At 40.0% G+C, this 72,089-nt stretch overlaps 1 protein-coding gene and 1 pseudogene across 2 annotated transcripts; both read left to right on the forward strand.

Annotated features, from left to right (window-relative positions):
* LOC100521703 lies at positions 3,892–7,717 on the forward strand (annotated as a pseudogene).
* On the forward strand, positions 25,679–56,810 carry SLC30A4 (solute carrier family 30 member 4). 2 transcript variants are annotated; one of them, XM_021089600.1, is made up of 8 exons: positions 25,679–25,888; positions 25,999–26,503; positions 33,622–33,768; positions 46,229–46,382; positions 48,123–48,324; positions 50,459–50,564; positions 51,334–51,468; positions 52,405–56,810. In XM_021089600.1, exons 2-8 carry the CDS (start codon positions 26,113–26,115, stop codon positions 52,557–52,559), a joined length of 1,290 nt encoding a protein of 429 aa, XP_020945259.1. In that variant the 5' UTR covers positions 25,679–25,888; positions 25,999–26,112; the 3' UTR covers positions 52,560–56,810. The 2 variants fall into 2 exon arrangements, with proteins under 2 accessions (XP_020945259.1, NP_001124444.1); NM_001130972.1 differs by lacking the exon at positions 25,679–25,888 and having other exon boundaries at positions 26,066–26,503; positions 52,405–52,678.

Raw genomic sequence — 72,089 nt, forward strand, 5'->3', positions numbered from 1 at the left:
AAGGAGTAGCCTAGTAAGAAAGAAAGCTTAACGCTGGCTCACGAGGCTTTAGGCCTGTCCCTGTGAAACCAGCATCATTTATATCCTCCCCTGATTTTTTTGGATGTGGTATTATCTGACCTCCTACCTTTACAACCACCTCTTCTAAGCCTTATTGTTATTTCCTGAATATCAATAAGCATCGACCCCATTTAAATGAAAGTAATAAATGTGATGATCCAACAATCTACATCTTACATCCAAACCCATAAGCAGACTCTGAATTATTCCTGCATCTTCAGGCCACCTTCTATTTGCTCATGTACTCACTCAACTTCAAATATACTTCCACATCCATCAAAATCCTTCTTAACCTTCAAGTTCTAGTTGAAGGGCTCTTTTAAGCTTTCCCAAATCTCCTAGAGTAACTGCTTCTTCCTCGGCTCTAGGCTTCTTAAATTCTGTCTCCTGCACTAGAAGCTAAGGCATTTTGGCATAGGAATTGAATCTGTTTATTTTATATATACTACCTGCTAACACCCTAGATAAACTTGATGGATGAATGAATGATTTGATCTTCAAATTATAGGAGGCTTCTATAATTTTATAAAGCTCCTATAGCCTTATAGGGAACAGATTAAATATGAAAGAAAAGTGTGGTTCATAAATGTGTGCACAAGACTGTAGGGGTGGGGGAAGCCAGATGTGGATATGGGAGGTAAAGATTCAAGGTATGTTCATGGTAGGAAACTGGGGGTGCTGGTGGGGAGCTATTGAGTAGATATGTTGATGGGGTGGTAGAGAAATATGTGAAGACAAAATAAAAGATTTGGAATGGCTGATAGGCCAGGAGATTGAGTGGGAGATGTGGGACAATGATAAGGTGTGACCATACCTGTGGGGAGTCCAGGCCTTTTGAATAGGCAGTTATTTTTATTCCCATACTCCAAGTCACATTTACCTTAGCTTTTTATTATTATTATTGTTTCATTACTTTGGTTCATAATGTTTTTAGGGTTTTTTTGTTGTTTGGTTTGGTTTTTTGGAGTTATTTTGTAGGCTGGTACATGGAAGTTTCTGGGCCAGGAACTGAATCTGAGCCACAGGTTCAATAACACCAGATCCTTTAACCCAGTGTGCCAGACAGGGAATTGAATCTGCACCTCTGCAGCAACCCAAGCTGCTGCAGTCAGATTCTTAAGCCACTTCACCACAGTGCAAATTCCAAGATTTCTTCATAAAATGAAAATATCCCTGAGAGGTATTCAGCTCCCATCAATTAACATTTTAAATTACCAAGAAAGCCAGTATGTAAAAGGCAAATCTTAAAGGAAATGGGGTGTGGTGACTAGTTCTATATGTCAACTTGGCTAGACACAGTCCCCAGCTATGTAATCAAGCACTAATTTACAGTAAAGTTACTTTATAGATGTGAATCAAATCCATCATCAGTTGACCTGGAGAAAGAGTCTTCTAGATAATCTGGCTTTAAGAGCAGAACTGAGGTTTCTCTGAATAAATTCCTCCGATGGCTAACAGCTTCAGCTGATGCCCAGACATCCTAGTCTGCCCTTCCTGAGGCCTTCCCTACCAGCGTGCCTTACCAGCCACCACAATCCTGTGAGCCAATTTTATACAATACACCTCTAACTATATCTCCTACTAGTTCTGTTTCTCTGGTTGAACCTTGACTGAAGACTGGGGGTAGGGAAGGAGAGGGGAGAGGCCAGCAAAGAAGAATAAGGGAAGAGGAGCAGGCAGCAAAGGGAAGGCTGACAGGGGAATTGATTTGACAGTTCTGCCCAAGGAAGGCTCTATTTGGGAAAATAAAGGTCAGAGAACCCTCCGAGGACACTGAGAATTCAGAGTAAAGAAGGCAGAAAAGGTGAAGGGACCATCCCACAAACTCACTATCCCCTGGCAGCTTTAGTTATTGGCAGCAGTGGTGCCAGAGAAGAAATATTGACTTTCTAATGGAACCCAGTACCTACAGATTGCATGAAAGCTCTTCCTCAGAATGGCACAAGCTCACTTTAGCTTCTTTGTTCATTTCTGTTCTTTTATGTAACCAGAGAGGCAAATGCTTACCTTTGAAACTAATTCTTCCAGACTCATCTTCAAAGTCAAATGGACCTGAAGAAAAAAAAAAGAAAGAAAGAAAAAAAGGAGCAGAGAGGGTACTGGGTTCCTTCTATATCTGGAGAGTTTCCCCAAATACCATGAATACTTCCACCAAATTTCCCAGAAATTAGTAGGTATTTTAAGTATGTATTTGAATAACTCAAGAGCAAGAATATAACCTAAGTTGAAAAAAATAAAATATTTGGATAAATATACACTTAAATAAGCAAGATAGTGAAAAGATGGCAATGTATATGAGTACTGAAGGAAAGAAAAAAGTGACCCTTGGACTCTAAGAAGGAAACTACATGGACATGACTTAAAAAACAAACAAACAAACAAAAAACAGGAAAAAGTGAAAAGTTAGAGATCAAAAACTAGACAGACCTAGGTATCAAAAACTGAAGGAATCAGCCACTGTATGTTAAAAAATAAGCTAGTAGACCAGAATTTTTCATGTACAAGTTATATGAAAAAGAAATATATCAAAATAAATTAGAAAATACTCATAATAAAAAATATGAATCACACAGCATGTATGTATTTAGTATAGGCTCCTTTCATTCAGCATAATTTTTTTAAGATTTAATCATTTTATTTTGTGTATCAGTAGTTTTTTCCTTTCAGAAGGAAGTGACTGAGTCACTTTGCTGTACAGCAGGAATTAGCACAATGGTGTTAATCAACTATGCTTTGATTTTTAAGAAATAAATAAAATTAATATACCTTAAAAAAAATAATACTAGTTAAGTAACACTAGCTCCTGTGAGAGATGCACCCTAAAATCTCTGTCTTAACCAAATAAAAGCTTATTTCTCTGTCACCATACAGCCTGTGGAGGTCATCAGGTTGTGGGGGCTGTGCTCCATGTGGTCAATCAGGGACCCAGGCTCCTTCCACTGTATGTCTGTGCCTTCCTCTAGATATTCAGTTCTCTCTACCTCACTGATAGACAAGGAACGAAAATGACAATTACTTATAGTTTTTATGGGACAGGACTGGAAGTAGAACATATTACTTTGTTTCCATTTTATTGGCCAGAACTCAGCCAGAAGGTGTCACGTAACTGCACACTACAAGCCCCAAGGAAGAAGAGGATGAGAATACTGGCATGCATGCTGACAAAAATGATAAGTCTATGTGGAAACACCCCAGACTAGGGGGGAAACCTCTCAAAACTCAACAAAAGAGGGATATTAAGCCCACTATGACATCTAGAAAATAACATAGCTGTTTAAAACAGACCATATAACTACTGTACAGTAAAAATATAAAATTATAAAGAAGAAGAAAATAGTAGGTATAAATGGATCACAACTAGATAAAACTAGATGATATTTACTGTTAATACTCAAAAGGATCAGAATTTTTTTAATATCTAAAGTTAAGTGCAAAGGGTAAAAAATGGAGTAAAAGATGAACTAAATCCATAATTGTACTTAATTTGCCCCAAAATTTGGCTAAAATGGGGATAAATGGTCCCTGTTCTGGTTATTGGTTGCTCTGTAACAAATTACCCCCAAACAATTTTATGAGTCATGAATTTGAGCAGGACTTACCTGGAGAAATATGTTCCAATAGGCAATAATGGTGGACACTTGTCATTCATCTGGCAGATGGAGTTGTCTGGAGGGTCCAAAATGGCTTCACACACATGTCTAATATCTTGGCCAAAAGACAAGTCTAAGTGGGGACTGTTGTATAGAGCATGTACACATGGCTTCTCTAGCACAGTGGCCTCACGGTAGTTGCACTTCTTATATAAAAGCAGGATTCCTGCATAATAGCATGATGTTGGGCATATACTTAGGTAAGTATATGTTGCACCCAACATCAAAGCACCTAAATATATCAAGAAAACTGATAAAACTCAAGGGAGAAATAGACAGCAATACAGTAGTATAGAAAATGTCAATATTCCACTTTCAATAATGGACAGAACATCCCAATAGAATATTAACAAGGAAACCAAGAATTTGAATAACACTATACATCAACTGGACCTAACAGAAACATGCAGAACATTCCACCCAGCAGCAGCAGAATACATATTCTTCTCAAAGGCATACAAATCTTTCTCCAAGATAGGCCACCTGTTAGGTCAGAAAACAAGTCTTAACAAATTTAAGAAGACTGAAATATACCAAGTATCTTTTCCAACCACAATGAAAGAAAACTAAAAAATCAATAGCAAGAGGAAAACTAGAAATTTCACAAATATTTGGAAATTAAATAACATATTCTTAAATAACAATTGGGTCAAAGAATAAATCAAAAAGGAAATTACAAAATACCTCAAGACATAGAAAAATAAAACAAAACATACTAAAACTTATGGGGTGAAGCAAAAGCAGTACTAAAAGAGAAGTTCATAGTGATAATCTACATTTAAAAAGAAGAAAATAAATGATCTAATTTTATAGGTCAAGGAGCTAGAAGAAGAACAAACTAAACCCAAAGTTAGTAAAAAGATGGAAGTGACAAAAATCATAGCAAAAATGAATGAAATAGAAAACAAAAAAGCAACAGAAGAAAATCAACAAAACTGAGTCGATTTTTTGAAAAGATAAAGTCAACAGACCCTTAGTTAGACTAAATAAGGTAAAAATATTTGAGTAAATAAAATCATAAATGGAAGAAGAGATATACAACTGATGCCATGGAAATAAAAAGGATCATAAGAGACTGCTAAGAACAATTATACACCAACAAACTGGATAAACTAGAAGAAATTAGAATTCTTGCACATTGTTGGTAAGAATGCAAAATGATACAACTGCTATGGAAAAACAGTAAGGATGTTACTCAAAAAATGAAAAATAGAACCACCATGTGATCCAGCAATCCCACTTCTGGGTATTTTTTTTTTTCTTTTGTCTTTTTGTTGTTGTTGTTGTTGCTATTTCTTGGGCCGCTCCCGTGGCATATGGAGATTCCCAGGCTAGGGGTTGAATCGGAGCTGTAGCCACCGGCCTACGCCAGAGCCACAGCAACGCGGGATCCGAGCCGCGTCTGCAACCTACACCACAGCTCACGGCAACGCCGGATCGTTAACCCACTGAGCAAGGGCAGGGACCGAACCCGCAACCTCCTGGTTCCTAGTCGGATTCGTTAACCACTGCGCCACGACGGGAACTCCCCACTTCTGGGTATTTATCTAAAAGAATTGAAATCAGGATCTCAAAAATATTAACACTTTTATGTTCATCACACCACTATTCACAACAGTAAAGACATGGAAACAAACATCAAATGACAAATTTTTAAAATGTGATATATACATATAATGGAATACTGTTCCATTTTTAAAAAGAAATTCTGCAATATGCCACATGAATTTTGAGGATACTATGCTAAGTGAAATAAGCTAGTCATAGAAAGACAAATACTGCATGATTCCACTTAGAACAGCTATCTAAGACAAATGAATTCATATAACCAAAGAGTGGAATGGTACTTGCCAGGGGTAGGAGCAGGGGGTTGAGGGGAATGAGGAATTACAGTTGAGCATAAAGTTTCAGTTAAGCAAGAGGAATAAATTTCTAATTGTCAGATTTTTGGATGAATGGCTCCCAGATATCTTACCCATGTCAGGGAAGCCCTGAAAAGAGAGTGATGGGGTGCCCAAAAGAGTCTCAAGAAGACCAGAAGACCCACCCCCCCAACAGCCACAGGATGTCTGTTTGGAGGCTGCTGGCACAGACTGGTACATGGGTACTGGACTTAGGACTTGGTGAATAGCGAACAATTGGCTTTTGGTCAGAGGTCTTCACATCAAGAGTGAGGGGCATCTTTGCAAAGAAAATGTCCCATCTGTTAAATAATTGATCTCTGATAAAAAATAAAGCCTACAATAGAGATTGACAGAATACTGTAAATCAACTATAATGGAAAAAATAAAAATCTTAAAAAAAATAAAATAAAATAAAGCCCAGTTATTAAGTAAACCATGTCCTCTGAAAAATGAACCATGGCCTATACATTCTTGGGAACCAGATCGCTCTAGAGCTGGCCTTATCACACTGAAGCTGGGCATGATGCCTTATGGACCAAGGATGGTCAAAAGTAATATCTCATTATTTAACATATAAGACTGTCACATCCTAAAATATACTCCAAAGGAAAACCATAATGGAAAATGGCAGCTCTAACTGTAGGAGGAAAAACCATATCACATTTCTGTAAATCTACATCTATATTGGAAATTTACTAAGAACTTGGATTGCTGCCAGTACCGAAAGTTAAAACCTTTCACGTAACAGACAACGCAGTCATTAAACCAGGCACTCTTTGCTAGGCTGCTCATTTTCTCCCAAGACAGTATGTGAATGTCACAACAAAAACTGTATTCATAAAGGTTTTCAAGACGTCATGAAAATATGGGATTTAAAGGCCAGCCTATTATACATGGTCAAACAAAGATCCACGGGAGAGCTAGAACAATTTCAATCAATGATGTTGTCAGAGTCTGGCCTGGAACTAAAATGCCTGGACAAATGGGAAGAACAGATAAGACAGCATATGGACGGAAAGTGTGGACACAAAGCAGTATTATAATCTACATAAAATGGCTCTGTAACTAGACATAAAAAATTGCTCAGAGATTCTAAACTGTCTGCATATCGGGATTTCTGTACAAATCTACCAACCCCTACATATTTTCCTAATGGAGATGAAGAACAACAACCAGAGGTTTATATGATAAAAACACGTGTCACCCCAGCACACCTTCCATCACATTTGCCTAACCTTACTGGACAGGGCAGACCCTCACATGCTCTTTGAGTTTTGATGAGCCAGAACAATAAGATAACCATGATTTATATTCTTTTCTCAATGACAGCAATACCACACTTGTTATCTTTGTCAAAGGCATAAATATATCACTCATCTGCCAACTGAAGTTTGTTGGAAAAATTACCACTTAAATCAGTTAAGTAGATTGGATATGCCAATTAGGTGGATTGGCGGTTTGCATATTAGCAAAGTCTTTGTAATTTGTAGGATTCATTCTGTTTTATTGCATATTTCCCAAGTTAACTTAAAGTGTTTATAAATTTAATTTCTTTTATTTTAAAGAAAAATGAGTGGGTATGGCCAAGATGGTAGAGTAGGAAAACCCTGAGCTCACCTCCTCACATGGGCACACTAAAATTACAACCACTTATGTAGGCACTATTGATGAGGAAGACCTGAAGACTGGCCGAAATGACCTTCTACAACTAAAGATATAAAGGAAGAACCACAGTGAAAGGGTAGGAAGAACAGAGATGTGGTCTAGTCAGGACTTATACCTCTGGGAGGACAGCTCACAAATGAGAGGATAATTACAATTACAGATGCTCTCCCCAAGAAACGAGGGGTCTGAGTCCTATATCAGGTTCTCCAGCCCAGGGGTTCTACACCAGGAAGATGAGCCACCAGAACTGTAGTCTTTGAAGGCCAGTGGGACTTACTTTGGGAGAGCCAGAGGGCTGTGGAAAATAGACTCCACTCTTTTTCATTTTTAGTTTAAGTATAGTTGATTTACAATGTTATGTCAATTTCTGCTGTGCAGCAAAGTGAATCAATCATACAAGTATATATATATATATATATTCTTATATATGTATGTGTGTGTATGTGTGTGTGTACATATATGTATGTATGTGTGTGTGCATATACACATTCTTTTTTAATATTATTTTCCATCACAGTGTATCCCCGGAGTAGAGACTCCACTCTTAAAGGGCACACACAAAAATCTCACACACACCAAGACTAAGTACACGAGCAGTAATTTAAAAGGAGCCTGGGTCAGACCAACCTGCTGATCTTGGAGAGCCTCCTGGAGAAGCAGGAGACAAATGGAGCTCACTCTGGGACTCATCTGCCATGAGGGCATTGGTGCTGGCAAGTGTCATTTTGGAATCCTCCTCCAGCTTATTATTAGCACCAGGACCCGGAACCACCCACCACCCTGTTGGCACCAGTACCAGGATGCCTCGGGCCAAACAGCTACTTAGGCAGGGAAACAGTACCATCAATACAGTGGAATACTACTCATCCATAAAAAAGAATGAAATCTGGCCATTTGCAACAATACAGATGGACCTGCAGGGTATTACGCTAAGTGAAATAACTCACACAAGAGAAAGACAAATACTGCATGCTTTCACTTATATGTGGAATCTACAAAACAAAACAAATGAATAAACACAACAAAACAGAAACAGAGTTATAGAGACAGAGAACAAAAGGATGGTTGCCAGAGGGGAGGGGAAAGGTGGAGGAAAGAAAAGGGTAATGGAGATTAAGCAGTACAGATTTCTGGAAGCAAAATAAATGAGTCACAGTACGAAATGCAGAATGTGGGGAACAAAGTCAATTATGTAAATCTTTGTATGGTGACAAATGGTAAGTAGACTTATGGTGATCATTTTGTTTGTTTTTTGTCTCTCTCTTTTTTTTTTGGTCTTTTCTAGGGCCTCAACCACGGCATATGGAGGTTCCCAGGCTAGGGGTCTAATTGGATCTGTAGCCACATCAATGCAGGATCCAAGCCACGTCTACGACCTACAGCACAGCTCACAGCAACACCAGATCCTTAACCCACTGAGCAAGGCCAGGGGTCAAACCTGCAACCTCATGGTTCCTAGTCAGATTCATTAACCACTGAGCCACGACGGAAACTCCTGGTGATTGTTTTGAAATGTATAGAAATATGGAATCACTATGTTGTGAAACAGTAACTAACATAGTCTTGTAGGTCAATTATACTTCAAAAACAAACATACAGAAACAGAGATCAGATTTGTGGTGACCAGAGGTGGGGGTGGGAGGAGGGGGAACCAGATGAAGGTGGTCAAAAGGTATAAACTTCCAGTTATGAGATAAATAAGCATGAGGGATATAATTTACAACATGATAAATAAAACTAACACTTATGAATGTTATATGAAAATGGTTAAGACAGTAAATCCTGAGTGTTCTCATGACAAGGACAAATTTTTTTCTATTTCTTTATAAACTATATGAGATGATATTCCCTGAACTTATTGTGATAATCATTTCATGATGTATGTGAGTCAAACCACTATGCTGTACACCTTGAATTTATACAGTGCTATATATTAGTTATACCTCAGTAACATTGGGAGAAAAAAATTAAATTAAACAGATAAGGTCTAGAGATCTGCTGTACAACATTGTACGTATAGTCAACAATAACATATTGAACACTTAAAAATTTGTTAAGAGGGCGAATCTCATGTTAAGCATTCCTTTCACAATAAAGGAAAAAAATAATTGAGTTGCCAAAAGAATTCTAAAAAGTATCAGAGTTAGTCAAGACCATAAGTCCAGGACTCCAAAGTATGAAACAGATGTCTTATAATCATCAGATACTGTCTTGGGGGTTTAAATCCCACATACTCCTGGTGACATTTGCTCAAAACCAAGCAGAGGAAGGAAATCTAACTATATAAAAAGAAACACAAATAAGACTATTGGTCAACTCTGTGGTGACAATAAGGCACAAGAGTGGAGCAATTCTATTCACAAACTTCCCTTTGGGAACAATACAAAGGAGCGGAGGACCAGTGAGTTTCCTCCTTCCAAGTCAGTGTAATATCCTGACTTTCATACCGAACACAGTCCAATCACACTTGACCCTTTCATGGCAAAAAAGAAAAGGGAAACACTCAGAATCACTTTAGCTTTGAACCTGCCACATCTGCAGCATATGGAAGTTCCCAGGCTGGGGGTTGAATCGGAGCTGTGGCTGCTGGCCTATAGCAGAGCCATAGCAAGGCGGGATCTATGTATGCTCCTTGAAAAAAATCAAACAATATATAAAAGCATAAATTTTTTTAAAGTTTTTCTTTCCTCCCCACTTTGACATATATTTCTATACTTTGCTCTCACCTTAATATGTACCCTCCCAAGTCTGTTGTACACGTACACTCACACACACGTACACACACACTCTATGAAGTAGTCTTATCCTAACCATATCATTCTGCAATTTGTTCTTCTTAAAATGTGTATAGTTGGATCTCAGTTTTTCTATTGGCTGCCTAGTATTATACATGACTAAGCAATCATTCATTGATGGGATGCCTTTTATTTCATTTCCTTTTCTGTTTTTAAACTCATTTATAGAAGTTATACTTGCACAGTTCTAAAAATTCAGACTGTGCAGAAGTATCTAAAATAAGAAACAGGAGTTCCTCAGCAGTAACGAACACGACTAGTATCCGTGAGAATGCAGGTTCAATCCCTGGCTTTGCTCAGAGCCCTGAGCTATGGTATAGGTTGCAGATGCAGCTCAGATCCTACCTTGCTATGGCTCTGCTGTAGGCCAGTAGCCACAGCTCTGATTCAACCCCCAGCCAGGGAACTTCCATATGCTGCAGATGTGGCCCTAAAAAGCAAAAAAATAGAAGTAAGAAAGAAAAATCTCCACCACCCATCCCCACCAACCCCACCACTCCCACACTCATTACTCAGAGGTCTTATTAACAGTTTCTAAATTCTACTGTTAATTACCATTGAAACTGTATGTAATATATTTATACCTCTTTTTCTTGATTTTTGAGCTATATACATTACCTATTGATTCCTCATGATAAAAAATTAGTACATTCAATATATGCATGAAAATGAAATATGGCATTTGATTACTGAACAATCTCAGCCTGCTGCTAATAATGAGTCATCTTCTGTGGTAATACAACTTGGTTACTACCAGTAATATTTCAATTATGGAAATATAGTGGTTTAGTAATAACTTGGATTTAGATACAGATAAACTCCCCCAGGAGATAGAATACCTCAGTTCATGTCTTATTCCTCCTGGCAATTAACTTAATTATAAACACATTAATTAACCTCATAGTGCCATAGTTTATCTTTTCAAATAGAAATAATAACTATCTCAACAGATCTGAAAGGGGATCAGGTTAAATCATGCCTTTCAAAATGCATTGTAAACCACGGCGGGGGGGCGGGGGTATCATTAGCCTTTCTCTTTAGCCATCTCTGTTATTCCTGGAGCTGGTGAAGGGCAAACAGGGCAAAGTCAAGCAGACAGGTCAGGCTGCAAAGTCAGGAATCCTCACTTTGCCCTTTGGCTTCTCAGGTTTCAGATGTTAAGACATCTGATGGAATATGGGTGTCAGCCAGAGCAGAAACTGAACCGGCAGTTAACAGGATCTGTCATGTATCCCAACAATAAGAGGTCTCAAAGCAAAACCAGATGCCAGAAGCAAGAGAAACAGATGCCTGCTGCTATTGGTGGTAGCAATAGAGGCACCCATCCCCTCAGCTGGAACAGGCTTTAAGTGTCTGACATGGGGTTGGGGAAGGGGATGGATATAGACATCAAATGTCTAAGTCTTTGAGACAGTCCCTGGACAGAAGAGCAGAAGGGGAGAGAGGAGCTCCTGGCTGCAAACGAGTATATGCCATTCCTCAGCGACCTCCACTGTCCCAGGGTACAGACATATGGGAGAGCTTAGACCCAGAAGCCACTGGAGCCCTCACTCTGTGCTCGAGGGCTAGCTTTCAATTCTGTAAAAGTGATCTTTCTGGGGCAAATTCACTTGTAGACACATGAGGAAAGTTCATTCTGTAATTAGTCTAAACATTCCATAAGAATACCACTGCTAACTCACAGATACAGAGAACAACTAGTGGTTACCAGTGGGGAGCAGGAAGACAGGAGGGGAAATAAAGGAGTTAGGGGGGAAGGGTTCTAATGTGACTATATGAAATCATCTGTGTGAAACCTTTGAAAATTGTAAAACACTGTAGAATTTGAAGAATCTTTCATTCAATAAAAATAAATAAAAATAACGCTACAGTGGGGGAAGAAAAAGAACACAGCTGCTGGAGGTCCTTTGGGGAGGGCAGCACTTCACAGCTCCATAGGGCGCCCCTTTGCTGTCAGGCTGATTTTGACAAACTAACACTTTTTCCTGGTGGTACTGGGCTGATCAGCCTTTAGCTGTGCTGTGTGCTGGACAGTGGACAGCTCAATCTAAGACATGGCTGGAATGGGAAAGAACAACTCTGAGGTGCCCCTCAAGACTTGAGATGAGAGACTAATCTGTCCTCTAAGAGTTTTTCTAGCAAAATAAACAAAAAGGAGAAGATCAGTTATCTGTTGGAATAAAGTAGGAAGCTATAAATGAGTAAACAAAGCACCTGGGGGCACTCAAAGATGCTCAGGGAGTATTCTTGGGAGTGGGACTATACTGGAGTTGTAATTTAGTAAGCAGAGAATGAATCAATTGTTTTTGGAGAAATATGTTGAAAACAGAAATGGACAGTTCAGTCATTTCGTATGGTTAACAGGGCGGTCATCTTTTGTGGCACACACTATCATGTAACAAGGACTGAGCCTCCTTTTTTTTTCTTTTTAGGGCCACATACACCTGCAGCATATGGAAGTTCCCAGGCTAGGGGTCAAATTGGAGCTGCAGCTGCCGGCCTACACCACAGCCACAACAATGCACAATCCAAGTCGCATCTGCAACCTACAACACAGCTCATGGCAATGCCAGATCCTTAACCCCTGAGCAAGGCCAAGAATCAAACCCACATCCTCTTGGATGCTAGTTGGGCTCTTACCCCACTGAGTCGAAGTGGGAATTCCCTGAAGACTGAGCTTCTATCCCGCCCAGGGCAGTTCAGGGAAAGTCAGTGTCTTTTCCAGCAAGTCTGAAGGATGGGGTTCCTGCCACGCCCCACAATGGTTGCATGTCCTTGGTGGAAAGGACCCCAGAGCATGGAGCCATTAGCTTGGATCCTACAGCTAATGCCCCTTGCTAGGATTCCAGGTGTATCCTGCAGTCTTAAATCAAATTAGCTTTCCATGTTGTCTTCCTAGTTAAAGTAACTTGAATATCCAGATAACCTATTTTATTTCTCTCTGTAAATTACTGTCATTTTCTTTATATTTTTACATTTTATATTATGAAAATTTCAAACACAAATTAGTAGAGAAAATAGGAGTTCCTGCTGTGATGCTGTGGGTTAAGCATCCAGCATTGTCTCTGCATTGGTACAGGTTCGATCCCCAGCCTGGCACAGTGGGTTAAGGATCCAGCATTGCCACAACTGTGACACAAGTCACAGAAGCAGCTCAGATTCAATCCCTGGCCTGGCAATTTCCACAGTGCTGAGGGTGCGGCCAATAAAAGAAAAAAAAGTAGAGAAAATAGTATAATGAATATATACAACATTAACATTATATAATGTATGATGAATAGTATAAAACACTCATTAATCAAGTTAAATCATTATCAAGATTTTCCCATACTTGCTTCACTTTCCTGCACTTTTAAAAACTAAAACGTTTTAAAGCAAATGTTAGACCCAAGTCATTTCATCCCCACTTACTTCAGTATGGATCTCTAACACATAGGTATACTTTCTTACATATCCACAAAATTCTGCTTTGTATTTGTTTCTGTGATCCAGGTTGATGAGAAATTAATGCATTCTTAGGATGCCAACAAAATCAAGTTTCTGACTCTAATGTACAGTGAACTCACCAAATAATGCTTTACCTAAATGATTCTTCTGGTCACCACGATCCCTCTGTCAGAACATGACTTTAATGAATGAACTACAACAATCCAGGTCCCTCACCTCTCCCATGCACAAGTCTATTCATACTTGTGTACCCATGTACACTTTGTGCACACACAAACACATACACACAACTCTAAGGGGGAAATGAAGTAAAACCCGTCTACACAATAAAACAGTCAGCCACTGTAGCAATTTTGGTGGCTAGCAAGGTAAGTAGGGATGCCTCCTACACAGACAACACAAGATGCAAAGGTAATATCTATGTGGCTTGGAAAAGAGTAAATGGGCACAGTAGGAAAGTACCAGCTTGTTAGGAAAAGAACTGAAAACCATAAGGCACCACCAGCAAAGACAGTATTTCATGGCAGGCAAAATTTTGCTGGTTCCTTCTATCTTGGTGTGTGAGACACTTATTAAAATTTCCCTGCCTTCCCCATCATACCCACTGGCCTCTTTCTGACCCATGGATTCCCAGGGCAGGTACTTCATATGATGTCCTTCTCACTCCCTTCCTTTCTTTCCATCTTCCCTACCTCCACACCTCCCTCACAAATGCCTCTTCCACTAACTCCCCAATGTTTTAATTTTAAAAACCAGGAACACATTTATTTGGCTAAAGCATGTTCAGCACATAGCGCAGTGTCTGGTTTACAACCTCTGCTATGGTCTGAAGGTTTGTGTTCCCCCCAAATTCATATGTGGGAATCCTAATGCCTGATGTGATGGTGCTAGAAGATGGGGCCTTTGCGCAGTGATTACGTCCTGAGAATGGATAAATGGGATGAGTGCCCTTACAAAGGAGAGCCAGCTGAGCCCACCTTGTGAGGACACGGTGAGAAACGGCGAAATGTGAACCAGGAAGACAGTCCTCATCAGAACACAACCATACTAGTGCCTTGATCTTGTAATCCTAAGCCTCCAGAATTATGAGAAATAAATTTCTGTTGTTTATATGCCACCTTGCCTGTGGTATTTTGTAATAGTAGCCCAAACAGACTAAGACAGCCTGTTAAATACTGGTTGGATAAATTGATCATGAATAGTTTGAATAAAATGATAATACTTCAAGACCTACATGAGTTTTTATTTCAGGTTTTCTCCCCACCCCCATTTTTGGTCACCCTATGACATATGGAAGTTCCCAGGCCAGGGATCAGATCCAAGCTGCAGTTGTGACCTACACCTGGATACAGTGGGGCAATGCTGGATGCTTTAATCCACTGTGCCAGACAGGGGACCAAACCTATGTCCTGGCGCTGCAGAGATGCCACCAATCCCACTGCACCATGCAGGAACTTCAGAGCTACGTGACTTTTTTCTTTTTCTTGTATGTATGTACGTATTTTTGCTTTTCAGGGCCATACCAACGGCATATGGAAGTTCCCAGGCTAAGGGTAGAATCGGAGCTGTAGCTACTGGCCTACACCACAGCCACAGCAAAGCCAGATCTGAGCCACATCTGCGACCTACATGCCACAGCTCACGGCAACACCAGATCCTTTAACCCACTGAGCAAGGCCAGGGATCGAACCTGCATCCTCATGGATCCTAGTCCGGTTCATTGCTGCTGAGCCACGAGGGGAACTCCCCTACATGAGTTTTGATGGAACTCTAACACAACATTGAAGGACCATTTGCCAAAATGGGTAAGCAGTCATAACAAGTGGCTTTTCACCCAGGAGATTAGAAAAGTGAGAATATTATACACACTTCTCCTTCCACCATCACCTACACCAAGCATAAGAGAGGAAAATGTCAGAGTGGAAAGATGATGGCCCTTGTCTGGGACAAATCTTGACTCTACCATTTTCTAGTTGTGAGGCTTTGAAAAAAATTACTTTTATTATGTTTTGTTTTTGGTTTTGTTTTTTTGATTTAGTTTGTTTGTTTGCCAAGTCCATGGCATGAGGAAGTTACTGGGCCAGGAACTGAACCCATGCCACATCAGTGACAATGCAGGATCCTTAACCTGCAGAGCCACCAGGGAAATCCAACAACAAAATTCATTTATCTTATGTAGAAAATGGGGATTATAATGTCTACTAGGCACAGCTGTTATTAGGATTAAATTAAACAATGTATGTAAGGCTCCTAGAACAGTGGTGGGCACATAACGGGCTCAAAATATTGCAATATTTATTACACAATAATATTCATTATCATTAAGAAATCTTGGAGTAAACCTGAGAAGTTATGGTTTACTTGTGAAATAGGCAGGCTAAACACTTAAAATTAACTTCAGAGAAGGATAGCAAGAGGGTATCTTTAAGGGAGTACCTGTCGTGGCTCAGCGGTTAATGAACCTGACTAATATCCATGAGGATGTGGGTTCGAGCCCTGGCCTCGCTCAGTGGGTTAGGGATCCAGCATTGCCGTGAGCTGTGGTATAGGTCACAATCCAACGCGGATCCCAAGTTGCTGTGGTTGTTGTGTAGGCCGGTGGCTGCAGCTCCTATTCAACACCTAGCCTGGTAACTTCCATATGCCACGGATGCAGCCCTAAAAACCAAAAGCAAAAAAAGAGAAGAAAAGAAAAGACCTTTGACAGGTCTCCAAAGGAGAGGCTGAAATAAATGCCATCACAAGAGACTGGAATGTTTTGTGAGGCAATAAGGAACTATCTCAGCAGCAAAAACAGTGGGTGGGGCCTGTTGATTCAGCCAGGGGAGGGAACTAGAGAGCCCAAGTGACAGCTCCTAGAAAGGCAGCAGATGTGTGGTGGGTGTGGTAGTCACATTTCTAATTCTGGATTTCTCTGAGAAAACAGTGCAGTTCCCTTCAGGAAGGGGGGCTCCTGTGAGCATGGGGAACCTGGGCAAGTGGCAGTTAGGTGTCAGTTGACATCCAGGAAAGGAAGGGGCAAAGGGGACTAGCATTAATCTTACCATGACTGGGACAAGCCACGTGCCAGGCACATTATCTCTTAAAGTCACCACAACACAATGATAATAGTCACTACTTCCATTTTATGGAGAAGGAAACTGAGGCTCAAAGAGATCTTGTAATTCATGCCAGCTCACTCAGCTAGGATAGGGGGCAGGAGGTTGTCATAGACAACAGCATCCCAGCCACAGGCTGAGGTCTACCATGGCTCTGGTTCCTCTGTTCAGGAAATACTTGCTAAATACCTACTATGTGCCAGGCACAGGGCCAAGTACAGGCAATACAGTGGTGAGCAAAGACAGACAGTCCCCCAATCTCTGCACCAGAATGTGTAATAAGGGAGTTAGAGGCAGCTGTTAGCAAGTAAAGCCACTAATGTGAATAAAATAACAAAGTGAGATGTTAGCTCATATAACAAATAGACTCATCCATACTTTGGATGCGATGGGTCCCATGGGGATGGTGGCTCTAGTGTTTACCTAGGATTCACTGGGTAAAGAAGTGGTGAAGAAAAGCACTCCAAATAAGGCATCTGTACTTACACAAGGGCTGTGGTCAAAGCCCCAAACAATGCAAGTTCAGTGAGGCTTTGGTTTGGAGTGACTGAGCTGAGGGTGTGGGAGAGTGGAGACAGCAGATTTCCATTCTGAAAAATCCAACACATTTTAACAGGTGCCACTGGGAGGCTTGGGCAGCCATGAGAAGAGCACTCTGGTGGGTTCTAGGACAGTTCAGCTGCCTCAGTGGTACGTTGGGAAGCGAGGATTGATAGACCCAAGTAAAGAGCCTGAATCCTCAAGCATCTGTGCTAGGAAGAGCTCCCTGACCAGGTGGAGAGAGTATGCAGCAAAATCTCTAACACATCTAACTAGTGATGGGACTAGATCAGGGTCAGCAAACTACAGCCCAAGAGCCAAATCCAGCCCACACCTATTTCTGTGCAGCCCACAAGCTGAGAATGCTTTTTACCTTTGTAAAAGGTTGAAAAAAAAAAGTCCAATATTTTATGACACATGAAAATTATATGAAATTCACATTTCAGTGTCCATAAATAAAGTTTTATGGGAACACAGCCATGCTCATCTGCTGACTCTCATCAATGGCTGCTTTTGCAGAGGAGATAACTGCCACCCACACTGGGGGATAGCAGCAAAGCTAAAATTATTTATTATCTGGCCCTTTATGGAACAAGTTTGCTGAACCTTGGGCTAGTCAGAAGAACCTATATATTTGAGCATGTGGTCAGACAACTGACAAATGAGCTTTAGTGGGAACAAGTATGAAGTAATATACTGGGATAAAAATATCCAGACTATTTATAAAATGAAGACAGAGCTCTGGGCTGGGAGGTCACAAGTCAGAATGAAGCACAATGGCAAGGACTAAAAGCAGCTTGAGTAATAGTGTGCGAATTTCCTGCCCCAGACTCTAAGAATCAGGACACAATGGATGGAGTTGATTATCAGACAGCTTCCCTGGATGGGGGACCGGGGAATGATTTCAAGAAGAGTAAACTAAAATCCAATTGAGAAGAAAGGCTACAGAATTTCGCACTTTCACTTGAGAGATATGCATATCAATAGTCTGTAGGTAATCTGGGGAAAAAAAATCAGTGATAAAGATTTAGAATGTGTGGTGTGTGCACAGGGCTATTGGGGGATGGGTTATCATCTAGACTTTGTCTTCTTCAACTTTATAGCTCCAGTGCCTTGTTTAATGACTGGTATATGCTAAGCATTCAAATAATATTTGAAGAAAAGGAAAAGAGGAAGAGAGGGAGGGAGAGTGGGAGAAGAGGAAAGAGAGAAGAGGGAGAGAGAGGAGGAAGAGGGAAAGATAGATGGAAATTGGGCAGCATCTACAGGGTTTGAAGGCTGAACAGGAGCTAGCCAGACATTGAGGATGAAGAAGAACACCCCAGCAGGGAAACAGGAGCACAAGGGGATGGCAGAGGCCATGAGACCTGGAAACAATGTCACGTGAAACTCCCTGTCACCTTTGCTCTCTCCAAGGTAAACTGGTTTCTCAGATCACTGGTCCTTGAAGGGGCACCCAGCCCTAACATGAGGGCCCTCCCTGGAGTGGCTGGCCTCCCTCTTAGACACCTCTGACCTCTTCCATTCCAGTGTAACAAGAGTCAAGACCAGAGCGTTCCCTGAGAACACCCAGCCCAGTGTGCTGTAGCCCCAAAAGGAACAAGATGTCTTTCTCAGGGAAGATACCTCCCCTGCCCGGCAAAACTCAACCAGGGCTCGGGAATCTAAATATTCAGAGTTCTGGAATCTATTCTCACTGCGAGGTAAACTCAGCCCAGTAAACCCAGTAAATGGAAAGTCCCATGCACTGGGAATCCCCTCTATCCCAAGCAAAGAAGGACAGCTGGTCACCTGCCAGACAGGTTCCTCATTTACAATGGGCCTGTTGCGGAGGGGAAACTTTCCTTTCTACCCCCTTGAGCTTTGTGTGGCTGGACTAATAATAAAATGAATATAAAACAGATTAACAGGAGAAAAAGAAACAAATGGAGGTCCCATAGAAATGGGACCTAGGAAGTAGCCAAGGCAGGCAGCTTTTATACTTTTTAGACAAAGAGAGGTCTGGGGAACAGGAGAATAAGAAGCCTGTTCTGATTTGTGAGGAACTGACAGGACAAAGCAACTTAGGTTCTGGGCACCCAGTTAGTAAAGAACCTGAACAGAGTTTGGGCTTGGGGCAATAAGTTAAAGGAGCAACATGGTTTGTTTACATAGGGTTCTCGGCCTGAATTCCCTACCTTTGCTGATAAGCGTGTCCTTCTATCTCCAGATGCAGAGACTGCACCTTACACAGAGATTTGTTTCCTGCTTTCAGGGAGACAGGAGATTCAAAGAGTCTCTTCTTCTATTGGCCATAACTTTAATTCATATTAAATAATAATATGCCATTGAGGCTTATTTTGAGGTAGACTACCTAACAGGCTTCTTATTCTCCTGATCCCAGCCCTCTTGCAGTCCTGCTCTAGAGTTTCTGCTGCCTCAAGCCCATCACCCAGAACGTGCAGAGTGGATCCTTCTAGGTCAGGGGAAGGGACATCATGGGTTAAGTGGGTCACTGAGGACAGAGGATACCAGAAGACTGAAGGGGAGGAGTCCCCAAGGAACCTCAACTGCTGGAGAAGCAGATCTAGGACTCTTGTCTTTTATTCTGTGTCTGTAAGTGTTTCTGTGTAAACAATGAGGATCAAACAGTGCCTGGTATCAGGGAAAACTTTCAACTTTTCCAATGCTTAGAGATAGGGAAAAACTACTAAAGGGAAGCCTGCCTTAAACTCTATCTGTAAGCAAGGAGAATGTGAGTAATTAAAACATACATAAAGAACAAACAGGAGAGTAAGACTTTGATGGTCAGTATAAAACAGCTGTAATAAGTACAGTAATTGATATCTAATGACCATGCAGTATAGTAATTACCAGGCATTACTCTATCATGTAAATCACACACCAAGATCTTTGTGATTAGGGTACTAAATTCTGCTCAGTCATGTGTGTGCTGGTAGTCAGCTTAAAACCATTAAATGTAATTTAGGTTGGCTTAGTCTTGGGTTTTTTGCTTCAGGGAATACAGAGAGTTAAAAAGCAGGTTAACTTGTTTCATTTGATTCTGGGAGGATCAATATAGATTTTTTTTAAATTAATGCCATCTTTATTTATAAAGGAATTCTGGGAAAAAGTCAAAGCACTTTGTAGATTCTAATCTAATTAATCCACACAATAACCCAGGGAGGGAGTTCTTACACAATGGCCTTCATTGTTTAAAGCCACCAGTTAGTTGTCAGAAGCCACAAGAGTCACTTTGTCTACAGTTGCTTCTCTGTCCCAGCTTAATTCATAATTGTTATAGTGTTCTTTGAAATAAGTCTAGTATACATACAAACTGCCTACTAGTGTATTAATAATCTCTAATCATTACAAGGCACATTGATCTCACCAATAAGAATTTTTTACAAATGACTTTACATACCAGCTTAAAAAAAAAAAAAAACAGAAATGTTAGCGGGGAATTTAAAGTCATGGATGAACTCTCTATAACCCAAATATTTTCATATGTTAATTCATGTGTATTTACAGGGTTCCTGCTCTGAGTACAATGTTAGGTACTATGGACACACAGCCTAGAATAGAAATAAAGTCACTGTAACGTTGAAATGTGTATGATGGTGATCTAGAGGTCAAAGTGAGTCAAAACACATTAATAAACCAAAGATGGAGTAGCAGTCCTAAGAAGGGACAGACACAAGTGGAGGATTCTAGCTGACCAGAATTTGCCTGTACCCTTGCTTTGCAATTTGGTTCAACTAACATGGTCTTTAATAGTTCTCATTAGTTAAGTAGGTAAGGGGATGCCTTCACATGCAAAATCTCATTGGATTCTTACAGTGTCCCTACAAAGAAGGTGGGACAAATATTCTTTTCCACTTTGTACAGACAAGAAAATGAGCTCGGCAATAGCACACTGCTAGAGATCATAATGAATGGATGGCAAAATGAGAGGCCCAATCAGGTGCTCCAAGTTCCACCCTCATCTTCAAGCTCCCCCAGCCCAGCTGCCACCTCCAGACTCCAGGATTACTGTGCTTAGTTCTAAAATCACCATCCCAGCTGGGACCTCCTAGTCCCTCTCATTTCAGCCGGATGTGAATAGAGAAATCCATAGGAGAGTTTAATTTAAAACTAAGGGAAGACAAAAGCAAAGCTATGAAAACAATGAACCTGCTTGAATGTAAGTTTTGACTCACGGGTTGGTGACAGGGTAGATGGTCTCCAGGGCCAGAGATCTTATCTTCTACCTGTCTGAGAAGAAAACTGCTTGTCATCAAGCGATTTTTTCTGGTCTTTTCTTCTCTGGAGGAGGGGTTAAACTGAATCTCCAGCCACTCTGTTACTAGAGGAATCCACAGAAAGAAGAAATTATTACATTCACCAGAGCTGTGTATTGCCATCACTAACCCTTATTCATACCTGTCCAACAGCTTGCACCCCCACATCCAATGGGAATAGCCACAACGTCCAATGGAGAAAGGAGTTCTCAGGATGGGGAATATGCAGCATTTGAACCTGTCAACTAAGTAGATGAAGCACCTTTTTCCACATTTCAATTAAAAAAAAATTTTTTTGGAGATCCCCATGCCACAGCAGATTAAGGATCCAGCATTGTCACTGCAGTGTCTCAGGTCACTGCTGTGGCAGAGGTATGATCCCCGCCCCAGGAACTGCCACGTGCCATGGGCACAGCCAAATAAATAAATAAATAAATAGTGAAAAAAATTTCAAACAGGGATCTCTCCTAACATACCCTAAAAAGTCTAGATACTTTTCTGTAAATAATGCCATTTGTGTACAGAAAGAAACTGACAGGGACAATGTAATGGTTAGAGCTTGAGCTCTGAAACCAAACTGATCTGGAATTGAGTTCCTGCTTTGTTTGCTAACTGCACAACTGTAGCCAAGTTACTTAACCTCTCTAAGATTCCACGTTTCCATTGATTTAAAAAATTGTAATAGTTGGCATTGATTGAGCACTTACTATGTGCTGGGAACTATGTATGCTACATGCTTTATGTGCATTAATCCTCCTCATGGCCCTGTGAATCAGGTATGAGTATCATTCCCATCTCATAGGTTAAAGAAATTAAAGTATGAAGAGGTTAAAAAGTTTGCCAGGGATTATAGGACTAAATGGTGAAACCAGGATTCTAATACAAGTAGTCTGACTCCAAGGCCTATGCTTTGAATCACCACTTTCTTCACTGTGGTGGTGTAAGGATTAAATGAGCTAAGGTAAGTCAGGTCCCCTGCAAAGTGCCAGGTCCCTTTCTGCAAAGTGCCTGGCTTGCAAACAAGCCTTAAGTAAATGTTAGCTGTAGTATTACTTTTAGCTCTTTTGTTCCAAGAGCTATCTGGCCAGAAAACAGGTTTTGACACAGAAAATTTTGCATCTATTCCAGTTAACTGCTCCAAGATATGTGTCCTGCAATTGAACTGACAGCCTCTTCTATTATCTAAACAAACTGTATATCATGGGTTACCTGGTTAAGAGATAGGCTAAATGCTTGGCAACTTTTTCCATTAGCTCATGCAAAAAAGCTCTTCATACTAGAAAGAAGTATGAAGTCTCTTATAAAAGAATGGCATGTTGACCAAGAGCTAGCAGAATTGCAGGCAGTACTCATATTAAAAATGGGTTCTGTTTCAAAAATTGGTTTGCTTATTGTTACAAACTCTGAATACACAGCCATAAGGTTGAAAATGTTGGTTACATTCCAAGACTATTCACAGAAGTCTATTTATTTAGTCCATTTTAAAGTTCAATGATTGGAGTTCCCATCATCGCTCAGCAGAAACAAATCCAACTAGGAATCATGAGGTTGCCAGTTCGATCCCTGGCCTTGCTCAGTGGATTAAGGATCCAGCGTTGTCTGAGCTGTGGTGTAGATCACAGCCATGCTCAGATCCCACGTGGCTGTGGCTGTAGCTGGCACCTGTAGTTCCAATTCGACCCCTAGCGGGAGAACCTCCATATGCCACAGATGCAGCCCTAAAAATAAAAATAAAAATTCAATGATAGAAATCATGCCACTAGCCCAAGACAGGCCCAGGAACAAGAGCTCATGTGATAAGAGAATAAGAAAATTGTCTTTCTCGGTATAGAGGAAAGTTGATGTAGAGTATATATCAGTCTTCTATTGCTATGTAACAAATTACCCCAAAACTTGCCATATTTAAACAATAAACATTTAGCATCTTACAGTCTCTGTGGGTCATCTGAGAGTGGCTTACCCAGGTGGGTCTGCTCAGGATCTCTGATGAGGTTTTAGTTAGCATTACTCAGGGGATAGTCACCTGAAAGCTTTACTGGGGCTGCAGGAGCCACTCCCTCATATGGCTGTGGACAGAAGCCCTCAGTTCCTCATCACATGGGCCTTAAGGCTGCTTGAATGTCTCAGGACATGGTAACTCTAGCTTCCCCCAGTAAAAGTGATCCAAGAATGAGAACAAGAAGGCAGCTGCAATGCCTTTAATAACCTAGTCTTATAAGTCAAACACTGTCACTTTGCCCATATTCTGTTCATTATGGGCCACAAGCTATTCATTAAGGGCACATTCAGTGGGAGGGGGAATAAAGCTCTACCTACTGATGGGAAGCATATCCCAGAATTCGTGGACATGTCTTAAAATCACCCTATAGTTTTTGTTGTCCTCCCATTACTCTATGTACTCAGTATACAAAATAGGAAAAATAAACTGGGGTGCAGAGCTGCAGCCTTTCCCAACAAAGTTTACTATAAATGCCTCCCCCAAATACATGCTTTTGCCTTATCTTGTTTTGAAAACATCTACTCCCTTGCCTTAAATGGAATCTCCTTGGCAAAATTTACACTGAAAAGTGATCATTTTCCTGAAACATTTCTTTTATTCATTTGTATCTCTCATTAGTAGAATTTCAGGCTATATAACAAACTAAAAGTAAAAGCAACAAATAACCTTTCCCAGTCTGGGTGGATTAAGCATTTGGGATTCAGAAAGCACCTGTGGAGTTCCTGTTGTGGCTCAGCGGATTAAGAACCCAACTAGTATCCATGAGGATGTGGGTTCAATCCTGGGCCTCACTCAGTGGGTTAAGTCTCCAGTGTTACTGCAGGCTGTGGTGTAACTCACAGATGCAGCCCAGCATTGCCAGGGCTGTGGCATATCCCATCAGCTACATCTTTGATTTGACCCCTAGCCTAGGAACTTCCATATGCCCTAAGTGTAGCCCTAAAAAGACAAAAATAAATAAATAAATAAATAGAAGGCAATCTTCAAGAAATTTTCTCCCTTCTGTTGACAATGACCTGATTCCTAATCTGACTCCCATGGCTGCATTCTCCGAAGGAATATTATAGACATTCAAAATGGAAGGACTCCCCTGGATTCCAAAAGCAGTCGGTGCTCTTGCACTAGAGGCATGCAAGATTTTAAAGTGTTATCTGGATCTTCAGGGGACAATGGTGTGTCATATGACCTTTGACTGTATTTTTTGTAACTTGAAATTTGGTGATCCATGTATACTGTTGTTAAAAATACATTTATAAACACCAGATAAATGTGTTTGCATTACAATTCAACTCCAACCTAGGGGGCTTGCTCTGAGTTCTCCTGGCAGTGTTGTTTTAAATCTTATTTGAGTCTGAATTCCATTTGACAATATGGATGAAGGCTAAAAGAAAATAGTCAGGAAAATACTTATACCCACCAAAATATATACATACGTTTAATGCCTCTGAATCCCGTAAAACCCATTCAGAGAATCACAGGAGAAGGGGGAAGCCATTTCATTTTCCCACTAAAATTTACATCTAAATTAAAAGCTACTACTGAAAACGTAATTCTTTTAAATTCTTTTTAAACAGAACCAAACGACCAGAACAGAAACCTCTACTAGATCTTCTGTGCTTGGGTTTAGCACTGAAATACCTTGGAGGCAAAAGGACCAGTGGCAATTAGAGCAGAGAGAACACATATTTGCTGAAAAGCAACAGTAAATACGAAGCAGGATATAGAACTGATGACGACCACAAGTCTTGCCCTCTCCAAGTTGCCCTGACTGTGCAGCAAATTCTGTCAGCTAGCCAGAGAAGCAGCAATTCGAGGAGAGAAAAGGTGCTCAGCTTCCCACTTAGCAAGAAGACGCTTATATTCGTTTTCTGCTGAGCATCCGCACGCAACCCAGATCTTAACCCAGGATTCCCTAGGGCCTCCTTCAGTGGGGTGAACTCCGGGCAGCAACGCCCAGCCCTGGATGGGTGGGACCGTTCGAATCGACCCACTTAGCCCGCGGACCCCAGCTCAGTCCGCTCACGCCTTCCAGCCTCGGGAAGAGAAACGGCCGCGCGCAGCCCGGCAGCTTCACTTGTGAATGTCCCCGGGCCGAGGCGAGCCTGTGGGCGCCGAGACCTGGAGCCGGGTAGGCGGCGGGGGAGCGCGGCGAGCGCCCCTGCTCCGCCCCTCGCGGGCGCCCGGGCCCGCGCGCCCCGCCTGCGTGTCCCCGTGCCGACCCCTCCCTCGCGCGCCTCGCCGGCGGCCGCTCCGGCGCACGCGCGCGGTCTAGCGCAGGGCGGGGAGAGGCGGCGGCCGCGGGCGTCCAGCCCCGAACCTGTCAGACGCGGGGAGCCGGCCTGGAGCTGCTGGCGCCTCAGGCACGAGGACGGCCCCGGTCCCCCGCTGCCCGGGGCTGAGCTGTGCGAGCCGGCCCCGCCGAGCCGGCCCGGGGTGGGGAGATGAGCGGCGGCCCGGCGGCTGCGCCCCAGGTAGAGCGCTGCCCCCTTTCGGAGCCCCGGAGCCCTCGCCGTCCGGAGCTTCGGAACTTGTGGGCTCTGTTGGGGCGCCTTTAATTTATAACGTGTTTCGTTTCCCTCAGGATGGGGAGGGACGTATGGCAGTGCCTTCGGGAACTAGCGCTCGGGTGAAGTAGGAGCCGCCGGCCGTCAGCCTGCACCGAGCCGTTTGGCGCCGCAGCTGCTCAGCCTTTGCCATGGCCGGATCCAGCGCGTGGAAGCGCCTCAAATCTCTGCTGAGGAAGGATGATGCGCCGTTGTTTTTAAATGACACCAGCGCCTTCGACTTCTCGGAGGAGGCGGGGGACGAGGGGCTTTCTCGGTTTAACAAACTTCGAGTTGTGGTGGCCGACGATGGTTCTGAAACCCAGGAAAGGCCTGTTAACGGGGCGCACCCGGCCCTTCAGGCCGACGATGATTCCTTGCTGGACCAGGACTTACCTTTGACCAACAGTCAGCTGAGTTTGAAGGTGGACCCCTGTGACAACTGCAGCAAACGGAGAGAGTTGCTGAAGCAGAGAAAGGTGAAAACCAGACTGACCATTGCTGCCGTTCTTTACTTGCTTTTCATGATTGGAGAACTTGTAGGTGAGTTGTGTTGCCAACTCACTTTCCATTTATCTTGGTTGAAGAGTCTTTGTCAAGTGGTATAGTTACACCTGATTTGAGGTTTAAACTTTCTTTTCAGGAAGCTTATTATTTATCAGGATACTGATCTGGTGATGTGAAAAGGCCACACGGTTCCAAAGTACAGATCTACCTAGGTACAACATAAACTTCCAGAGATAACTTTGACTTTTTCTTTTAGTTCTCCCAACACTGTATTATCTATTGTAAGGTTAAGGACATTATCTTCATTATAATCATGTAACTTCCTCTTTAAAAAAAAAATTCTGATAAAACACCAGGTTAATTGTGCAACATTTAAAATAGTAAATGATTCTAAAATTATTTAGAATCATAAACTTCTACAGTATCAAGGGACTTTACCGAACACCTGCTTCACCTTTTTTAAGGGGTCTGAAGTGGGTAATTGAAGAACTACAGCTACAGTTCCATTGTTCAGATTTTTTTCCTCTGTATTTGAATTGTGTTCTCTTACTATTTCCTTTTGTATTTATATCCAAGAAATTTGCAAAACCAAACACTACTGACTAAGCTCAAAGTTTTTCATTGTAAAGAGGATCTGAAGGCCAGAATGGCCCCCCAGGTTTTAGGAACTTGGTTTTATTTTTCATTTTTTCATTATTCAAGTAATATATTCTTACTAGAAAATACATTCTCAGAGATTAATTGCACAGTCACATTAGTGTGAGCACTAACTTCTCTTAGTGACAATTTATAAAGTGACGCTGCAGCAGAATAAGTGATTATTCTCCTGTGTTCTCTTTTTTTTCTTTTTTCTTTTTAGGGCCACACTTGCAACATATGGAAGTTCCCAGGCTAGGGATCGAATTGGAGCTGTAGCCACTGGCCTTCGCCACAGCAACGCTGGATTCGAGCCGCATCTTCAACCTATACCACACAGCAATGCCAGACTTTTAACCCACTAAGCAAGGCAAGGGATGGAACCTGGGTCTTCATGGATACTAGTCAGATTGGTTTCCGCTGAGCCACGACAGGGACTCCTATTCTCCTGTGTTCTCTTAATGATGAACCATGACAAGAACAGAGGTGTCAGTCCAGATTTAAGATGCTGGCTGGTTGGAGGTTATGTCAGGAAAATTATATGCATTTCCTATGTCATTTCCTACCACTGCTCCCCAGTGCTCACTTCAGCTATGCTGACCTTTCTCTCTATGACTCACAAAGCTCTTTTAATGCCCCTAAGGCCTTCAAACTGCTTGGTCCCTCTACCTCAGTGACTTTCAAACTTTCTTGACCTCACTATAGTAAGAAAGACACTTAACATTGTGACCCGTGTAGACATGCAGCATGCATACATATGTATGCATGTACATACACATATGTGTAAATATACAACCAAAAGTTTGTTTCATGCGGTGTGTTCTACTATATTTTCGATTATGATCCTAGCCCACTTAATTGATTTCATCGTCCACAAATGGGTCAGCACCTACAGTTTGTAACACTTCTTTACATGGACTTGACTTTTCCCAGATCTTCCCTTGGCTGGCTTTTTGTCATTCATGTCTCATCTTAAAAGATACCTCCTAGAGACCTTCCCCTCTGCCTAAAGTAAACCTCTCTTGTTCCCTGTTGCTTCCCCAACTTCAAAAGTTCTCAACACCTGAGATCATCTTGTTTATAAATTCACTTGTTCTATTGAAATATAAGCTGAATTACTAGGACCTAGCAATATATTTTTGTTTAGTTAATTAATGATTATTGTTGTAGAATTATAAATGCTTTAGCTGTAAAGACATTAAAGACAGGAGTAAAGCTGAGGCCAGATAAGGCATGGTCTCAACAGATTAAGTTCAACGACTTGCTCAAATTCACAGTTTGAATATTGAGTCATCCAGACTTAGTGATTCTTGAAGTTAATATTTAATATTTGAAGTTTAAATCACATTAATCACAAGTTCCTCCTTTAAATTAATTTAGAGTTTAAACCTATAGAAATTACTAAGATATAGTTGTCCTGGCTTACCATTTTTAAATCTCTTAATGGTGAGATTATGTTTTGTGAAAGCTACACTAAGAATTTCTTTTCAAATACTAACTTTATTTTCAAATATGAAAATCATTTGTTAAAAATATAAAGATGCTAGTACTTAAGATAGGCATTACGGAGTTCTGGTCATGGCTCAGTGGTTAACGAATCCGTCTAGGAACCATGAGGTTAAGGGTTTGTTCCCTGGCCTTGCTTAGTGGGTTAACAATCCGGCGTTGTCGTGAGCTGTGGTGTAGGTTGCAGACGCGGCTCGGATCCCGCGTTGCTGTGGCTCTGGCGTAGGCCAGTGGCTACAGCTCCGATTAGACCTCTAGCCTGGGAACCTCCATATGCCGCGGGAGTGGCCCTCAAAAGGCAAAAAGACCAAAAAAAAAAAAGCATTAAATATATTATTCAGAATGTTACATAGATTTAAATTGAAAAACAACAGAATTGTGTCAAAGAACTTAGAAATAAAGCATCTTATGGATGGAAGTATGGAGTAATTTTTTAAAAGGAAGAAATTTAAAGATCTCAAAGAGGAGACTTGATTTGGAATCTTGGGTTTCTTCTGAGACATTAGGCAAAGTCTATTCTTTTCTTTTTTCCATTCAGCAAGTATTTTTTTTTGAGTACTTACTATATGCCAAGCACTATGCTATGGTGTTCAGGATATACAGTGGAGAACAAAACTATTATGATCCCTACTATCTAAAACATTTAATCTGTGTAATGGAGGACACAGATGTTAAACAAACACATAAGTAAATTTAAAATTCAAATGGTCTTAAGTGCTATGAAGAAAATAACAAGGTACTGTGGAACATAATAACCAGTAGGACATGGTTTATGAAGAAGCAGGTACAGTAAACCATAAAAAAGAATACTAGGAGTTATTCAAGCAAAGGGAATGGAGGAGGATTTTTCCAAGCAAAGAGAACAGCAAGTTCAAAAGTCCTAAAATATTCAATTCGTTAAAAGGACTTAACAAGAAGGCCAGTTTGGGCCAAATATAATAAGAACAAAAGAAGCAAGGAGACCAGATTAGGGTAGATAGACCATATTAAATGAGTTTAGTCTTTAAGTACAAAGGGGAGCCAGTGAAGGCTTTTGAGTAGAGATTGACATGATGGAATTTATCCTTTTAAAAGATTACTCTGATTCTTATAATATGGAGAATGGATCGGAGGATATAAGAATGGAAGTAAGTATACTTTTGCAGAGGTCCAGACAAGAAATGACTGTGGCTTGAACTAGAGTAGGTGGAGAAAAATGTGCTAATTGAGAAACATTCTAGAAGTAACAATGACAAAATTGGCTAATGGTTTGAATCGAGTTGTTGAGAGGGTGGTATCAAGAATGATTCTGAAATTTATCATCTAAGCTGAGTATATGGAAATGTATGTCATTTATGAAGCAGGGAGAAAATACAGAACAGGATTTAAGCGTAGTTTCAAAGGTTGTTTTAGACATGTTAAGTATCATACATTTTTGAAATAGCCAAATAAAGATATCTAGTGAGCTGTTAAATATAAGTCTGTAGCTTAAAAGAGAGGTCAAGATGGAGATACAGTATGTAATGCCATAGGAATGGAAAAAATTATCTAGAGAGCCCAAGTCTTGAGGAACTACAATTTAAGAAGTCAGTCAGAAGGCAAATAGGTATCCCAGAACTGAAGAAAGAGTATTTCAAAGTGGAATTAAATAAGCTGAAGCTGCTGAGAGGACTAATAAGATGAGAACTAAAATATCCTTTGAATTTAGTAAGTTATTGATTGCTTTAATAAACTACATTTTATTGGGAATGAAAAAGCTTAAAGAGGAATGTAAACAGACTTCCAGGTAAAGATGGCACATGAACTCATGCATCTAGCTGTACTCTCTTAAACTACATTAAAGGGTATTTTAAATATATATGTACATATATATACACACAACATACACACATATTCATATCCATATATGGAATATGTGTGTGTGTGTGTATCACCACACAGATGGGGAAAACTGGAGAGGAGACAATAGCAACAAGCTAGAAAGGAATCAAGTAAAAGAGGTAACTGACTTGAGACCCGAGAAAACCAACTCCTAAGCAATTAGTGGAAAGCCAAGAACCAATCCAGTTTATACGAATGCATCTGAAACACCTGGATAACTTATTAAAATACAAATTGCCGGACCAGAGTTTCTAATTAGGTAGGTCTGGGGTAGGGTAGGGCATGAGAATTTTCTAACAAGTTTCCAGGAGATGCTGATACTGCTGATCCTAAGGAATACAATTGAGAAGTGCACTAGAGAATCCTAAGCAGGCCCAGAATTGTTTGTACCAGGTATCCCTATAAGTGTAGGTAAAGAAGAAGGATAAAACAAGGAAAGCTAATTAAAACCTGTTTAGGAGCCAGTCACATATAATAGTATAGTTATAAAAGAAGTATCCACAGAGATAAAATAAGATCATGAAACAAGAATAGGCTACTTTTAGGGGTTTTTTTTGTTGGGGTTGTTTTTGTTTTTTTCCTTTTTTTTTTTTTAGGGCCGCACCTGTGGCATGTGGAAATTCTCAGTGTAGGGGTCGGATCAGAGCTACAGCTACCAGCCTACACCACAGCCACAGCCACATGGGATGCAAGCTGCATCTGCAACCTACACCACAGTTCACAGCAATGCCAGATCCCCAACCCAGTGAGCAAGGCCAGGGCTCAAACCTGCATTCTCATGGATACTAGTTGGACTCATTTCTACTGCACCACAACAGGAACTCCTAAGAACAGGCTACTTGTAAAAAGAAATTCAGAGTAAAGAGTTTTTGAACAATAAAAATATTTTTTAAAAGTTCAACTCCTAACAAATTAGAAGATGAATTAAGGTAATATCTCACAGAATTGAGCAAAAAGATAAAAGATAATGGGGGAAGGCAAGGAAATTATATTGTATGTTAGCTAAAATTCCAAATTAGAAGATGAATTAAGGTAATATCTCACAGAATTGAGCAAAAAGATAAAAGATAATGGGGGAAGGCAAGGAAATTATATTGTATGTTAGCTAAAATTCCAAATAATAGGAATACAGAGAGCAGAGGAAAGAAATTATCAACAACACAATTTAAGAATTTTTCCCAGAACCAAAGGGTATATAGTTCCAGACAGAAAGAGTCAAGAAAAGCCCAAACTGGATGAAAATAAAGCCACACCAAGTGCATCATTGTACAATTTCAGAGCACAGGAAACATGCTTATTGCCTCAGGCAGCTGCAGTGTTAAACAACTGCCTCTGATTGTTTTTGACAAACAAATATTGCAGTTTGCACCAGGGCCAAGTTCCAAGTCAACTCAAATAAAAAGAGCCTTGCAAGTATAGTCTCCCAGGGAACCACCAGATAGGTCAAATACTGACAGTTCCCTGGCAGTGGGGCTTTTAAGGACCTCCAACCCCAACCTATTTTTTTCAGTGGCTGCCAAGTTGAGGTTTTCACTGTGGTTGCTGCTTATTAGTTTTTAAGGCTACCATAGAACTGAAGAAGGGGCAGTTGGTTATAATGCAAGTTAAAACATCACAGAATTAGTGAGCTTCTTAGCAAGGCTCAGCCTTTTTCTGTGAATAAATGCTATCCGTATCAGCCTTTGGTTAATTTCCAGAGTTTTGAAAAAAACTGATTTGGACAATTTCTGCCCATGTTCATGTGGCTTTTATGGAGGAGATGATTTTCAGAAGTCCTTACTCTGCTGTTTTTGCTGGTGACAACTAACACATGGCTATTTAGATTTAGATTAACTAAAATTAAATAAATTCAATCCCTTAGTTGCACTATCCATATTTCAAATTTATCAAAAGCCACATGTAACTAATGGCTACTCCACTGAACAGTGCAGATAGAACATTTCCATCATCTCAGTTTTACTGGACAGGGTGGCTTTGAGGTATTATCTTCATTTTATGGATGAGTAAAATGAAGCTCAAAAATGGTAAGTAACTTGCTTAGAGTCTCTGAGATTTCAAAGAATCATGTTATTAACCACCAAGCTGTATTTTCTCTCAGGGATTTCCAGCTTTTTCATGTCAGGGAAGTATAAAAAAAGCTATTTGTATGTAGCACACTGGAGTAAATGGATATGACTACAAGATCACTAGCTCAAGTTCTCCTGCTGCTCTTGGCTCTGCACACCCATCCCAGGAATAGGGGATTCAACAACTCAGCCTATTTAGGTGTCACAACATCCTGATCATGAAGTTCTGCTATATGTTATAACAGTAATTCTCACAGTATGGTTCTAAGACCAGATGCATCAACATCACTTGGAACCATGTTAGAAATGTAAATTCTCAGGCTGCATCCAAACCTACTGAATTAGAAATTCTGAGAATTGGGTCAAGAAATCTGTAGTTTAACAAAACTTCTGGGTAATTCAGATACACACTAAAGTTTGAATACTCTGTATTATATTATAAAAGCTCATTCAGTGAATGCTAGGAAAATTGATCATAATGGATATAAATATACATACATACACCTCCAAGTATATTAAATACATTATATATATTATTATCAATATACAGGAAAATGAATATAAAAAATTGTTTATTCCTTTATTAGGAGACATTGCTATTTATTCCTAAGAGAGTCAGTTAATTTTTATCTTTTGTTTTGAACTAATGAAAATTTATGAATTTCTTCAGTTTAATTTTACTTTCAAACCCTCCCAAACAAGTGAATACCTACCTTTTATTCAGTTTTATTATAATATTTAGATATGGTGGTTTTTAATTTTGTCTAATAGGAGAATTAGGTTGAATAAAAGCTGCAGTGCTAAAATGCAAAGCTTCTCTTTGTGTTAGCTCCCATTTGGTGACTCTTAACTTTTCTAAGGTCATTGACTGCTCAGAGAATGTTCCTAGAAATGGAAATTCTCACCAGAAAAAAATATATGCATATTTAATGTTTTCATAAAATTTCAGGATAACTTGATTTAATTGCAATAGTATAGTTATTTAGTTAGAAGTTCATGTGTTGTAGAATGTTGCTTATTTTGGGTTGACTTGCTTATGTTTATTATATTAACTTATTCCTTCTTTCCTGTCACCCTTACTCTAAGGTGGCTACATTGCAAATAGCCTAGCAATCATGACAGATGCACTTCATATGTTAACTGACCTAAGTGCCATCATACTGACCCTGCTTGCTTTGTGGCTGTCTTCAAAATCACCAACCAAAAGATTCACCTTTGGATTTCATCGCTTAGGTAGGTAATTGGGTGTTTCTTTGGTTTATAAAATTCTGTAGTAAAACCACAATGAACTACAACCTTTGATTAACCAAAATCCTTCTGGTGATAGCCTGTTAAAACAAAGCCAATGAAAATAGACAGTATTTATTCAGATTCATATCTTCCAGGATACATTCAGTTCAGTCAGCTAAATGGTTTACGCATATAAAACTGTATGGTAATCATTAATTTCCAGATGTTGTCCCCTGTGCCCTGAAGATGTTATCAGAAAAAAGTTTACCTTCAGTTTATTGAACCAAGCAAAACCACATGGGTTTAATTCATCAATGAGCATTAGCTTCTTTCTTTTACTTCAGGTAATCCAACCAAAACTACTGTGGCCCACATTTTAGGCACTACTACAATATGTATAACATACTGTATGGCTAACCTTCTTTGTGGCATTAACTAAATGCTAACCAAGATTCTTTGCTTGACTGAACATTTGTCATCTCCTGAGCCTTCTCCTTAGCTCATCTGTGCAGTTCCTTATAAAATCTAGCTTTAGCAAGAACCTCGCCAGGCCAATTTAACAGAACCCCCAGTCTCAGTATTTGGTGGGTTATCCTTAGGTGATGTCTCATCACTCTGGCCTGTCTTCAGGAATACTTTCCTATACCAATCTCAATCCTCACCTTTAATAAAGTCTTCTTTACCATGTTTTGACAAGTGTCATTGAATATTTTTTCTTTAACAATGCACACATATTTTTCTACTTCCCTATTTTGAGCAAATATTAATATTTAATTGAGAGGTTAAAATCATATATTGTTATCCATACAACTCTTCTTGCCATGTTACTGTGGGGTTTTTTAATTTTACTTATTTTTAAAATACATATAAAACAGATATCTGAATTAGTATATGAAGTGCCATATGACCAGATGTCATTTGCTTAGAATCCAAAAATTGACATTTAGGTAGCTTCAGCAAAACCTGTCTTAAAGAACCAGAATTATCATCTTGTAATTTTCTTCTGTAGAGACACTGATACTCAGCTAATATATCAATCAGTTCCTCCCCTTCTTTGTTACTTTTTAGCCTAATCTTAACTCAACATCTAAGTCTTATAAAATTGAGTAGCTTGTTCTCCTAGGGTAAAACTTGACATTGTACCCAAATGGCTGTATTCTAAGTAGTTATCCACGTTGTCAGTTTGGGAAGTTATCTGGTGTCCCCACTTTTTAGCACTCTTAGCTGCTGTACAAGAAAGGTAAAGCCCTGAATGAGGTCTTTCTATTATTTGTTAAACCACTGCATAAAACATAATGCATTTGGATGTGCTGGCTGACACATCATACATCCATATGTTTACTGATTGCCCTGAGGTTTTTAAAAGAACTTCAAAATTATTCTCAAACTTTAATTTATTTGTAAACACCTGAAATTTAAGATTAAAACTCAAATATAGCATCACAAATGGGGATTTTTTTTACCTTCAAACACTATTTGAGAGTGCATTCATTTCGTGCTATGGTTCTTAACCTCTTTTAGGTTATCATGGACCCCTTGGAATTCTAATGAAAACAGTAGAATTCTCCCCCAGAAACATGCAGTAATAGAACATAGAAAGTTCTATATATGTAAGGTGGAAATTCTATTACATATTAAAGAATTACTTAGTGTTTATCTAGATAATCATAGATAATAATCACTCTGAAAAGATGAGAGAAAAGAGAACTGACTGGTCCAGTTGTATTTCTGTAAGTTTCTATGCAGAGTCAAATTTTTCCCTTTTCCTTAAAAGAACTAGTTCAAGATGGTGGACTAGAGATCAGCATTTGACTCCTATCTCTCCCAGGAGTCCATTGAAATTAAAAAAAATACCAAAACAATAAAGAGAAGCAAATGGTTAGGTCACCAATAAATAAGAAATTTCCAGAAATTTGTCCAAGTTGTAAAGTAGGTGGGTGTGGGCTGAAGAAAGCAAAGGCCAAGAAACCTAGAGTACACCAGGGTAGGAACTAGAAAGGCCAACAGATCTCCAAAGAAGACTCAGGGAAAAGGATGAGCAGAAGTGGAACTGGGGCTGAAACAAGATTAACTGGATGACTACAAATGGGAAACTGTTCCCATAGTCCACTATGTCCCTACCTTACTTCCCACCCCATCTCCACTCCAGCAGCCTGCACTTTGCCCATGTAAAATATCAGATAGTTCTTCCAAAAAGAAATTAAACAAAATGTTCACATGAAGCTGAGGCTTTTCGTGTGAATGTTGATGTTCCAAAATAAATCTTTTTCATACTAGAATTTGGGGTTCTGCAGCCTTATAGTTTGGTTCCCCACATACTCACACTAAAATAACATACTGGTCTTAGTCTGCCTGCCCTACACCTCTTATTACTAACAACTCCTTTTTTTATGGCCAAATCCATGGTATGGAAGTTCCCAGGCCAGGGGTGGAATCGAAGCCACAGCTGCATCCTACACCACATCTGCAGCAATGCTGGATCCTTAACCTACTGTGTCAGGCCAGGGATTGAACCCATGGCTCTGCAGTGACCCGAGCCACTGCCGTCGGATTCTTAACCCACTCTACCACAGGAGAAACTCCTCAGTAACCACTTTAAATAGCTATGGCCTATCCTTCCAGTATTTCCTTTTCGCAAAGGACAGTTTCCCTATCTTTTTACCCTAAATGTGAATGGACACCCAGTCTTTCTGGATATGAGAAAAATCAGCAATGTAAAAGTAAAACAAAAAAAGCTAACAAAAATTTTTCTACAGAAGAGAGACTTAAGAAACAGAAGAAATGTTTTAAGTTATCTTATTCATATACTCAAGTAAAAACAGTAAAATAGTTTTTAAAAAGAAACATACAGAAAAAGCTTTTTTAAATTGAAATATTATGACTAAAATCTAAATTTTAAAACTTCAAATAGGAACAAAATTTCAAGTAGGGCTAGAAAACATAATCAAGAAAGTCTCCCAGAATATAAAACAAAAATATAAAAACTAGAAGAAAAAGTTTAGAACTGTAAAAGAACTATCTGGGAGTTCCAGTAATAGCTCAGCAGTAATAAACCTGACCAGTATTCACGACAATGCAGGTGCAATCCCTGGCCTTACTCAGTGGGTTAAGGATCCAGCATTGCCGAGAGCTGTGGTGTAGGTTGCAGACACAGCTCAGATCCCACGTTGCTATGGCTGTGGTGTAGGCCAGCAGCTACGGCTCTGATTCAACCCCTAGGTTGAGAACTTCCATATGCCATGAGTGTGGCCCTAAAAAGCAAAAAAAAAAAAAAAAAAAAAAAAAAAATTAAAAATTAAAAATAAAAGGAAGAGAATTATTAAGATATAAACGAGTATTTTCCAGAGCCAAGGAGGGAATCACACCCTCAGACTAGAAGGGCCTTTCTGGATCTTCTTTTTCTTCTTTGTATTCCAAAATCTTATGAGGATATATCTAGATAAAAACTTATTTCATTTATTCTGCCCTTTGAAGCAATGGAAGAAAAACTTTTGATGGTTTGGGGAGGATCAAAAAGATATTTAGAACTGAATAAAGCCATAAACCGAAGCAGTGGCTATACTTGTGTTCTACAAAATTCCACTGCTCCGTGAATAATCTAAGTTCTGTACAGAAAGGCATGTTTACATGGGACACATTTAGATAGTGTGCTTCATATGACCTCTACTACCAAGGCTAGGGGTTTCAGGTCCTAAAGAACATTGCAAGAGGAATCCTCCCAAAAAACTTATGGTTTGTTCTCATATTGTTGAATTTTGTTTTGTTTTGATGGCAAGGGTGTTAGGACAGGAGTTAGTTTTTTCTGTGTTGATTTATTTTTTAAATATGTAAAACATGTCACAAAAGTAAACAACTTTTTTTTTTAAAGAAAAGATTTACTCAGAGAAGTCTTGCTTTTGTTCTATCCCCTCCAATGCATTCTCCCACTCCACCCCTTATTAGCAACCATTTTAATTAGTTTCTGGCCTGTCCTTCTGGCATTTCCTTTTGAAAGTATGAGCAAATACATGTAGATGTTCATATCCCACTCCTTGCCACCCTATCTTATGCAGAGGCAGCATCCTGGAGGTGTGTGCCTATGATGAGTGTCAAAAGGCAGTAGTACCATGCCCTACAGTTATTTTCTTTTTGTTTCCTCATAGCAAGCACTTTCATACATGCCTAGTAGCATTTATCATATTTTTAGATATTTTATGAAACAATGTCTCCTTCCAGACCATGAATTAAGTAGGAACAGAAGCAGGAAATACTAAACTCTATGGGTCTGGCACTAAGAAGTGCCATATAAGATAGTATTAATCAAATTGTTGCAGTATTCAGGCTGAGTAAATAAGGATATGGAAACTGAAACAGTTAATCTAGTATAGCTCATGGTTCTCAAATTACTTGTGTTTGGAGGAAATTAAACCAATTTCGAAACTGAGAGGAGTATTTTTGAAATTTGGGGATAAAAATATTGGGGACTTCAAAACACTTATCTGTAATTCTAAATCTGATCAGGTCCTGTTCACAAACTATAAAACTGTATTTTGATCTATAACATAGCTGGGTGGTATCGCCTGGCTTATAGGTCCTTTTGACTAATTAGGAAACAAGTCAGAAGGGAATTTCTTCCTTATCTTAGTCAGGGGCTGGTCCTTTTTGTTTTGGTACTTAACCATGTTTAGAATTTTTTGGTTAAATTGTCTTTGGTTCTCATTTGAGTCAGCAGTTTAACTAGTCATTTTACCTTTGAGAGAATGATTTAATCTATGTATAGGTTTCTACTGTAAAATAAGGATGATGATACTTATATTGCAGAATTGTAAAAAAGATGTAAGTTAAGATAGTAAGGTATAAGTATCTAACACGGTGCTTGGCACAGAGTAAATTCTCAGCAAAAGTTATTTTCAGTCTTTTCTTTCCTTCTTCTACCTAGCAGTATATCGTCTTAGATTTTTCATCTCTCTCAAAATGCTCCCTGCTCTAAAACTGCCTGCCTTCTCCTCTCCCCTAACTGGAGTTCTTACTCTCAGGAAGATGATTGACTCTGGTGATTAAATAACGTTTTTTTTTAATGGCCACACTTGCAGCATATGGACATTCCCAGGCCAGGTATCAAATCCGCACCACAGTTGCAACCTGTGCCACAGCTGCAGCAACACCAAATCCTTAACCTGCTGTGCCACAGGGGAACTTCCAAGATGTGCTTTTTAACTCAGGTCTTTGGTTATATCTGGGGCAATATAACAAAAATTGTTTTAGAAAAAAATCATTCAGTCAGGATGAGAGAAAGGTTGTTTTAGATTTTAGGGGTAAGCCCAACTGGCTGTCCTCAGAGTAAATTCCATTCTGTTGCTACTTTCATTCATGTGAATTCACAGATTATGTAAGATCATGCAGGTTTTTCTTTTTCTTTTCTTTTTTTCTTTCTTTATTACATTACAGTGAGCCACAATAGCAGCTCTTTAAATGCCTGGATTTATTTGACCGTGGCTATATCATATTATTCTGTAAGTTAATAAAACTTAGAACTTAATGAAACCACACTGTAGAAGAAACCTCACAAATCCTTAGGAGAATAGCAGTATATCTCAGACAAAGGGGACATGCTATTCTAAAAAGAACACAGCCAAATCCCTAGCTTGCTTTCTCTGTGGATTATAAGTGTAATTGACTTTATTTATATGGCTTTTCTTCCAGTTCTTGGGCCGAAGAGTCTACATGGATTACATAAAGATAGTGATCGTATGAAAGGCCTTTAGTAAGCAGAGTTGTCTGTATTTGAAATAAAAGGCAAGGTTTACTTTGATAATGCAGATCCTCAGCCTAGGTTAATGGCAAAGTGACAGTGTAGGAATCTTTTGTGGTGGGGTGTCATTCTGCTAAGCAAAGACCTTGGCAGATCTGGCTAGATGATGGTTGTCCTGTGGTAGGTATATGGTTATAATGCTAATTTTACATTATTGTTATTTTTCCTCTGATACTTACTAAAGCAGCAGAAGTATTCGGCTAAAAAAATCTCTTCCCCCATACATGCAGCAAAAAAATCCCAAAAAACAACTCCCTAGTGATTCATTTTAACAACTTCCTCCCACCCCTGACAAGAGTTATGCCTATTAGTTATATTCACATCTCAGAATTAATTCATTTCACATGAACATCTAAAGGAAAAGAATAGGTATATGCTAGAAATGGGAGTTCTTACAAGGAAGGAGCAAGACATGCATGATGTGGTCAGCAGTGGATAACCAGAAGTCAGCTTTGAGACCACTGGAAACCATGGGTGTGGGGTACAGGGAGTGGTACAAAATAGGCAGGAAATAGGAGGTGATTTTATGTAGGGGACAAAAGGATCCAAAGACAGACTTTGCAGCTTTTCTCAGCATTCTGGTGGCAATAGTGGCATTCTGGTAGTAACTGAAATCCTATATGATGTCTTTATCCTGAGTGCAGTAGGGTTGTCTATGGATGAGATGAAATACAAATACTAGTTTGAAAGTCCTAGGCAGGGAGTTCCTATTGTGGTTCAGCAGGTTAAGAACCTCATGTAGTCTCCATGAGGATGTGGGTTCAATCCCTGGCCTCCCTCACTCAGTGGGTTAAGGATCCAGCATTGCCTCAAGCTGTGGCACAGGCCACATAGGCGGCTCAGATTTGGCATTGCTGTGGCTGTGGCATAGGCCAGCATCTGCAGCTCTGATTAGACCGCTAGCCTGGAAACTTCCATATGCCTCAGGTGCAGCTGTTAAAAAAAACAAACAAACAAACAAAAAAAAACCCACTGATTTTCCACTTTTCCTTTTTTTTCCTTCCTCTGCTATTAGAAGAATGTAGAAAGGAAAAGTAGCATACAAGGAAATGGAAGAGAGAATATATTTCCCCCTCTCCTTCCCTGTTCATTTTTACAGACCTCTGAAACCTGAACTTCAGATATTTGTTCTGTAAGTTCTGAAAGACAAGTGTTAGATAATTTAAGGGAAATATACATTATCAATATCACTATAAAGGCAAGTGTTATATAATTTAAGGGAAATATACATTATGACATCACAGCATTAGGAAAGATAACAATTATGACAGGCCATACATCTAGGCAGCACTCATAAAAAAGCACATATGCTTGAGTTGAGTGTGGTTTACATTGTTGAAGCAGATTGTTACTCTTTCACTGAAGAGGTGTTCAATAGTTACCTGTTGAAAGAATGAGTAATAATATAGGGCAGAGAGACAGGCAGTAAAAATGTGCACAAGTGTACATATGATGTAACACAATCATAAATTTATTAAATGCTATGAAGACAAAGAATAAGGCAGCTGTGATGGAGAATAAAAGGGTGTCAGAGAAGGACTCAATATTTTTCACATGCACCTTGAAAACCTCTAGTTTTGGCAGTTTATAGATATGTTAAAATGTGCAATAAATATTTTCATATTTTAGAGTGCTGTCAAAACTTGACAATCATCTGTGTTTTCTCCAATTTAATTTTTGCTCTAAGTGTTTATTAGCCATTCAAATAAAAACTATTCTCCAAATTCAAAACTCAGGGTATATGTTGGTCTTTATTGGCTCATTGACCATAAACATTTGTTTATATTTCAGCTGAATGAAAAGACTCAAGTAATGTTAAAACAAAAAATACATATTCATTCATCTTACTCTATCCTCCAATGCTACTGTTCAGCCAGGTGGAGAGATAGAGTTATTTATGTGTAGAATAAAGTAGCAAAATATGTTAGACTATAATAATAGGTTTTTTCGAATTTTCATGGAGTTCCCATCATGGCTCAGTGGTTAACAAATCTGACTAGGAACGATGAGGTTGCGGGTTCGATCCCTGGCCTTGCCCATTGGGCTAAGGATCCAGCGTTGCTGTGAGCTGTGGTGTAGGTTGCAAAAGCAGCTCGGATCTGGAGTGGCTGTGGCTGTGGCTGTGGCTGTGGCATAGGCTGGCAGCTACAGCTCCAATTCAGCCCCTAGCCTGGGAACCTCCATATGCTACGGGAGCAGCCCTAGAAAAGGAAAAAAAAACCAAAAAAAAAAAAAAAAAGAATTTTCATAAAAATCTCTCTCAAGAGTTTTTCATTTATGCTAAATTTCCATTTAGTCAAAAGTTTATCTAAAGTGAATAGGATAGCAACTTGCACAGAAGTCTAGTGTTCCCATTGTGAAAGCTGCTTGGTCTCCTTTAGAAAATGAAAAATCCACATGTTGTGCACTCCTTTTGCCCTGAAAAACTTTATTGTATATTATGTGACCAGATACCAACACAGGGTAGCAGGGCAAGAATGAGATGATTGGAGCAAGTTATAATTTAGTTGCTGATTGAAAGTTTCCTTCTCTCTTAAATGGGGAAAAAATCTTGGGTATATTTATCTACATTCCATCATATTTAAAATACTGTGAAAAAAATTTAAACACTGATTAGTCCTATTCATGATATTTCATCAAAGTTTTATTTATTCACAATGAAAGAGCTTTTTGTTCATTTTATTAGAATGATCGTAGGACTACTATAAGGATTTTTAGCTATATGGTAATACTGTGCCTTATACTTCTCAATTATAAATCTCAGCCCTAAAAATCTACTTAAGTTTTGGGGTTTTTTTTTTTTCTTTTGCAATTATAAGCATTATATTTAGAAGACATTTTGACAGGTGATTAGAATTAAAAAAAATAAGAGATGAATGTCTTTGCTTTCACCAAGGAAAGTAGAAATGAGGCATATTCCTTTTAATTGCTGAATAAGGTATATCTTTGATAGTATCCTAATATGTCATTTTGAGAATGTCTTGGATTTCATTACTGTTTACTATGGTCAGGCACTAGGATTCTTTGTGCTACTAACGTGGGTAGAAACTGTGTCACGGAAAACTTTTCAGCAGCAGAATCCTCGGACCTTCTCGGGGTAAAAATCCTCCTTTTCAAGAATTTTGTTTATGCTTTAGTTTGACTTTCATTTTACTTTATTTTGAATGTGGTTCTGCCTTATTTGAGACCTTATTGGAGAGTTCACAGAAAGGTAATTTTCAGTATCAAGGAAAATTATGACTGGGAGGTGGGCATTGCCAAATTTAGCTCGCTCTCGCTTTCTCATACAGGATGACAATATGTGTAAAATATTGCATGGTCATACTTATACTGAGAAATTATTTGTTGTTTATCTGAAATGCAAATTTAACTGGGCATCCAGTATTTTATCTGGCAGACCTACCAGGATAACAATATAACTTATCATCCAAACCAGGACACTTTTGAGAACAAAATGAGACATAAATTGAGACTATCTGGGAAAACTAGAAAGTACAGTCAACCTAATTACAGGGAATTTTGAAAGAATTTTTTAATTATTGGTTTTAGATTTTCATAAGCAATGACATCTCAATGTCATTAAGTTGCATAGCTGTTACTCTTTATAAAGTGTATTGCTTTATAATTTCATATTTAAAATTTGATTAAGGCATCTTTAAAACTATTGCTAGCTAGCTTCAGCCTTGACGATTAAGCCTTGATGATTAAAATTTTTTTTTAGGAGTTCCCTTCGTGGCGCAGCGGAAACAAATCCGACTAGGAACCATGAGGTTGAGGGTTCAATCCCTGGCCTCGCTCAGTGGGTTAAGGATCCGGCATTGCCGTGAGCTGTGGTGTAGGTCATAGACATGGCTCAGATCTGGCGTTGCTGTGCTGTGGCTGTGGTGTAGGCCAGCAGCTGTAGCTCCGATTAGACCCCTAGCCCGGGAACCTCCGTATGCCGCGGGTGTGGCCCTACAAAGACAAAAAAAAAAAATTATTTTTTAACAGTTTGAGAAGGATTGATATTTTTTAAACATCAATATTAAAGAGAATTAAATTTATCTTTCTTCATGAGTAAAATGAAGAGTCTATCATTAGTATATGAGATTTTCCAGTTCAAAAATTTTTAATTTATGTATTTATTTATATGTGTGTATTTTGCCATCAGTGGTTATAACTTAAGACAAAACCATGTGTTTTTGGTTTATATTTGGCTTAATTCTTCTCTTTTAACCTCTTCCTATTTTGGGGGATTTGGTTAATAATCTATTGTTCACATTTAGCTTAACTTTCTTTAATTATATATATAGCCATTTATCTTCCCTTGCTCAGCCTAACTTCATTCTACAGATTCATCCATAGCTATGTGAGTATATGCAACATGTCAGTCTTTCTGGTGAGTGCTACAGTAAACATGGTGTAGAATCTAATGTGGTCATACTCTCAAGGGGCTTAAGAGTCTGGACTTTGTGTATTTCAGTTTTTTTTTTCTGTTTTCTTCAGTCCTATGTCTCCTTCAAAGTATGATAATTAGTATGTCAGGAATAGATGAATCATGGTTTTGAATAGTAGTTGTGTTTTTTGGTCTTATTCTAACATTTATTTTGTTGATGTTCAGAATTTTATTAGAGTTTTGGCTACATTAACATCTTCAGGAAACAGCTTATTTCTGCTAGATGATTTTTCTGTTATAATTTATGAGCTGGAATAAAAATGTATCAAAGTCCAATATACTTGAATTGCCCCAACCTTTGAGCAATAAGTTGACCCAGATAACAATTTCCCGGACTGTTTTAACTTTTAACACTTAAAGCTTTAATATCTAGTTTCTTTAAAGAAAAAAAATTATCTATTTTCTTGCTGTTATTGTTTTGTCAATACTAGTTTTATATAATAATGTTAATTATTTTAAAATATACTTTACATTGCCCTATTTCTGTTATTTTGAAAAGATATAAAATTATTCTACTTTATACTTGCAAAGTAGAAAATTCACATGATGTAAAAGAATATATAGTGCAAAGTCATTCCTGTGTCCTAGCCACCCATTCTCCTAATAATCAGTTTTTATCAGTATTTTGTATATTCTTCCAGAGTTTGCATGTATAGACCATTATATATTCTCTTACTTCTTTTCTCATAAATGCTAATATACCATGTATATTGTTGTGTGCTTTTCTTTTTTCACATAACACTGTATTTTGGAGATTATTCCATATCATTAACATAAAGAGCCTAATTTTTTATAGCTGCATGGTATTCCATGTTACAAGGCCCCTACTAATCACTTCAGTTGTTTTCAGTTGTTTGCTGTATATACAATGCTTGAGGAATAGCTTCAGAACATACCGCATTTTGTAAATATGCAACTTAATTGGCATGAGTGTGTATATCATTCCTGGAAGAAAAATTTCTGAGTCGAAGTGCATTCATGAATACTTACATGCCTTAAAAAGAATGTGTTTTTCTTTATTCTAAAGGTAAATGAGTTTATAATAAAAACTTAAAACTTTTCAAATATTACCAGAAAGAATAAAGTGAAAAATAAATTTCCTAAACTCTTAGTCTCACTTCCCAGGTATGACACTTTCTTATCTGTCTTTCTTGTGATTAGATTATCAATATGCCTGATTGTTTTTCCTCTTTTAAAAAAATATAAATGACTATATGATATCTCATTATAAGCGCATACCATAATTTAGCCATTAAGTTCCTCATTGGTAGACATTTAGGATGTCTCCAGATCTTTTTTTTTTTCTTTGCTTTTCAGGGCCACACCCACAGCACATGGAATTTCCCAGGCTAGGGGTCGAATTCGAATTATAGCTGCCAACCATAGCCACAGCCATGCCAGATCCAAGCCACATCTGTGACCTACACCACAGCTCATGGCAGTGCCAGATCCTTAACCCACTGAGCAAGGCCAGGGATTGAACCTGCATCCTCATGGATCCTAGTCAGGTTCGTTACCACTGAGCCAGGATGGGCACTCCTCCAGATCTTTTTGGATACCTATAGACAGAGCTACAATGAAAAACCTTATAGATGGCTTTGCATTCATATGGATGTGTTTCTATTGGATTGATTCCTAGAGTTAAGGAATATATGCATTTTAAATTTTTATTAATTTTACAAACTGCTCTCCAAAAATATAGCCTATTTGATACTTCCACCAGTATATCCTTGCTAACTCTGGCTGTTATCAAACTTTTTAATCTTTGCCAATTTAGTAAGGGGCAAGAGAATTCTTATTTGAATTTCTTGTATTATGGTTGATTTCCATAAATTGGTCCTTTCTGCATATTTTCTTTGTATTAGTATTTGTGTCCTCTACCCATTGTTCACTTTTTTATTGGTTTTACACTTACAAATTAGTCTGTGGTCATTCAGGTATGCTACAAATTTTTTTCCTTAGTTTTTCAGGTTTGTTTTTTTTTTTAACCAAGTGTATGGTCTGGAAATATATATAATTTGACCCTAAAGACATAAGGAGAAGGTAGGCAGTGGTGGGGTGAAAGATCCAAATCAAACTACTGAACACTTTTCAAATAAGAAAAATAACATGACAAAAATAACATAGCACTTTTATCTCCTTAGAGGAAAGAAGATATAAATAAGAAATTGTACAGTATTTAGTATGTATGAAATAACCATGCTACAAATATTTTTTTTTTATATTTTTCCCTCCAGAGGTCTTGTCAGCTATGATTAGTGTGCTATTGGTGTATATACTTATGGGATTCCTCCTATATGAAGCTGTCCAAAGAACTATCCATATGAAATATGAAATAAATGGAGATATAATGCTCATTACCGCAGCTGTTGGAGTTGCAGTTAATGTGATGTAAGCTCTATTTTGTTTAAAAAAAATGTTTTTAATGGGCTTTGTAATTTTAACAGGAGATTTAGGTTCATAGCTAAGCTAAGCAGAAGATATAGAGATTTCCTGTACATACCCTACCCCCACACATGCATAGCCTTTCCATTGTCAACATCCCTCACCAGAGTGGCACAGTTATTACAGATGATGGGCCTACACTGACACAAATTACTGCAGAGTCCATAGTTCACATTAGGGTTCACTCATGGTGTTAAACTCATTCTATGAGTTTGGACAAATTTATAATGGCATGTATCTACCACTATAGTTATTATACGTTCTACATTTTTTTCACATTAATATTTTCAAGTACTGTGACCTTAGAGACTATTATATATGTACTCAGTAGTGTGCAATGATATTTTAATATATTTTAAAGTTATCAATATATTAATTTTTCTTCTAAATGCTATTAAAACACTATTGGAATTATGGATTTCTCTTGAGTTTACTCAGGTAGATTAAAGTTTGGCTAACAGTCAGGAATTTAAGTGGACAAAGTTTTTTTAAAACTTTTATAATATTTTTGTTTTAATAAGTTTTTTTTGTTTATTTTTTTCTTTTTAGGGCCATAATCACAGCATATGGAAGTTCCCAGGCAAGGGGTTGAATCAGAGCTACATTTGCAAGCCTATGCCACAGCCACAGCAATGCCAGATCTGAGCCGCATCTGCAACCTACGCTGCAGCTTGCAGCAACGCCAGATCCCAACCCACTGAGCGAGGCCAGGGATCAAACCTACATCCTCATGGATACTAGCTGGGTTCGTTACCAATGAGGCACACTGGAAACTCCCAAAAAGATTTTTTTTTAACTATCAACTTTTTTCCTAAAAATTACAAAATCTTTAACTTACATACTTAATCATTTGGACCAGGTGTCAGTAAACTTCTGTAAAGACCCAGAAAGTAAATCTTTCAGGCTTTGAGAGCCGTACAGTCTGTTTTGGAACTATTCAACTCTGCTGTTACAGAACAAAAGCACCCATATTCACTAAGTAAACAAATGGGCATCACTGTGTTCTAGTAAAACTATTTACCAAAAAAACCCTACCTTTATACATAAAAACAGGCAGTGAGCCAGATGTGGTCTACAGACCATGGTTTGCCAACTCCTTTGCAGGTGGCTTCTGTTGATACTTAGAATAAAATCAGAAGTTCTTACTGGAGCCTTCTTGTTATGATCCTGTGTACCTTCCTCCCCATCTCCTACCACTCTTGCTCACCTTAGCCACCTGGGTCTTGCCTTTTTCAGCACATAAAACACAATGTCATTTTAGGGCCTTTGCCCTGATATTCCTTCTTCCTAGAACACTCTTCCACCAGCACTTGTTGCCTCACTTCATTCAAGTCTCTACTCCGGTGGAATCTTAGGCCATTTCTGATCACTCGCCATCACCCTCCATCCCCTTGCAATGCTTTGCTTTTCTTCAAAGCACCTGAATAGCCTGCCAGTACATTATGTATTTATTTGTTAATTCTCTGCCCTCTCTACTAGAACATTAAGTTCCACAGGGATAGGGATATGTCTATCTTGGCCACTGTTTTGACCCCAGTACCTAGAACAATACCTGATACATAATAGCCACTCAAATATTTATTAAATGAATGAGTTCCACATTGCCTCATTAGTGTCTGATTGGTTACAAATATTTTTATCAATAATACTAGGAAAAATAATCATCTTTTCTTTTATTTTTAACAGAATGGGGTTTCTGTTGAACCAGTCTGGGCATCATCACGCCCATTCCCACTCCCTGCCTTCAAATTCTCCCACCACAGGTTCTAGATGTGGACACAGCCATGGGCAGGATAGCCTGGCAGTGAGAGCTGCATTTGTACATGCCTTGGGGGATTTGGTACAGAGTGTTGGTGTGCTGATAGCTGCATACATCATACGATTCAAGGTAATATGCTTGCTAATTTTTCTATTTTAAAATATATATTTAGGGGTTCCTGTTGTGGCGCAGCAGAAACGAATCTGCTAGGAACCATGAGGATGGGGATGGATCCCTGGCGTCACTCAGTGGGTTAAGGATCCGGTATTGCCCTGAGCTGTAGTGTAGGTTGCAGACATGCCTCGGATCTGGCCTGTGGCTTAGGCCAGCAGCTGTAGCTCAGATTGGACCCCTAGCCTGGAAACCTCCATATGCCGCACGGGTGCGGCCCTAAAAAGACAAAATACGTGTGTGTATAACTTAAACATTAAAACTAAAGGTTTTATCAGTATACTAGACACCAATCCCAGTCCTGTTCATTTTGCATCACAAGCATACTTGAACTATCAGTGTAGTTCTTTTATCAGTACCAAACACGATAATCACCTCATGAGGTAACATATCTGTTGGCTTTGGCGGTGCCTTCACTGAAGAACTCAGTTTTAAACCTTGTCACGCGGAGCAAAATCTCTAAAGTGGTGCACCAAAGAGGGCAGAGGGACTGCCCGCTGCTCTGAGCACCTCATCTTTCGCGTGGAGGACGTGATGTCGGGGCTCTTCCCCCAGCTGCTTTGGGCCGCAGGTTGCCTGGCCAAGCTCAGCGTGCTGACGGAGGAGGCAGCGAACATCACCGTCCTTACTCAGAACACGACTACACCCTCGCCTTTCCCGCCCACCACCCAGACAACCTCGGTGCCATCGCGGACGCTCACCACTCCAGCACCAGAAATCTGTGAAAACTGCCAACAGCTGCATTTCCTGTGTTGATGCTAATAATACCTGCTTTGGGATAGAATGTAAAGGTAAAAGCTACTGTTCAGACAATTCAACAGTTAGTGATTGCCAGGTGGTGAACGGCAGACTTCTGTTCTGGGCCCACTGCCACACAGTTGCCAACCAGTTATACAGCTAAACCCACAACTCTGCCTTCCTCTTTTTCGGCCTCCACCACAGCTACTACATCAGGTACAACTAATACCACCTTAACTCCGACTACTCAACCTATCCGGAAGTCTACCTTTGACGCACCCAGTTTCGTTGGAGGAATTGTCCTTGTCTTGGGTGTGCAGGCTGTAATTTTCTTCCTCTATAAATTCTGCAAAGCTAAAGAACAAAACTACCACACTCTGTAAACAGACCTGCTAAATTAACAAGGACTGGCGTGTAACTCACTGAAACCAAAATATCTTTCAAGATGTCCCACATGGAAGACGCTATTCTAGGATCTTTAAATTTTCAAAGGATGCATATACGAGCATCACCCTTGAAGAAAAATCAGTTAAATCATTTTGCTCAATGGGAATATTTAAAATACTCTGCATGAATCCTTGTGGTTTGTCTTCTTTTACTTTAAATGGCTGCTGCTGTGGGATTTTGTTCTCTCTTCTTGACATGCCAAATGAAACTCTGTAAGCAATGGAAAACATTGTCCTGTGCAGACAACCTCATGACTCTTGGGCAGTTTAAATGTAGTCATTTTGAAGCCTGAGTGCTGCATTATTTTCAATCTAACTCAGGATGTAGTTTAGTGACCAGAATTTTGAGAAGAATGTGCCAAATGAGCATCAATCAGGTGGATTTTTGGCTATTATTTCAAAAGTGGAATAAATTTATAAGTTTAGTATCCTTAGAGAAAAAAAGCCTTGTCACACAACTGCTAGGTTCTGGAATGTGCACTGGAGTGGAAATTCAGAGGTGTGAGTTCTAGTCTTGTCTCTGCTTTAATACTTTGACCTTGAGCAAGTTCCTCAACTCTAAACTTGAGTTTCCTCCTCTTTACCTTGAGGGGCTTAGACCAGATAGATGGCTACTAAAGCTCCTTCCAGCTCCGATAGTTTATGGTTCTGGGTGGAAGATTGAGAGAAGGCACAGAGGTAAACAGTGAAACAAATGACTAAACTTCTGGAAATAGGTTTCATGAAGAAAGGTATATAAATAATCTAGGAAAGAGTGAAGACATTTCTACAATTGGCAGTATCCAAGTTTTAAAGATACCCTCCAGGCCTGCTAAAGAACAGGGAACAGAGTATTCCTTGCTTTGCTCTATAGACTGTTTTATGTCTTTCTGTATTTAGTCACATAATTTTGATCTGTCACCTTTCAGCCAGAATACAAGATTGCTGATCCCATCTGTACATATGTGTTTTCATTACTTGTGGCTTTTACAACATTTCGAATCATATGGGACACAGTGGTTATAATACTAGAAGGTAAGAGCTCACTAATATCCCCATCATGGGTTTATTATTTCCCTAAATCAGATTGGGGTTGGAGGGTGTGGTCCAGGATAGGAGCCATGCATTTCCTTTCTTTTTACTGATACTTATTGGTCTATAATAACACCATCTTAATGTATAGAACATATGAGTGGATGCACTCTCCCAGCTCGTACACATTTGATCCTTATAATAGCCAAGAAAAGTAGGCAAGGCAGATATTAATATCCCCACTTACCAACAAGAAAATTGAGGTTTAGCTGGGTAACATAATGTCAGGTCATGCTGCTAGTAAACTGTGGACCTAGGACAAGAATTGGAGTCTTTTAATTCTTAATGCGGTTAATCTTTAGTAATTTATTTGTCTGTAATTCCCCTGTAACTTGATCTTCTATTTTCAACTTCCCTGCTTACTGATATGAAGTATAAGAATATAAGCTCTCAACAGTAGGTTTATCATCATTCGATGATCCTTTTTCTTTGTCTATCCTAGCTTTTATTTTTTAGATGAAATATTCTGTTTTGATTGACTTTCCTTTTTATTGAGAATGAACATTTTTAAATATTTATTAACCTCTTAGCAGGTGCATATATCCTTCTATTTGCAAGCATAGTTTATCCTAAAAGTTTTAATATATTTTAAAGTGTACATTTAAACTGAATTTGGTAAAGCCATTTGGTTTCTTTTTTTTAAATGTCCTATTAGTAATGTATAACTTTTCTCGAAAATAACCTTTATTTATAAATGATACATTCTGAATAGGTGTACCAAGCCATTTGAATGTAGACTATATCAAAGAAGCTTTGATGAAAATAGAAGATGTATATTCAGTGGAAGATTTAAATATCTGGTCTCTCACTTCAGGAAAACCTACTGCCATAGTACACATACAGCTAAGTATGTTGCTGATGGTAAATGCTGGGGTTGGTGGACTTTTATCTTTGGAATTAAACATCTGTGCTTATGATTAAATAGGAAGACTTTTGTACTGAAAAGATTCATTTTTAAGGGAAGGGTGAGGCTCTTCAAAAGTTGAGTTGCAGGTCAGTATATTGATTGCAGAGCAATTATTTTTGACCTCTTGGAGATTATTACAAATTGGTTTTTTTGCCTTCTTCTGAAAGGCATTAAGTATATTTATCGTGTTTTTTTCTATAGAAGAAAATCTAGACTCTATGATTTTATTTCTTAAAATCATTTCACAGATTGATTTTTTTTTTTTTTTTTTGTCTTTTTGCTATTTCTTTGGGCTGCTCCCACGGCATATGGAGGTTCCCAGGCTAGGGGTCGAATCAGAGCTGTAGCCACTGGCCTACGCCAGAGCCACAGCAACGCAGGATCCGAGCCGCGTCTGCAACCTACACCATAGCTCACGGCAACACCGGATCGTTAACCCACTGAGCAAGGGCAGGGACCGAACCCGCAACCTCATGGTTCCTAGTCGGATTCGTTAACCACTGCGCCACAACGGGAACTCCCAGATTGATGCTTTTTATCTTATCAAAATAATACTTGCATATGATTTATTTTAAAAAGTATGAAAGACGAGAGACTTACAATTGGTCTAGTATTCTTTCTCTACCTGAGTGTGGACTGGAAATATTGGAATAATGAGAAGTCATTCTTGCTTTATAAACTGAAGTATTTCTCTAATTGAATGGCTTCAAGAGGGTAAACGTCAAACATACAAAAATATGTTCACATCGCTTCTTAGCCTTTTGGCGAAGATCAAGTGTAAACTGTTCACAGCATAGTAAGGCTGTTTTTGCCCTTTGTCTTGTTCACTAAGACGTAGCTGTGTCAGTGAATAATAACATTTTCTTGATATTGCAGTTCCTGGAAGTTCATCTAAATGGGAGGAAGTACAGTCCAAAGCGAAGCATTTATTATTGAACACATTTGGCATGTATAAATGTACTATTCAGCTTCAGAGTTACAGACAAGAAGTGGACAGAACTTGTGCAAACTGTCAGATTTCCAGTCCCTAACTATACATGTTTGGGGGCCTACTGCCTTATTTACCCTGCAGTCACAGGCGCAAGAGCAATAAATGCACACCTAAATGAGAAATGGAATCCCTGACAGCTATGTCCATAACAAGCACCAGTCTCTCAAAACAGTTACTCCAGCCTGACAGTGCTAGTTTCTGTTTAATGGTAAAATGAGACTTCATGATGACTTTCTGAAGATGTTTCTAAAACACTGTTTACAGAATGAGACATGACTCTACAGATACCTCATAGAAGACAATCCAAGACCGTACTTCATTATCTACGACAGTACGTGTTTTAAAGGAAGCATCAAAAATTCAGTATTTGCATTTAAAAATCCTTTTTAAGACCATTTTATATCAAGCCAGTACTGGAAAACCAAATTTTTAAATTATGTAATCTTGATATCCAGCTTCTGGAATTTGACACCCACCTTTCTTTTTAGCAAAATTATTTCTCAACAGATTTCAGAAAGTACTACCAGTTATCCAGAGAGTGGAATAAGCACGTATTCCTAGAGTTTCAGAAATGTATTATTTCACAAGTAGTCCTGATTGTTATGATTTGTAATCAACTTTTTCCAGATACTACAGGGTTTTGAATGTCAAAGTTAACATTTTGGTTATTTGTTAATCTTATCAGAACCAAATCTTTACCTATTGTGGTCACTGTCATTAAATTATCTAGGAAATATTTTCAATATTACTCTGAATAGCAGAAGTTAATCATAAACTCAAACACTGTATGGTAATTTAAAACAAAGTATAGAAGCAAGATGGGGTCTGGAGTTTCAGATTTAAGTCTTCCTGAAATCATTTTTATTGTTCACAGAATTATCTTAAGAACAGCAAGAGACTGCAAAAGGTAAACAATGATCCACTGTCCTTTGAGAACTGTCTTTCCTTCTGTACAGAAAATTTGCTTGGTACCTTGCTTCCTGCTTCCATTCCAGTTATATTGTGTGTGAACTTTCAGGGTAAAACTCTGGAAAGAGGTTCATTTTGCTCTCCACCTCTCACATGTAGATTAACCACATTGCTCTAGAGAGAATTTCAGCTGGATGTTTTGGGTTAGGGATTCCCCATGGACTCCAGAAACCGCAGGCTATAATTCTGAGGTTTTTCCAATAATAACACCATAGCAGAAATGATTGAGGGGAAGGTATTACTCTGTGAAAACAAAATTTTCAAGGGTTTTTGACCTTGTGAGTGTGTTTTTTTAAAGCAGAGGAATGGGGATGGACATTAAATCTGTGTTGTAGGGAGGCTCAGCATAAAAGTTTTCAAGCCAAATGCAACTAATTGGTAACAATTGTGTTAAAGAGGCAGCTGTGAATATTCATTGTTTCATTTTGCAAGTGTTGGTTTTGAAATTATCTTTATGCACATCAGAAATCCATTTTCCAAAGGAATGGTTTCTTATACAAAGAATGGATATGGTTCTCTGCCTCCCCAGAATCACACCAGACAGGTTGTGAACTGAAATCCTAGATGGGCATGCAGGTGACTTCTGATATAAATGAGGAATAGGAAACATTTCTTCTCTACCAAGTAGCTCCCTGTAATAAACGTAAGTAAGATGAAACCCAGATTTACCCAAAAAGTGGTTAAGAGTTGATTTCAATAAAAGGGTTGATGAGGATTAATGGTTCCTAAGAAAACCTAGTGTTTAATTGCATTGAAAACTTACTTTATGGGATTCTTATTGTGAATCCATTTACAATAATGATTTGAATTTTTCAAAAATTTCAGTAGCATACAAACTATTTAAATTGAAATAAATGTAAAATTAAAATATAGAGGGCAAGAATAAATGAGACACATTTTAGTGGACATCTGGGCATTTATGGACTTTGAATAGTACCTAGCAAGAAGAATATGCATTCTATGCTAATGGGTTTTCTCATATTTGCAAATTTTTCCTCATATTTGTGGAGCTTGTTTCCTAGAAACTTTCCTTTATCTTAAAGAGCTATATCTGACTTTTCATATTGACCTGTTCCTTGGAAAGTTATTTGATGAAACAGTCTAAAATCCATTTGAGTATTGAAAGGATCCTTTTATAAAATACAGAAACATTTAAAAGTTTTGTAATCTTAATGATAGTGTTCTCCTTAAAGTGAAGTACACATGAAGTTTCCTATACTTTCCTTTTTGTAGCGAGGACCACAGATTTTTGTACTCGTATTCAAATGAGTCTGTAAGATTTGAGGGTTGATAGATAAAACTTTTTGTTACTTGGCAAGACCCGCAGAGAAGGATGTGGACTTAGCAGATATGACCAGGGACTACACAGTGGTCTGTCAGTCACCCAAGGAGTTACAGCCCAAGTTACACTCCTGGGCCAGCTCTCAGAGAAGGGGCTGTCCATTGTCCTGGGAAAGGCTGAGTTTGCATAAACACCTAGCATTGTTAATTTTCAACAGGGAAAACAGATCACAACATAGGAAATGGCCAGTTTTTCAGTGTTATATTTCAGTTAACATTTGCAAGTAATCAGAGCTACTTGTGTATATAAACTGTTCGCAACTCTGGCCACTTGCAGCATTTTGATTTATTTTAGGAAAAACACCTATTGTTTCATTAACAACCATGCTGCCTTAGAAATATAATGTAAGGAATGGAGTTGAACAAAGCATATTTCAGAGGGCTTTGAAATAGAAAATCAGAAGCGATTTTAATCCCTCCAAACATTTTCCATTAGCCATGCCTTGTGTAAACCAGCCATGCCCTGTGTAATGTGAGCCCCAATTCTCACAAGTTGCTGCTCCCATCAGTATTCTTTGCCAATTCACTGGATTTCTTATTTTACTGTTTTCAACTTTGGGTGCTTTGTTCCCATCTTCTAAACCTAGTTTCCTGCTCTTAAAAGTCTGTGTTTTGATTCTCTCTTGAAGCCAGGTGTCCGCACTGACAGTGTTTGATTTCAGTAGAATTTTCCCAGAAGAGACACAGGCAGGATGACATACCTTAGCTTCCCTTTCATTTTAATGTGAGGAAAAACCATCCTTGAGAGACAAAGCACCACTTATAAGTGTGTTTCTGGATAGGGAAGAACCTTCTTTTAAACAGCTGATTGTTCGTGATCCAGATTTCTCTTCCTGCTGAACTTTACAAGTGTGGTAGAAGTAAATGCACTGTACAACCCCAAGCCAAGATCACTGCTGATGAGACTCTGCCTGTGTTCCTCAGCAACCACTCTCACTACTTTAGGAGACACATTCACTTCTGAAACAAGCACAACTAGCTATATTTATTTTCTTCTTATGCATTTATATTAATAGGTTCACCATAACAAATTAGGCATTCATTCTTACAGAATTAGAGCCCTTTTGGAATAAGGTTTTAGGCACTTCTGCTGTTGACTCTACCTTAGACTTGGTAAACTTAAACTTACAGAATGTGGTTATAGATTAAGGATGGATACACTCTGTCCTCAAACCAAGCTTCACTTATGAGCCAGTTGGGTATTAGTCACAAATGAACAGTGACACCTTGTTATGTGCTGAGTTGAGGGGAGGCAAGCCTGATCCCCAAATTATTGATTAAGCCTAATATCTCTAAGCAAAATACCATTTGCAAACCCTGGTTACTGTCCCACTGGACAGGGCTTCAGATTTGTTTTACAGATCTCTAGTCAGGGATGTGGTTTGTGATGCTGGTAGGAACACATGTTGGAGAGAAGAAATTGTGGGAGTTCCTCAGGGTTGAATTGTGTGTGTGCAGCGCAGTTACACATCCAGGCCAGCCTGACATTGAATTCTTGCTTACAAAAGGTTTAATCTGTTCTTCCAGTCATGCTGAGAGGACCAACAAACATTTTCTGATTTTTGGTGAGACTGGAAAGCATTCATGGAGACTTTCTCAGCTAAACCTATATAGTGTCCATTTAAATATTGCAGTTAAGTGTATTCCAAAATAACGGCAACACAAAATGGAAATGTGCCAGTATGTCAGCTTTGCACCTGAAAGATAATGTATACTTGGAAAGCTTATGCTTCTCTAAATAAATATATGTTAATAAGTAAGCCATATCACAGTTGGAGAAATTGTATATACTTTTCCATATATACCTTCAGAAACCAGGTATTTTACATATGATTGATTTTAGAAAGATTTTGAAGCTGGAATTTGTCCATATAATTTAAGATCAAAGTATAGTATATGTACTGTATTTGCAATTTTCAAATTGTAATTTCCTATACATTTATTAAATAAAGTATTGTTTTGCCATGTGGTTTATTAAAAATGAAAGTGTACAGTTCCTTCAATTAAATTTCTAGGCTTTTTCATTGAATAAATAATCATAATAGGCCTTAAAACATAATCCTGTTAAAAAGAGAGGCATTAGAAAATAGATTCTAACCTATCTAGTTTTAAATGTCTGATTGTAATAACCTCGTAGATGTTTAAGAAATAAACCTGAGGAGTTCCCGTTATGGCTCAGCGGACAGAAATCCAGCCAGTATCCATGAGAACCCAGGTTTGATCCCTGGCCTCACTCAGTGGGTTAAGGATCCAGTGTTGCCATGAGCTGTGTTGTAGGTCACAGATGCAACTGGAATCTGGCATTGCTGTGGCTGTGGTGTAGGCCATCAGCTACAGCTCTGACCCAACTCCTAGCCTGGGAACCTCCATATGCCTCAGGTGTGGCCCTAAAAAGACAAGAAAGAGAAAGGAAAGAAAGAAAAGGAAGGAAAAAAAGGGAGAAAGAGGGCGGGAGGGAGGAAGGAAGGAAGGAAAGATACTGAAAAAAACCTTCCAGATATGATAAAAAGATTAAAAGAACTTTTATCTTTCTATATCAGTCACTTAATGTCCCTGCAGCCCCAAGCAACATGGCAGAAAGGAAAGAAGCTCCCAGGACATTAAGATTGGTGAGGACCACAGGGAAGTGTGAGCTGGTGACCTGAGGACCCTCCCACAGTATAGACTCAGGTCCAACACCACGCCTCACCCACCCCCTGCCATAGCCCGCGTGTAGGGGCCAAAGATCTGAGAAAGGTTTTCTCATTTTTAAATAGTTAAAAAAATCAGAATAATAATAATATTTCACAATGTGAAACTTAAGTAAATTTTAAATTTTGGTGTCTCTAAATAATGTTATGCAAACACATCCATACTCATTCCACCATGCACAGTCCATGGCTACTCTCGTGCTACAGTGGCAGAATTGAGTAGCTGTGACAAATATAAGATGTTTACTCTCTGTCCCTTAATAGAAAGATTGCTGCCCCTCTGGTGTACCCTGTTGTACCATTTTAAGGTCACAATGGCATATATAGATGCAGCAAGCTCCTGTAGAGCCCGCTTAGAAGTTTCTGTGACTTGTTACTCTGACAGCTACCTGAGTCACCAAATGGTCTTTTACTCTATCTTTTTTCTTTTTTCATTCCCCTTGGGATTTGGGACAGAAATGTAGAAAAAGTGTAGCAAGATTTAAAATATTATTATGTGCTATATGTGCTACATAATGTCAGCAGCAAAGCCATTTTCTACACAGAGCACCATTTAAGGACCATTTAAGAATTCTTTTCAACATAAAGCGTATTCACCCGAAGCTTTAATTTTTAAGTTATGACAAAAAAATGAAGCAAATTAAAATGTGGTATGTTGAATATCTTACGTAGTTTGTGCCAGTTGGAAGCTCACAAACAAAAAACATTTTATCTGCTAAGTAAATTGAAAACTGTTTATCGGGCTGTGAAAATATTATGTCCTTTAAAGTTTTCCAGTTACCTAGCTAGTAAAAGACTCAACTATTTTTGAAAATGGTAATAAAGAACAGTTTTAGATAAGTTCTGCTAGTAAATACTGAAATGTTACCATATTCTTTGATTCTATACCTAGCTAATTTCTATTTTGTGGTGGGTTTTTTTGTTTGTTTGTTTTTTGTTGTTGTTGTTGTTGTTGTTTTGGTTATTTTCCACCACCCCACGGCATATGGAGCTCCCAGGCCAGGAATCAGAGCCAAAGTCACAGCTAGTGCAATGCCAAATCCCTAACCTGCTGTGCCGGGCTGGGGATCAAACCCACACCCCAGGGGCTCCCAAGACCCCACCAATCCCTTTACGATCCCGTTGCACCACAGCAGGAGCTCTGCTATATTTCTATTTTGATGTGTCATTTTGAGGGTCTATGTCAGATGCCAAAAATCCTAATATGAGGTACTAGCCTTACAAACTTAATTATGCTAAACTTTCAGCTTTATTTAATATATTAGAGTAATATTTTTGGTTGTAAGTCAATTCCAACTATGAATTGCTATAAACTATGAAATAAACTAAGCATAAATAGGAAGTAGGAAGTCCTAATGACTAAATATCTGTACCTGTATCGTATTTAAGATTAGGAGGTTCAGGAGTTCCCGTCGTGGCACGGCGGAAAGGAATCCGACTAGGAACCATGAGGTTGCGGGTTTGACCCCTGGCCTCACTCGGTGGGTTAAGGATCCAGCATTGCCGTGAGCTGTGGTGTAGGTCGCAGACACGGCTCGGATCTGGCATTGCTATGGCTCTGGTGGATGCCGGCAGCTGTAGCTCTGTTTAGACCCCTAGCTTGAGAACCTCCATATGCCTCAGGTGTGGCCCTGAAAAGACAAAAAAAAAAAAAATAGGAGGTTCAGTGACCTCATCATTTTCAAGCAGCATTCTGGTTTAAGGTTCCCATGTGACTTTTACAGAACACACACTGTAAAGTTTGGCCTGTGGGTATTACCCAATAAACATGAAGATGATACTCTGTAAATTAACAAATAGGTTCTTTGTACCCTGTCTTGGATTTTTTCAAAGACTTGTACTGGTTTGATTTTCAAATTCCTGTTGTTTGTGTTTCCCTTGCCAGTGTCTGCATATTGGTTTGTGAGGTTTTGTTTGTATTTTTTAACATTTCTGTTCACTTTAACAAAATGCTGACAATATAGAAAAGATTGTGAACGGTTGGGTTTTTCTCCAAAATACATCGAGGTATTTCTTGTTAATAGAGCAGGATTTTTTTAAATAGGACACTTTTAGAGACCTCATCAAGTAAGGCTAGCCCTAGAGCAACCACCTCTGTTGCCTTGCCTTTCCTAGGACAGAAACTTGGTCCTCACCCTCTTCTGCCATTTTTTCCCCACTTCCTTTCCAGAGGAAACTTGCTAACAGCACAAAGGTAACAGGGATATTTACCTCTGACAGTGCTTACAGAATGTTTGACATCAAACTTAAGACCTGGGGTGAGTTTTCTGGACTTCCATTCACTAACCTATCATATTCAACTGTAAAGGCTGCAGGGCAAACCTCAGTTCCAACAGGTTTTTAATCTGTTACAGCTTGACTGGAGTTTCAGTGTTTTTGGAACATGCCTATTCCAGCCTCTCTCTGCTTTTTTGTGTGTAAGGATGTTTTCCAAAGCCCAGAATATTTTTTAAAACCCTAAGACAGAGGATTACAAAATTTATAGTGTTTTCACCATTGATATATACTTGGTTTTAGAAATAGTCTCATCTTCATGATACCATGAAATTAGGACCCCTCAAAAAGTTGGTTCATTTGGTTGGAAATAATTTTTTATTTCTAGAGTAGATTGAGATTACTTCTAGATATCATACATCTTATAGTATTCAACTAAGAATTGCTTTTGAAGCTCACCTCCCTACCCTTGAACATGTTATGGAATAGAACATGAAACTCCTACATATTTTTTAAAATTAAACAGGAAATGAAGCAATGTTTTTGAAGAGCATGTTGGGCATATGGTCACTCCTATAGATAGATCATACTCCCCTTACGGATGGCTTGAGAAACTGGCCTGTAGGATAAAACCCATCCTCTTTGTTTAAAAAAAAAACAAAACCCTTCTAATCTGGTGACTTTTCCTTCTCCACCCACAGTTCCATCCTCTCCATGACTACTGTCCTACAGCCCACACATCAGCCATAGCAAACCACAGTCAGCTTTTGGTTAATGGGAGAAATCATTGCCAACATATGGGGAGCTCTTCCTACCCTTCAGACACTGTGCTGTGCACGTTTGTGTATTATTTAATCCTCATGATGGTACTTTGAAGAAATGATAAATGAAAAATCAGAAAAGGTTAACTGACTTGCCCAAAGTCCTATAGGGAAAGCAGCAAGGCTGGAATAGAAGTCACAGACAACTTTTAAATATAGTTATAACTAGTGAACATGTAATACAAAAAGGATGCAATGTCGACTACTGTAGTTAAAATCACAACCAAGTTTTAGGTAATACATGTATAAAAGTAATGGAAGTATAATAGTTTAGGAACAGCCAACTTTATAAAATGACATGCATGACTGGCAAAAAGAAGTAGCCAAAAGTTTACTGTTTCTTCTTCTTTTTTTCTTTTTTTTTTTTTTTTTTTTTTTTTGTCTTTTTGCCATTTCTTGGGCCGCTCCAGCAGCATATGGAGGTTCCCAGGCTAGGGGTCTAATCAGAGCTGTAGCTGCCAGCCTACGCCAGAGCCACAGCAACGCGGGATCCGAGCCGCGTCTGCAACCTTCACCACAGCTCACGGCAACGCCGGATCATTAACCCACTGAGCAAGGGCAGGGATGGAACCCGCAACCTCATGGTTCCTAGTTGGATTTGTTAACCACTGCGCCGCGACGGGAACTCCAAAAGTTTCCTGTTTCTTAATTGAGTTGGGTATTTTTGGTTTTGGTTGCAGTGGTGGTTTGTTTTTGTGTTTTTGTTTTTGTTTTTCCTTTGAGGCACAAGAATGGCACTTAATTGCTGGCACTAATTACCCTTCTTCTTATCAGCCTTCAGAGCTATGATTGGGAAGGGTTGGGATTCAAGCCACAAGGGCTGGACTCCTCCGGGCCTTCCCTCCTTAGTCAGCTACTCCTTTAAGGTCAGGATACCGCATTTCCCAGGCCACATCTGGGGACATTGCAAGTTATAGTCAATATACCATGGCACCCACTGGTCACGGCAGCCCCCCAAATCTTAAGTCAACTCGTGCGTGGTTAGAGGGGAGGGAAGGAAGGCTAAATTTGAAAGGGGCTGTCCCCCCCATTCAGCCATCACCAAGACAGGATACAGACTGTGAACTCACAGGAAACAAAACAAAACAAAACAAAACACAAGCCTCTGAAATTCCAAGGAATTTCCAAGAAGGCATTGAATTTCCCACAAGTCATAGAATTACAAGTCAAAGCTGATCTCATCTTGGTCAGGAGTGGGTAAGATCTAGCTGATATCTGGGTTAGTTACTAGGTCGCGCCAAATCAAACAGAGGCTTTCAATATGAGCTCACGCCGATGTAGGGACTCTGGCAGGCTGCCCAGGTGTCCCTCCTCTCTCCCCTACAGTGAGAACTGGGGAAAGTTACCAAATTTTTCTGTGCCTCAGTATCTCCATTTGCAAAATAGGGATAATTATTGTCTCTACCTGATGTGACTTTTATGAGGATTAAATGAACCATGCGCTGAAAGTACTAAGAACACACAAAACTCAAATCTCAGCTATCATTATCTCTACAAGTTAATTTCTTCACAAATGCACTATTTTTGTTTTGACTAATTGAGCACTGCCAGTCTTGCAGCTCCCAGAACAAGACAAACTTTCTTATCCTCTGCTCCTTTGTCCCCTTTTCAAACTGGAAGATCTTTCCCCCAACTTCTTTATCTCACAAAACCCAACTCATCCTTAAAGACTCTCTTCAGGCATGATCTCCTCCTCCAGGAAGCCTTCCTCACCCTCCCTAAGCAAATGAGGAGCCCCTCTGCTGTGTTCACCTCCCTTGCTCCATCACCCTCACCATGGAAGCTCCTGCTGTCTGATGACCCATGAGCCCCTGAGGTGGGACCTAGGTCTACTCTTCAAGTCTCCAGTATTTTCAGGAGGGCTATGTGAACGTGTCCAGGGTTAGAAAATATAGAGTCATTAAATACCCATTTATGTGCAGAATTTTTTTGAGGAGCCCTAAGAATCCCCACTGTCAATACTCTAGCCTCTTCCCTATGAGGGAACTGAAACCCTAGAGTAAAGCTGCTCTTTTCCAGATTGGAAATCTCCAAATAACAAATTTTTTTTGTACTTAGGATATGTGTAATTATACCACAACTATGCAAGTACTTATGGCTTTCTTTATAATTTGAAGATTGCAACAGAAATCAGACATTTTCTAAAATACTCAAGGCAATTATGCAATTAATTGCAACTAAACTGGTATTAAGAGCCAACAGTTATTCTCACCAATAAAGCCTGATAATGTCTCTTGGAGCCTAGTAGTAGAACAGAGCTGGTTCCTGTCAATTCTAGTCTTGTTGATGACAGCTTGTTCATTTGCATGAAGGACTCTTTTTAAAAGGTAAATTAATAAAGTGACTATTTTCAGCTTGAAATGGGGGGAAAAGCTCATGCTACTTTCAAAGTACTGATGGATTTTAAATCAACAATCTCACCGTTAAAGCATATAAGCAAGTATATACACAAGTGCACTGGATTAAGAGGCAGAAGAACTGGTTCTGGTCCCAGCTTTGCTATGTGTGTCTCATTGCACAAGTTATTCTGTTTTGCTAGGCCTCAGTCTGGCTGTCTGAATAAGAATAAGAATAATACAACAATAATACTGATAAAACATGGATTGAATGCTTAGCACTGTACACACCAGACATTGTTCTAAAAGCTTTTCAAGTATTCATTTTTTCTTAATTTAAATTTTTGTTTCGGGTAGAGATACACTCACTTTCCTTTGGGGGTATTAATTGTCCTAGAAATATTTCAGGTTTTTGGAAATCCCACCAAACAGCCCTATGAGGTACTCTAACCCCAGTTTTACAGTTGAGGAAGTTGAGGCAGAGAGGGGTTAAGATACTTGCCTAAAGTTAGCTGGTAACCTTGAACCGGGATTCAAACCCAAGCAGTCCAGCTCCAGCATCCATGCTCTTACCCTTTATGATGTGATTAGAGTCGTGACTGGCCTTGCAGGTTAGGTGGCGCAGTAACACATGATGCTCTCAGAGGGCCCAGGGTGGCTGCCTGGGGCCACAGTAAGAACCTGCCTGCTTGAGCAGCTTTGGGGGTGGGATGGATGTGGGTGAAGAGGGACACAGCAGGAATGTGCCTGCTTCATCAGTGGTTGTCCAGCTGGACAGATAGGTTACCCATACTTTGTCCCCTTGTCTCCCAGAGCTGCCTGAGGCTTTCTAACATGCCTTGCAAATACAGACTCTGAGGAGCTATGCTCTTCCTGCCTCTTCTTTGTTTATTTTATTGGTGAGACACTAAGGAGAAACAGCATGGTGCAGTGGAAAGGAGAGGATTTGGTTCCAGCCTGCGGTGGGTTCAAATTCACCTCGGTGAAAGTAAGAACTGTGTGATCTTCACAAGTGCCTGAAGCTCTTAGCTGTACAAGAGGCTTGCTTTAGGGATGGACCAGAGCAATGGACATGAAACGTCTATGAGGTGCTTGATGCTGTTTCCTCCACGCCCCACTCTGTGGGCAACTGGGGAATTGCAAGTGTCCCTACTGGACACATGTCATTAACTTCATCTAATTCAGGCAAATTCTCTCATCAAGGAATCAATCTAAGTGTGGAAAGAAAGTAACTGTTATCAGGAGTTTTATGTCAGATCATTTCATACATACCAGCTTCTCCTAATGGGGGCAGAAGTGACCATGACTTTACATCCAGGTTCATTCAGTGTGACCCTAGGTAAGTTACTTGATCTTTTCAGGCTCAGTTTTTTGGTTTTGGGGGGGGGTTTGTTTTGTTTTTTGTTTTTTTTGTCCTTTTTTAGGGCTGCACCTGCGGCATATGGAGGTTCCCAGACTAGGGGTCTAATTGGAGCTACAGCTGCGGACCTACGCTGGAGCCACAGCAACACCAGATCAGAACCACATCTGAGACCTACGCCACAGCTCATGGCAATGCTGGATCCTTAACCCACTGAGCAAGGCCAGGGATCGAACCCGAAACCTCGTGGTTCCTAGTCGGATTCGTTTCTGCTGCACCCCAATGGGACTCCCTCAGGCTCAGTTTTTTCACTGGCAAAGTGAGGGGTCATAATGTTACCCGATCTCATGAGGGACTGTTATGAGAATTAAATGAGATTAAAGCATGTAGAGGGCCTGGCACATGCTCGGTGCTCTCTCAGTGGTGGCTGCAGCTGTCGTTATTCCTCTTTTAGTTTCCTGAGCTTCCCTGGCCCCACGGAAGCGTTCCTGACACCCTATACTGTTTGTTCAAAGTCACAGGCTTAAATATATATTAAGATAGGATCTGCTCACCAGTGGGTCCCTCACACTCATCCCAGCTCAGATCATACCATCAGCTCAAGGATAACTTCTTATGACAGCCCCTTCCTCTTCCTTCTACCAAAATCCTGTGCTCAGGGCTGCTTCTGGGGAAAGTACCCAGAGCAGCATCTGATTTAGCCATAAGCACATACGCACAAGGACATAAAAGTTCTTAGGAAGCCTCTTGGTTCAATAACCCCTAACTCGTGGACTAAAAATAGTTTTTCTCTGGGGGAAACCCAAGTAGAAATGTGTCTACAGGTCATGTCACAGTCACAGAGGGAGAGCTCAGATTATGGGGAGTCCCCATGGGGGGAATGGACCCCTACTGTTGAGATAGGAGGGAAGGGGCAAGGCACAACATTTAAGAGAATGATGCAGCCCTTGAGAATATGACAAAAACTGGTTAGAAGCTATTAGGCCCAAGACGGTGGAAGATCCGACTTCCAGTGGACCTTAAGCCTCAGTATATGCTCACTGTAATAAATCAGCTCAATGACAGGCCCACCGGTGCCATTACAGTTCTGGTTGACATAAAAGAGCAAAAAGTGGGCGTTGGCCCACTTCCTGGAAATCCCCACCTCTTCCCTGAAGTAGTTAGAATATTCCTCCCACTTGTTAGCATATGAAATTACCCAACCCATTCTGCCTTTGGAATGTGTGTCTCTCTAAATAAACCTGCTTTCTCTTTGCTATAGCTACTCTCGGATTCTTTCCTATATGAAGACAAGGACCCTCACTTGGCAGCCCATCCCAGGAACTCACCTGAGACCTAGGACATGACCATCCACCCCTTCTCTTGCAACACTGCCCCCACCATGTCCCTCACCAACCCCAACAAGCACAGCATGTGTCCTCATCCTCCCCTCCCCTTCACAACAGATGCCCTCCCACCTGAAACACCAAATTCACTTACGACACCCCATCCTCCAGCCATACAATCTGTCCCTGTACCTCATTCTTATTTTCACAGTAGGACCTATTTCATCAGTAGGTCAGGGAGGGCCTCCAGCCCTCACCCTAACCCCACACCCTTCCTGGTGCCATCTCAACAGCATCTAAACAGACTTGAACCACTCTATCTCCTTATCACACTGGAGTCTTCCTCCCCTTCCTCAGCAGACCTTAATGCTGAATACATCCATAGCCCAACCAAACTGAGTCCACTAAACTGGAAGTGCCTGCTGACAGGGTCCACATCCACCTTGCCCCATACCATCCTTGGCATCCAGCGTGCTGGATGGCGCAAAGTGGGCCTCAACACATCTTTGCTGAATAAACAATGAATAAATTCAGATTTTAGAGAAGGAGTTGGAGTCTTGAAAAGGAGCAGGACCCTGTGGGGCCCTCCTGGATACACATTCTTCCCATGTCCCCCCATTTCTTGTTTGTAGAAAATAGCTTCATTCAGCCTCCCAGACCTTCCCTGAGTTCCAAAGAACAGATGCAAACAGTCACTAATCAGGGAAGTGAAGGAATCCAGAAACAAGGGAAGAGCAGTCAAGAAAGAATAGTGCAGCCTCGAGCAAGATCCTGGTTCCTCTGAAGGGATAAATATAACAATAGCCTTGAGTTCTTGTGTAGAAACTAAAGCCCCCATCCAGGTGGAGGACAGCAACTTCAGGCTGAACACCAGATTCCTGGAGCATCACTCTGTGACCTCATCACCAACCAGTTAGGAGAAAGTCACACATACTACAATCGTGACCCCAGATTTTGCCTATTAAAACTTCTCCCCCCAAGACCATTGGGGAGTTTGGTGTTTTTGGGCAAAAGCCACCCATTCTCCTTTCTTGGCCCTGCAATCAACCTTTCTCTGATCCAGACTCCAGTGTTTCAGTTTGGCCTCACTGTGCATTCGGCACATGAACTTGTGTTCCTAACAATGGGATGACAGTGAACTTTAGACATTTCAGGCAAAAAATCCACTGCATGTTACATATAAGACCCCCCAGGGTTTGCACATGCAACACATGATGATGCATGAAGAGCAGTCAAGCCTATGAGAGAACTCTTAAAACTTGCGCTTACTTTCTACCAATTATTTCCAAACCCCCTCTCCTTGCTCCCAACTTCCAAGAGAAATACCCCACTTAAAAGCCAACTGGGAGGAGGTCCCTTGTGGTGCAGGGGCTTGGGGATCCAGTGTTGTGACAGCTGTGGCATGGGTCACAGCTGCTGTGTGGGTTCAATCCCTGGCCAGGGAACTTCCACATGCCATGGGTGCAGAAGAAAAAAAAAAAAAAAAAGCCAATTAGAGAGAGAGCTCTGAGCACTGCCTCCTGTCTCCTTGCTTGGCTGCCCTACAGTAAAGGCTTTTTCTCTCTGCAAAAGACCGTTGCTTCAGAGTTTCTGCTGTGGTAAAATGGAATCAGCAGTGTCTTGGGAGTGGTGGGACAGGACACGGGTTAGACCCCTAGCCCAGCACAGTGGGTTATGGATCCAGCATTGCTGCAGTTGAGGCTTAGGTCGCCATTGGGGGTGGATTAGATCCCTGGCCCAGGAACTCCATATGCTGCAGGACAACCAGAAAAGAAGAAAAGGGGGTGGGGGAGAATAAAAGGACAATTGCCTTGTTATTTGGTCTTTTCTGTTGACAGCAGGCAATGGAGCCCACTTGCTCTGTTTTACCGTAACTGACCCTCCCAACCCTCCACATCTTTTGTCTTGAGCTGAAGATTTAGCATGAGGGTTTCAGTAACTTGGGTGGTTACTCAGCTTTTATGGGTCTCTCCCTTGTATATGTGTAATTAAACTTTTGCGTGATTATCTCCTGTTAATCTCTCATATTGTTTAATTCTTAGACCAGCCGGATGAACCTAAAAGAATAGAGGAAAATTTCTTCCACCCCCACCCCCTCTCAATTCCTCTCCTTCCCCCTGTACTACACATACAGTGTGCTGAGCAGGTCTGCTCTTCTTGTTATGGTCTATATGCCCATGCACAGTGAGGCCAAACTGAAACATCAGCATTGGAGTTTGGAGCAGAGAAAGGTTGGGAGCAGGGCCAAGCAAGGAGAATGGATGGCTTGTGCTCAAAAACCCCAAACTTTCTGATGGTTTTTTTTTGGGGGGGGGAGTTTTTATAGGCAAAATTTGGGGTGAGGGCTGCAGGTTGTGTGACTCCTTCTGACTGGTTGGTGGTGAGGTCACAGGGAGGTGCTGCAGGAATGTCATCCATCAATTTTCTGGTTCCCACCAGTGTGAGGTCTCAGCAAGTAGTCACCATCCTCCATCTGGGTGGGGCCTTAGTTCCAGCAGAACTACTCAAACCTATGAATCAGATTGTTCTGTATTTCCCTCGAGGAGGAATTAGCACTCTGTTTAATTGCTACACTATTGTTTGTTTGTTTGTCTTGGTGGAGCCTGTGGCATGTGGAAGTTCCTGGGCCAGGGATTGAACCCACGCTATAGCAGGGACAACTTAATCAGCTGAGCCACACGGGAAGTCCTGCACTATTGTTTCTTGATTGCTTTTCCTGTTTCTGCATTCCCTCACTCTCCTAATTAGTAAGTGCTTGAATGTGGTCTCTGGATTTCAGGGAAGGTCTAGGAGGCTGAAGCCTTTTTCTATAAACAAGAAACAGGGGTGGGAGGATCTAGCCCAGAAGGGCTCTGCAGGGTCCTGCTTGGTTTCAGTTCTTCTTTTTCTTTGATATTCCTCAATCCTGAGGGAACAGGTGTAGGATAAGAGAGGGAATAAAGTTTTGGATAGAAAGGGTTAGTTATAATCTCATTTCTAGGGGGACTTAGTTTTATGCTCATTTAGAAACATTATCTCAGTGATCTTTCATACCAGAACTTGGAATGCTTCCTCACTCCTGTTTAGCTGAGTTCTCATCGGATCTGCAAGGTTTGTTTTAAGATTTAATTTTTTTAGAGCAGCTTAGGTTTGTGGCAGTACTGAGAAGAAGGTAAGATTCGCCATATGCCTCTGCCCCCCACACATGCATAGTCCCCCACTCTCAGTAGCTCTCACCCCAGAAAATACCTCTCAGTAGCTCTGAGGGCACTGCTCCAAAGGGAAGGGGAAGAGCCAGCCAGTACATACGTGAATTTTTTTGGCTGGGAAATACATGTATCTAGCTCATTTCTTGGTAAAAAGACTTACTGCTAATCATAAAGAATAGGCATCTCAAGTTAATGGTCTTAGTGCTTTTCTATGTAAGATGCAAGATGCGTTTCCTAAGATGCAAGAATCTGGGGTATTGAAATTCTTCCTCAGATATGCGTCTTATCTAGGGGGCCGATCTATCTAAAGCACAGAATGTTTCATCCTGTTTCTCCCATCCTGAAATTCCCTCAGGGTACACTGTGGGTGACAGCAACAGGTTGTGACTTAATCCTTTCTATGACGGCATGATGAGTGACACAGTCTTTGTTATTTTTCTTTATAGCCTAATGAACCTACATTGACACATCGTTATCACGCAAACTTATAGCGTTCACCATTACAGTACCACGGTATTTTCACTGTCCAAAAACCTGTGTTCCAGCTATTCATCCTTCCTCCCCACAACCCTAGGCGACCACTGATTTTTTTTTTACTGTCTCCATTGCTTTGCCTTTTCCAGAATGTCGTATAGTTGGAATAATGCAGTTTGCAGCCTTTTCAGGTTGGCATCTTTCATGTACTAAAATGCATTTAAGGTTCCTCCGTGTATTTTCATGACTTGACACTCCTTTTTTTTTCAGCGGTGAATAATATGCATTATCTGGGTGTACCACAGTTTGTTTATCCATTCATCTACTCGAGGACATCTTGATTGCTTCCAAGTTTGGTTTTTTTTTGTCTTCGGTTGTTGGCTATTTGGGCATATATATATGAAACTGTACAACACAAAAAAAAATGAGGCTGAAAAAACAAGAACATTAAACTGAAAGGGATAAGAATATGTTTATTGTTAATGCAGAGGAATAAGTTGGCAATTATAAATAAAACTGCTACAGACATTCAAGGATAGGTTTTTGTTTGGACATAGTGTTCAATTCCTTTGGGTAGATTTCGAGGAGTGTGATTTGGTGGATCACATGGTAAGAGTAGATCAAGGTGAGTTTTTATTCTGTTGACCAATCTGCCTAGAAACTCACCTCCTTGGTCCTGTGCCTGCAGCCTCTCCTGGCCCTCTTTTCACCTCTCTGCCACATCCTCTGGCTTCCTCACCTCCTCCTGCTCTTTAAATGTTGGGGTCTTTCGGAGCCCTGTCCTTCCTTCCCATGCTAAGTCTGGGGGTGCTTGTACATTCCTGGCTTCGCTCCCCAGGAAAAGTTCCTTGGGAAGCAGAAGTAGAAGTGAGACTGTTTCTACCAAATACAAGTGAATCCGAGCAGGACCCCGTGGAGTCCTCTAGGATACAAATCTTTTCCGTGTCCCTCATTTCTTGTTTGTAGGAAATAAGCTTCATTCAGCCTCCTTGACCTTCCCTGAGTTCCAAGGGCAGATTCAAACAGTTGCTCATCAGAGAAGGGAGGGAACACAGAGACAAAGAAGCAGCAGTGAAGATACAATAGTGCAACAATTAAAGTAGGGCCCTTGTTCCTGCTCAAGGAATATGCATCACAATATCTTTGAGTTCTTTTCCCAGAACTAAGGCTCCTGGTAAGGTAGGGTGTGGTAACTACAGGCTGAGCACATGATTCCTGGAGCATCGCCCTATAACCTCACCACCAACCAATCAGAGGAAGATCACAGACCCTAGAGCCCCCATCCCAAATTTCACCTACAAAATCTTCTGCCTTAGGGAGTTCCTGTTGTGGCACAGTGGAAACGAATCCATCTAGTATCCATGAGGATGTGGGTTCGATCCCTGGCCTCACCCAGTGGGTCAAGGATCCAGTGTTGCCATGAGCTGTGGTTGTAGGTTGCAGATGCAGCTCAGATCCTGTGTTGCTGTGGCTGTGGTGTAGGCCGGCAGCTGCAGCTCCAATTCCACCCCTAGCCTGGGAACCTCCATATGCCACACCTGCAGCCCTAAAAAGCAAACAATAAGAATAAATAAAATAAAATAAAACAAAACAAAATCTGCCTGAAAGCAATCAGGGAGTCCTAGGTTTCTGAGCATGAGTCTCCCATTCTCCTTGCTTGGCCCTGCAATAAACATTTCTCTGCTCAAAACTCTGCCATTTCCGTTTGTTTGAACTTGCTGTCACGGAACCTACCTTTTGTAACACAAGCTGTTTTGAATTGAATGGAGCCATCTGCCTCCACAGTTGTCCCCTGTGGCTCTCTTCACTACCAAAAAGAGAATCTGAGAGGGAAGAAGGCAGCACCAAGCTCCCACTTACTTCAGTGTGCATCCTCCTGTGCCCATGTGTTCCCAGCATTTGGGAAGGGAGAGTCTTTGCTTTCCCACTAATCCAAACTCAGAAAGCAACTAATTATACGCCAAAGAATCACAGGAGAGGAAGGAAAGAGAGACAGTACATCAAGGAGGGTGGGGGTGGACAATGCTAGGAGAGCAGAGTCACAGAGCTGCTGTATGGTCACACAAGCCAGCTTGGTCTAGCTCAGCCTGGCAAGATACTCCAGTTTCCATGTTTCCACCAGGGGCTGTTGAGTATCACCCAAGGTGAAACATGCAGTGTGACGGGCACACAGAAACCACTCATAACTACCAGTTTCCCCTCCACACCTTGCACTTCTACCCCAGCCCCCCAAAACTCCTCCAACTGGGGCCACCCCTCTTGGTGGCCAGATGAGCTGTGGAAGCTCCAGAGAATGTACACTCTCTGCTCTCACACTTCCGCTGAGAAATGCCAGGCTCTTACTGGCAGATGCCCCAGGAAACTGAGGCTCAAGGGCACCGCTTCCTCTTAACAATAAAATGTGGGAAAAGTGAGAGTTCCTGACCCTTTGGGGATACAGTTCATTCATTATAAATACACAGCTCAGAAAGATGAATCAATGAAGTAAACAACTAGGCCACAATCCTCAAATTATGGAAAGTTTATATTCAATGAGTAGAGGACAACAAAACCACATGAAGAAGAATCATATTTAGCAAATTCTGCTATGAAAAAATGATAGTGTTGTGGAAACTGTAAAAACCGTGGCAACAGAAGGAGACAAACAGCACTTGGAGATATGGAAAAGCAAGGCTTATTTAGTACCGGTGCAGACTCAGAGGAGTCACCTCCAGAGTCTGAGCACCAGGTCTTTGTTCTCAGTAACTTTTATACACTACAAGGTCTTGATTTTCCCATGTAGGCATCCCGGACCTCCCCCATCCCCAAGCAGACAGTGTTCCTCCCTAAGAAATTGAGCAAGCAAGGTTACA

The sequence above is a fragment of the Sus scrofa genome, chromosome 1 (genome assembly GCF_000003025.6).
Source record: "Sus scrofa isolate TJ Tabasco breed Duroc chromosome 1, Sscrofa11.1, whole genome shotgun sequence".
In the NCBI taxonomy this organism is placed as follows: Eukaryota; Metazoa; Chordata; class Mammalia; order Artiodactyla; family Suidae; genus Sus; species Sus scrofa.

Bases quoted from the DNA above. Each gene is read 5' to 3' on its own strand.
- SLC30A4 (XM_021089600.1), top strand. From the start codon at position 26,113: ATGGCCGGATCCAGCGCGTGGAAGCGCCTCAAATCTCTGCTGAGGAAG. The intron at 48,325-50,458 runs GTAATATGCTTG...GTCACCTTTCAG, and splicing joins CATACATCATACGATTCAAG to CCAGAATACAAGATTGCTGA. The intron at 51,469-52,404 runs GTATGTTGCTGA...TTGATATTGCAG, and splicing joins CATAGTACACATACAGCTAA to TTCCTGGAAGTTCATCTAAA.